Source organism: Haemaphysalis longicornis, unplaced genomic scaffold, assembly GCF_048455015.1.
Source record: "Haemaphysalis longicornis isolate Haplotype H1 unplaced genomic scaffold, Haemaphysalis longicornis Haplotype H1 scaffold_7, whole genome shotgun sequence".
NCBI classification, from domain to species: domain Eukaryota; kingdom Metazoa; phylum Arthropoda; class Arachnida; order Ixodida; family Ixodidae; genus Haemaphysalis; species Haemaphysalis longicornis.
The window spans coordinates 103,288,533-103,343,552 of record NW_027526422.1 but is presented as its reverse complement, the minus strand read 5'-3'; the positions used below and the strand labels follow the sequence as shown (position 1 = coordinate 103,343,552).

At 45.7% G+C, this 55,020-nt stretch overlaps 1 protein-coding gene across 2 annotated transcripts; it reads left to right on the top strand.

Annotated features, from left to right (window-relative positions):
* The first annotated feature begins 531 nt into the window (after positions 1–531).
* On the top strand, positions 532–48,721 carry LOC144146754 (short transient receptor potential channel 3-like). 2 transcript variants are annotated; one of them, XM_077678677.1, is made up of 11 exons: positions 532–1,213; positions 2,824–3,020; positions 10,796–10,929; positions 21,376–21,572; positions 23,050–23,223; positions 32,924–33,458; positions 35,251–35,506; positions 36,960–37,182; positions 40,489–40,668; positions 47,132–47,200; positions 48,104–48,721. In XM_077678677.1, the coding sequence occupies exons 1-11, from the start codon at positions 1,052–1,054 to the stop codon at positions 48,296–48,298; spliced, it is 2,322 nt and encodes a 773-aa protein (XP_077534803.1). In that variant the 5' UTR covers positions 532–1,051; the 3' UTR covers positions 48,299–48,721. The 2 variants fall into 2 exon arrangements, with proteins under 2 accessions (XP_077534803.1, XP_077534802.1); XM_077678676.1 differs by having other exon boundaries at positions 36,951–37,182; positions 48,104–48,718.
* The last annotated feature ends 6,299 nt before the right edge of the window (positions 48,722–55,020 follow it).

The following is a 55,020-nucleotide window of genomic DNA, read 5'->3' as shown; positions in this document are numbered from 1 at the left end:
TACCACGTGTCTGTAAAATTACACAATCTTGCTAGCTGACTCACTTATAAAATGGGTATAAAATACGCCCCGCTTTTAACTTAGTAGAAATTTATTTCTGTTAACCCAGCCAACAAGAGAAATAACTTAACACCGGTTTACTTCCAGTAGGCGCTCAGTCTTCTAGTGGCAAGAAAAGGTATGGTGATGTACTTGGGCATGTGCATTCAAATAACCACCTCAAGGTGTCTGCACTTTTCTACAATAGGGGAACAGACAAAAAAACAAAAAAAAAACAAAAAAGAAAAGAATACGAAAATTGAATCAAATTTTTCGCAGGCACCTCAACGACGTCATAGAAGCGTAGGTTAGAGTTATCGTTTCTACTCATTAAGCTTGGTTATAACCTTAAGGAGCGGTAAAATGTGAGAGTTGTTTTTTTCAGGCGCGAAGCGTATTGCAGCAGTTGCTAGCGCTGCAGAGTCGGAATAGCTCACAATGCGGGGAGAGAGCAGGTGACGCATTTCCCGCACATATGCTGCTCATATGTTTCTGGGGGGCTCCTTTCCTCCAGGTGGCACGTGCCTATTGCGTTCCTCGAACTGACTCAATGCAGTAACCGCAAATCGAGCACCTTCTTAAAACACGAACATGCAAAAGCGATGGAGGCCATACTTGGTCTGCACCTACGATGACATAAATCAGGAGAACCAGCTTGTGCCAGGATAAGCTCCAGCTCTTGGATGAAGTTTCATTTCCCGTTTCCTCCCCTGCACTGGATAAATCGAGGTGTCGTATCAGAAATGTTTAATGTAGCTTCGAGGTTTACCCCCTGTGCTGTGAACTGAAATGTCGAGGAATGAATTGCCGTTTGGAGAACGAACACGTCATCTACTGCTTGACCTCCTTCAGTGATTTTTGTTTGTGATCTTCACACCAAATATAAGCGGGTTGTTCCAATTCGACGCTGGGAATTTTAGTCGGAAGAAGGAAGACCTCATCGTAGTGGTTGGTGACGCCAAGGGCAGCGGATTCGTCTGGTGGCCGCCGTCAGGACAGGTCGAAACCGACCATGGACAACGTGGCGTTCGAGGGTCATGGAGGAGGCTCACCGGCGACCGTCGTCCGGCGGCGGGCGTTGATTCAGCGAAGCCTACGACTGCAGCCCGAGGAACAGAGTTTCTTGGATGCCGTGCGGGATGGTGACATCCTCGGATTGCGCGCCGTGCTCCAGGTAAGCCATCGCAATGTGAAGCAGTGCGAAGTTATCGGCAACGTTCGTGGCAGGAAATACAGTTGAGAAGTTACGCACTACGGACATGGCTTTTCCATGTCCAAACTCCTCACCTTCGCACAGCGAAAGCGGCTGCCCAATTTACCGCACCCCAGACCCTGCGCAATTCTATTTATTACATTCGCGAGCATAATGAAGGTATGTGGTGAAGGGAAGGCAGATGGGGCGCAAAGTAGGTAAAGACGCGAAAGCCTTACATGTCTCATCAAACGCGAAACCGGCCCGTGGTCGTTGTCTTCGTTGCCCATAAGCACGGATGGTACCAAGATGACCACACCTGTGGTGAAAAAGACAAATAAATGTAACATATATTGGTTCGTGCGGGATTTCAACCCAGGACGCAAGAGCAGGGGGCAAGTGGGCTAACTCAGCAGGCTTGCAGAATGGAACAAAAATTTGCATGAAGCGTGCCCAGCAAAAATCCAGCGCCTGCGCCGAAGGTCCCGCCTTCGGTTTGGCAACTGCAGTGGGGCCTCCTTTGAATTTCAATTCGACGGCACAAGAAGAACAGTTGTACGCGGAGGAGATCTGGTATGCCTGTCAGAGTAATTGGCGGGAAAACGAAAAGACACCAGAGCGAAGAGACACACGCAATCACAATCTAGCGGAAAAAAAGTAATTGATAATCGCTTGGCTTTCGCCTTCAAAGCACTAAGCAGGCTTAAGTTTCTAGGATTGGTCTTCTAGCTGCCTCGCCATTATTGTCACATTCCAAACGCGCACGGCGCTTTAAATAACTCAAACAAATTCCTTCGGGACCTCACAAGCTTTAGTTCGGCAATTTAAATTTTTTTACAGTATATGGAGGTCCTTGCTGTGTCGATTGTCCTTGACGGGTTTGTTGCTTAATGGCAGAGAAAAAAGACACATTTACTACATAATTCCAATCAAAATCGGGAAAGTTTGGTTAATGAGGTGACGGAGGTGAAGTAGTGGCTAGGACATGATGGTGCGCAAGGGGGGTTTACGCGAGTAGGAGGGTAGTATTTAACGATATTTTTACAGTGGGATGGAGGGCATTGCAAAATAAAGGTCGGCGTTCTGACATTATAAAGATGTCTACGTAAGGTGTGGGTGACTTGACGAAACATAAACGTAACACTAAAGAGGGGCCCACAGCCTGCAGCAACTTCTCCATTCAGTACGCAGTGTGTTGATTTCGTTAGGCGCTAAATATTCCCTCATTAACTGCCAGCTATCCTTTGTTTGCGCCCAAGCAGGTCGGTCCGCTTCCGATGCCTACTCTAGTCGATTGTTTTTTTTACACACATCCATCCTGGCTGGATTCTACCATATGCAACACTAACCCTTCCCAGAGAAGTGCTTCACACCTGGCTCCATGTTAACAAGAGAAAAAAAATATGTAGCAAGAACCATGACCCACCACGGGGCAGAGGTTACTGCGTCCGCCACAGCATACTAATTAAAAATTCAACAAACTCATCACTTCTTGGCCAAAGCGAAGCCACTGTACTTACGGCTCGGCGTTAGACGGCCAGTTGTGAAGATAGGGTTGTCTGCGTCCCTGAAGCCCCTGCACCACTATGCAGGCGCACCCTTCGCTGGACGTCAACTGCTGCGACATGCGGGGCCTGCGCGCCCTCGAAGTGGCCGCGCAGAACGGCGACGTCGAGGTGAGCGTCGAACTGCTTCGGCTGCGCGCCCTAGACGCCGAGCACGTGCAGAGCGCCCTGCTCGTGGCCGTCCAGCGCGGGGACATACGGCTCACGCGGATCCTGCTGGACGGGTGAGGACTAGGACTAGGAGTAGGACTGGTAACATCGTCCTAAATGTTTTAATGATTACTGCTGTTGGCAAGGTAGCGGCGCAGAATGTTGAACAGGTGCTTTTCAAGGAAGGTCTTTCTGTTATTATTGTGATGGAATTTTTGAACCGTTTATGGCACCTATACTTAAGACTCAATAGGAGTAATCGCAGCAATTTTACACAGCGTCAATTTGGGAGTTGTATACACCTTTCAACAACAACAATAACACCATGGAGCGAGGCAAAATAATGGCGCAAGCGACTATTGAGGATTTTTTGTTATGGTATGTACCAATATCTTATGTTGGTACATAACGCTGTTATGTACCAACATGGTGCCTCCTGTCATTCAGAGTTTATGCTCTTTTTCTTTTTGTTTTGGCCAGGTTACTTGCATGTGAATTATCATAATACTGCGTGGATTATTGCAATCGCTGAATTTCTGCTTCTCGTTTTTATTCTCCCTTCTCCTGTCTTGCTTCCGGGATATGGCATGCGGCTGACCTATTACAATTGCCGTTTTCTTACAACGGCTTTTTTTCTCTCTTTCCTAATTTTCCTCGCCAAGCTACACAGCCATACGTGAGAAACGTACACTTATATCTATAGTGTTTCACCCATACTTTTGTGTACTTTTAACAGCAGCATGTGCAGACATGTTTATGAGTGACGTTCCACATGTGCGGAAACCAAAGCTACGGATAGTTCAGTGGCCTTAAAAGGGAGCAGGTTCGTTTATTGTTTGCCACGCTCAGAGCGGCGTTTTCGGTCTCAGTACTCAAAAAATACATGTGCCGAAATAGGGAACATGAGAAGTGCCTCATGCACTGAATATACATAGCCTACCGATTCAGTCGTAATATCCGGCGGGGTGCGGACACAGCGTCGGATACGAGACAGTTGGTGCCTGGGCCGAACGCCGCTAGATAGAATTGAGCTGGGATGTTTTTATCTTTTATACCCGTATTTTACATGGTGTATTCAGGCATACTTACAACAAGTTTTACGTTGTTTTGCTTGTCATTAGGCTCAAATTAAAGTATCTACGAGTTGAAGGTGTATATAGGCATTACAACATAAATCCACTTAGCCTGATTAGCCAGTGAAGATGAGAGCTGAGTTAGAAGCAATCTACGGATCCAGCTATTTTAATTTCTTGCCGACCTGAACGTGGCCACCCACAGCTCTCAAAACCAACTCACGAATATTGGCGAAAGAAGAAGTTGGCAGCTGCTGTCAGAGTCTCACGGCCGATTTTCCGATTATCATTGGCTGCTATACGCCAACATACCCGATCGAAGAAGCACTCTACGGCCGTTCACTTGGCTATTGATTCTTTGCATTGTCTAGAGAGCCCTCCGAAGGCACTCTAGCTCAGTGCTGCAACCATGGCTAGAGTGTCGTCCGACGACGTTCAAAGTTTTAAAGCTAACGTAGCACCGGTCAAGATGTCTGCCGATGTGGGGCAGGGGTTCTGTCTTAGCTTCCTCCTATCAAGAACGATGGTTCGTGTCCGGCTCTCGCCAGCTTTTTTTAACAACTTTAATTTCAATCGTACTTTCATAGCTTATGTTAGTTTTGGGTGTCGCGTTTTGAATTAATTCTTCCTGTTCGTTAAGGTACGTTATGCTGGGCTACGTTAAATTACTCCACGGAGAGCGGTGGAGTGCCAGACGAGACATTTTATTGTTAAAAGCCGGTGGACGTGGCTTTAGTGGAGTGCTTATAGTACCATAGGAGGGCACTCTATACATAGGATTGATTATTTCGCATTCCCAGCTTATCAAAGCTCTTAGGTCTCGTGGGACCTTTAATTTTCTACAGCCAAATCTAGTTACTGCGAACCCTACATTAACGAATTTCTTAAATTTACGAATATTTTCTGAATCCCAGCCAGATTGCCGACATTTTCAATTTAAAAATATTTCAGAACTACGAATTTTAATGTAGAGGATATTTCAGAATAATGCAGGGAATTGATTTTGCCATTTATAACCGGGGAACACCAATATTGCGAATTCGGCTTAATGTAACAGCGCCGCAACTCTAGCGTGAAAAAGAAACCACCGTTTCTGTGTGTATTTCGCGAGTTCAGTAGCTATCATCATAGCCATGTCTACTGCCAAAAGCTTCCGCCCCCACAAATGTGTTTCAGTGTAAGTAGCCTACCAGTTCTAGCCGCGTTTGCCTCTTTTCTCTGTCGTTGTTTTGGTTTGTCGGCGGGCTTTCGGTCATTCTTCGCTAATCACGTGTGCGGGCAGGTTGTGGGTGATTTTGCTGCGAAGTTTGTGAGAGATACAAAGATGAATTCAGCTAGCGACAAAGCAAAAAAGTAGCAAAAGCAATCATCATCTCCAGTGACCGTGACGACACGAAGACGGCTGTGGTTCACCGAACACAGAAAAGATGAGATTGTGTAGAACATTGATGTTTTAGTGCACATGAACGAAGACCGCACTTTCATTGCTCAGTGTAATACCATACCCGATGAGGTGTTGTGCAAGATGAAATATGTAGAGGCGTTCCTAATTGGTCTTGCATGCTGCCCACACCAGAAGAAAAACTTGTTTCTTCAAATAAAGCTGCTTTTTCGTGAGCGCAACTTTTTTATTTGAGAGTTTGCCGGTCTACACATGCGTCGACGGCTTGCGTACCTCATTTTCATTCCAAGTTTGAGCACTGGCTTATAACCGCCAGTTTTTCATCACAATGATATTTCAAAATAACGAGATATTTTCGCAAGTCCCCCGTGACTCGTTATATAGATTTGACTGTATCAGTAATCATATCAAGAATACCAAGCCTGTCTACGCTGCCACTTACGAAATAACCGTGTGTAATGCCATTCTGGCGCGCATGTGGCTCTTTGGGAACAAAATGTCATCTTATAAATGTTAAAATATCAAAGCTCCAACCTTTACACATCGCGGCATGATCCTATTAGCGTCCTTTTCCCGAATTGTGCTAGTCCTTGCCGTAGTCAGAAAAGGAAATCTCCCGGAGAAGCTGAGCATTTTCATTCTGATGTGAATGAGAAAACTATAACGTTCAATTGAACGTCCCTGAGTGCCAATTTTAATTTTGCGCTGCGACTGATTTTTGCCTTGGCGCCACTATGCCAGGTCTATGGGGCGTGTGCTTGACATGCCGCCGAACGCCGCATTCATTGCTACCACAGAAACTCTCCACTCGACGTGTCGCTCTGGATTGCCAGGCGTTGCTTATCAGCGGGGTCCTAATGGGGTTTTCGTAAACATGAAAGAAGCTTGTGCTATAGAAAGCTTCACAGTCGCGTGGAAGTCCTCGGTATCTGGCGCCGGCGCTGGGGCATTGATTGCTCAATAGGCGATTTACTGGTGTGCAATTTGAAAATTCCGACAACAATGCCATTTCCACCGGCGTTATTTCGTTTCCATGGATGGAGGCGAAAAGCAAAAACGCCCGTGTGTACGAGATTTCGGCGCACGATAAAGATCCCCAGGTGGTCAAAATTAATCCGGAGCCCTCCACTACGGCGCGCCTCATCGCCTGCGTTGCGTCGGCGCGTTAAACCCTACAATCAATCAATCTATTTCGTTTCCATGTGGGGAGAAGCCCACCACTTCTTTCACGCATCCAGCACCACCGACTGGTTCGTTTCGAACGCTTCTATTCTTTTGAGTATCTTCGAGGGGACACCGCTAATCGGCTGCGGTAGCGTAGGGGTAGGATCGCGGGTTTTGCCACGAATTACCCGTGTCCAGGACCCTGGAGGCGGAATATCTGCACGTTCAGATAATGCTCTGCATTGCTTAGGAAGTGCCTAGCTTGTGCTAATCTCGGAACAGAATATCGCTTTCCATCGCAAAATGCGTTCCGGCCCTTCTTATTACAAAATATTAAAATGTCAACCCGCATTAATAATGATGTGATGTGGTTCCATTTGTATTAGTGTAAGTGAATTGCACTGATGTCACCAGAAATGTGTGCCATGCTCCAGAAAGGGCAATAGCGGCCCATATAAAATTCGTGCTCTCCAATATATTTTTTTCGAAAGCGTTTGTCCGTGGCCTTATGAATTGTCCTACTAACAGCTGCACTTTACGATCATTATTTGGTAGGTCAATTTCAATAATTTTTTATATTGCGGCGATAGTAATTACTTGCTTCGTTATTTCATGTTATCACCCGCGTGCTCTCAGTAGGCTTCAAACTAAAAACGAAACATTGCAACCGTTTTCCTACAGAAAAAGGCGTGCACGCTGAGCCTGATTCAGTGAAAGCGAAAACGACCAAAATCAAAACGCAGCTACCGAAATGAAGACACTAAAGCATCCATCTACCAAAACGAAAACCTTTGATCTTGAGGTGCAGAGGTGCGCTGCCTGACACGAAAACGTAGAACAAGGGAAATTAAACAGAAGCAGGCGGTGAGGAGCAAACTATCAACTGTTTATTGTCATGGGAAGGGGGCTGATTATGTATGATGGACATGAAAAACACACACAACAAAATAACAATAAAATGTGACACGTGACATGATTTCCATTCCTCACTTAATAAACCTATTTCCTGCGTCGGAAGCTGCATTGAAGGGGCGCTAACGCTATAAACCTCCACTCCTGACAACATTGCCAATGCTTCGAAGATTTCGCGGGAAATGTTGTTTTTGGAGTGGAACAAGGTGGTTGTCCCCTCGAAATCGGGCAAACAACTCTTATCGCAACTCCTAACATGCACGGCCAATTTTCCATTTACCGCTTTTTTGCGCGCAAGCATTGCGATGTTCCTGTAATCTGTCTTTGAGACAGCGGCCTGATTGCCCCACTTAAGACCTACCACAGGACTTACGTGGGACAACCATCTTGTTCCGCTTCAAAGACAAGATTACCCGCGAAATCTTCGAAGCATTTGCAATGTTGTTAGGAGTGGAGGGAGTTTGCGTTATCGCACCTTCAACCCGGCTTTCGACGCGTAAAATAGGTTTCCTAAGTGAGAAATAGATATCATGTCACGTGTCGCGTGTTAGTATTTTTTCGTGTGTGTTTTTCATGTCCATCATATGTAACCGCCCCCCTTCACATGACAATAAACAGTTCATAGTTTGCGTCTCACCTCGTTTGTTTCCGTGTAATTCCCCCTATTCTACGTGTTCGTGTCACACAGCGCACCTCTGCACTTCAAGGTGCTAAAACACCAACTAGCCCACTCCCAAGCCTTGCTGAACCTTTCATTCGGCTGAGCCTTACTGGAACGCAAATGTTTGGTTTGCGTAATTGTATATCATTCTCCAATTATCGGCAACGTTTACCATCTTCAATGGCTGCCCGTTCTCTCACGGAGCGCAGGACGCCCGTCCTACCCTGGGTGCGCTAGAAGCTGATATTCCCTTACGAGAGTGAGCGACCGCACCTAAGATGAGGTGGGGTGTGAGTGATGGCACTGATTGGCTCCCATTGTGGCGTGATATAGCGAGACACGTGCGCGGGCGCCAACCCACACCAGCTGCAAACAGCGATCGAACGCTCCGCCTGAGTAGGGCAGTACCCGGGAAGGTTTCTATCTAAAATTCAATCTAAAAGCTTCAACAGGGGCACAGTAATCATTTATTCAATGGTCGATCCTCTCGGTATACGCCAAACAATTCAAGGGAATCATCATCGTTATTAGATCACGCTGATAAAGTGGGCTTGGCCGCAATGCGTTTCGGCGTACTCCACACGCAAGCAAGTTTCGCTTGAGAGTTTTTTTGTAACGTGTGGCTTTGCCACGTTCGGTGGAAGTAAAGGTTCACTGCGCAAGAACTCATTACTTAGCATGTTGGCGCCTGCTAATGAAACGAGCCCGAGGGTACGCGCACACGAGACACAAGCGCAGTAAACGGACTGAGAAGACACCTCGTCTGTGTTGTGTCGCTGAGCCTTCATTTTATGCCCGGATCCTGGAAACAAAGCTTCTAAAGGTACCTTGGCCCCACATCAGCAGTACAAGCGAATGGCATAGAAGGTATCTTTTTGTAGTTTGTTTATTACTTCACGTGAAATCCTAATATATTACCAGGAACGTTGCGATCACGGTGGAAGGGTGCTCTTTCCTAATACCAAAACGGCGTGTACCGTTCTAATGCCATCCACTACGTTGCTCTTACAATTTCGCACATTCCCAAATGAGAGTGTCTAGCATAAGTAACACGGGAGGCATTGGAGTTTAGGACTGGCGAAGTTATGTTCATGCCAACGGGTATTTGAATAATTTCTCAAGAAAAGTTGACAGATGGGGATAGTGGTGACACACCGACACACACAGTGACACAGACACACACACAACAGAAACACACACACAGGCATGCATGCACGCAGAGAGAAAAATAGAGACCGGCAAGACTGACTCGCCTTGCCTTGAAAAGCGCACTCCATATCGTCTTACTGTGGTAGAATGATAAAGCCAGCCGTGGAGTGGGGATAGTGCCGCCACCCGCTGTTCGTTTCCGAGTGTGTCGCCGCATGGGCTATTATCTGCTGCGGCACGTGGCATTACACTGCATATGAGTTACCCAGCAAAGTATAAAGCCGGATTCTTCTTCATAACCACTGGTGTCTCAGTTATTTAACTTACGTAAATGAAGTACCCCGCTTAAATATGTATTGCCCAGAGAATACCGTGAGTCGACTATAAGTCAGGTACATATAGTTGCCTGACTGATAGTCGACTTCAAACCACTCCCATCCCCGAGCCAAGCTTAGAAACGGGTCTGAATGCTGGAAAAACAAAAAACCTGCACCTAGAAATTCTAGCCTCCTTTTATCGGACTTATGCAGCGCTATCTGTGGAATTTCTTAGACGCGGCATCGGTATTGCCTCCAGTTTACACACACTAGAAGCTCTGCTTGGATGTTAGAATGTCATATTTAGAGTTTACCGCTTCAATTCCCGCAATTTGTTTGAGTTTACGGTTATCTACTCAAGTTGGGCGCGCTTATAGATGCCTTCCCTTTTCAGGAATTTGTTCCTGCCACGGGGCACAAAATTTGGATTTGTGGATTTTAATGGTTATGCAAAAATTTCATCTTTTTCGAATCATTGTAGTTAGCAAATATCTATACTTTAAAAATAACTTACAACAAGCGCTACCCACGTTTTCTCTGTGGGAATTCGCGAGAAGAAAGGAGAAGCGAAAGAAGATTGGGCGACTTTAATGGTCGACTGAGCAAGAGCACAATGATCAGCCTCAGCTACCGCATCGCGTCTGTTGTTGTAGATATTTGTGGCTCCTGTGTGAATAATCAGCTCTCACAACTTTCCTCCGAACAATATTTCTGCGAAGTGTTGCAAATGACTTCCCGAATTTAGTTAGAACACCATAACTGGCTTTTTTCTAAGGGTGTTGTGTGCTGCAGACAGAAGCAATATTTGCCCAATAGCAATTCAAGCGTACATAGTCCTGCTTTTGTGTCTGTTTCAAAAAGCGCTTTACGGGTAATGGTAGTTCGGAGACCCGGGAAGGGTTATTAAGGGCGAGGTTCAACGTTGTGATGGACCTGCTCATATGCCGCAGCCAATTATTCGCACGGAGGTCATTTAAATTCCGCTGTTTGTGTAATGAGCAATCGGAACCATAATATTTTTCATAGGTTAAAATGAGCTCGTAATGAAAACAAATTATCTGCCCCACCCATTCACATAAACATGACCATCCCCATGTCTGTTGCCTCTAGACGTCTAGCCACATGGAGCCACAAGTATTGTCGCAATAATTCTTGTTTGCGATTATTTCAGTGCCCACGGCCCTTGCACTGTGGCAGTGGGAAACATGACTCCCCTGATGGCAGCGGCCATCGCCGGAGACCTCGAAATTACAAAAATGCTCCTGGACCGAGGCCATACCATCCAGAAACCACATGAGCCTGGCTGTAAGTGCCATTTTTCGCAACTGTCGAATCAATGTGGGCCTGTTTTCCGAAACTTTATGTGAATCTAAATATCTAAATACTACCGCACAGACTTGCTGTGCTGCGAAATTTGTCCAAATGGTGTCGCGTTTAGCGCGTCGACTGGGAAATAAGCAAACCGTGCAGCGGAAGTGGGGGACAGATGACGAAGGCTAATGAGTCCCACATTGTGGAGTCGGTGTCGCAATCGCGTCAGTTTGCCAGCGGGTTTGCGACTCGCTTGCGCCATATCTCACATATCGCGCCGTACACGGTAAATCTGGCGCCAAGCATAATTCAGCCGGCAAGCCACAAGTGTTTGAAGGAAACGAAGAGAGAGCGAGCTGCAGTACAACAAGCAATAAAAGCAGATCTGCCGGGGCAGGGGCGTTGGCTGATGTTGTGACGCGGCAACGTGGAGGATATCAAGCGTGTTCACGAGTGAATGGAGGAAAGCGGCAGTTTCTTAGGCAGCTGATATATTGTTGTTGCTGTTCCTTCACTTATGACACATACCCATGTAATTAGCAAGAAACGGGATAGCTCTATACGGGGCAGTGCGCCTCAAGGTACAGGACACACGCGAACACCCAAGAGGGCCTTCGTCGTTGTCTCCCTGCCTATGGGCCGGTTGAGTGCTGTGTCCTGTAGTTGTAGAGAGGAGTTGGCCACAGCTGACGAAATGGTTCAGTTAATAGTCAGAGGGGCAAGGGGGCGTGACCATATGCTGCACTACACGAAAGCCCGTAGAAGTACAAAAGAGTGCCAAGGAATAGCCGGGGTGTGTAGGCTTGCAACTTTTCCACTAAATAAACCAGTTAACCTAGCTACCTACCAAAGCACTCTTGCTGTAGTTTAAAAAAAAAATGCCGAGCTTATTCCGACTCACAAGTAGCGGGAGTTACAAATCGGGGAAAAGTTATAAACCCTTCGCAAATCTTTTTTTATTCAAGTCGGTGTACCACCGTAACAGTGAGCCTTCGAATTTCTGCAAACGCAGTGAACACGAAGGATTTAGAAGATCTTTCCCAACAAAGGACTACAACTAGGTAACAACTAGGTAATTTTGGAATTAGAAGAATACAACATTGTTCTGAACACGCGTTCAGAGATCTCGAAGAGTCATTTGACTTAGCTGACAGCCCACGCAGTAGACGAGACGAGGATTCAACGTTTGGCAGACAAGCGTAAATATATACGGGCACGCTGATGGTTCTTTAAAGGGACAATGTAGGTTTGCCAATGAAATCACAAGTAGATACCAGTTCTCCAATATTATGTACACAACGTTTGAGGAGGAGTTCATTGAGACAAGTGAGGTTCTTCATTGGAAGACTATCATGGATACGAGTGTACGGAGAGTATTCTAGGTACTGCAAATTTGCCGACGACATCGTCTTCTTCAGTGAGTGCAAAGAAGACCTAAAATAATGGCTAAGGAAGTGGTTTAAGAAATTTAAGGCTCACAGTACTAAGTGCTGAACATGAATCAAAAGAAATAACGTTGAATGGACGATCACGGATCCTGCACATAGATGGATTGAAAGAGTAGGTTCCTTCAAGTGACCAGTGCGATACCAAGCAAGGAAAACAAATCAGTCGCACTGTTAGCGTGAACTGGGAGTTACAAAGTCAGGCCCTAAAGAGAAAGATATCTTACACAGCACCCTGAATGAAACACTTTTTACAACCCAAACCACCATTGCAAGAAGGACGACAGCAATAACGCTTGAAAACAGGAAACAAGGTCACTGCTCCGCATATGCGAGGAGCAGTGACGTCACATTGCGTACAGAACGTTGCTCGCTGCCAGGAGTCTCTAACACATCCCATGCGCCCATCGTCTTCGCCGACCTCCGTTCCGCACGGGGCGAACCGGTCAACCTGATGATCATGCGAGGGGTGGCGGGGTGTGGAACCGATGGCTCGTGTGTCGCAGCAACACCGGCCTGCGCCTGTGGAACCAGCTTAGCTCTGGGGTTATTGGTGACGCTGCGCCGGAGCAGCTTGATAAATATATATATATGTGTGGCATAATATGTGTGTGTGCCATTTAAGCAGCAGTAAGCATGATAATGAGGCTAATTCTAGACAACCAGGAAAGTGAAGAATAGCCAGCTGAACCTTAACTCACGCTACGTATATCCTGACATAGACGAGCTGAGCCACAGCTATTTTTTTTCATATGCGCTCAACCGTGTCCGTCTGCGTTTTGTGCATTCCGCGTGTTTTTTACTTGTTAGTTAATCCGTCTATCGTTATTGAAAACTCATCCCTTTTGGGGTTTAAAGGGGCCATCGAGAAAAAATACATGGTTGGTTTATAAACAAGGGCGTTTTGTCCCAACAACAATCAGTAATTTCACCACAAAATTCAAACAAATAATTGAGATATTAGGGAAATCAGACGAAGTGGCGACTCCTGCGCCACTTTCCGGCAATTTCTATATGACGTCACAGATTCTTCTTAGTGAGAATTGAGGAAGTCGACCAAAGCCACCACTAAGGAACATGGCCGGGTGACTGTTGAGGGGCGTCTGGTGTCGCTTGAATGCTAACGTGTGATTAACAGGCTGACAACTGCACTTTTAGCGAGGCTCATATTACGTCACTAATGCCCAAACCACGTAACTGCAGCGCGAAATTTGAAACTATTAATATGCCTTGCGTTTTCGGGTTAAAAACGTATTTCGTGACTGAGATGGAGACGCCTGAGTTATGGAACGTTTTTTTTTTCAAATTAAAAAAATTGTATTTTTCTTAGTGATCCCTTTAGGGTACCTGTAGGACAACAGAAAGAAGCAAAGAAACACACAAGCAAACAAATGAACGAAAGAACAAACACATATACCAACAAAGAAACAAGCAAGCAAGCCAGCAAGCAAGAAAGCCTTCAAGCAAGCAAGCAAGCAAGCAAGCAAGCAAGCAAGCAAGCAAGCAAGGAAGCAAGCAAACAAACAAACGAACGAACGAACGAACGAACAAACAAAAAACAAACAAACAAAGAAACAAACAAACAAAAAAACAAACGAACGAACAAACAAATATAGAAAACAAACAAACGAGCTATAAGTAAAGGAGAGGGTGGCAATGACGGTGGTGGTAAAGCGAGTCTTACAAAGAGGAGGAACCGAAACTGGACTCTCCGATAAGTAGCAATAGTTTGTGATAACATCGGTGTCATTGCTGTCGGGACTAAGCGGTCTTTCAATAAATCAAACTTCTATTCCATCTTCATGGCCCCTTTAACAGTCATTATAATAGTTTCATTCATTCATGCGCAGGCGTATGCGCGTGTACACAGCCTCTTGATATATATATATATATATATATATATATATATATATATATATATATATATATATATAGAAAAAGAAAGACACACGTCGAAAGAGGAATGGTATAACGTTTCGGCCGAGGGACCGGCCTTCGTCAGAATAACAGTGGCGGTCGTTGTCACGAATCATAAAAGGCGTCTTGCAAGATCACGTGAGGGCAGAAACGATCAAAATCAAGTGATATAATAAAAAATAATAACAATAATATCTGTGCGGCCCTCCGTTTGATAAAATACAACATAATAATGGGTCTGACCCGTGCAGTATAAAAACCAGCAATGACAAGCACAAATACGCGGAAAAAAAATGAGGGCATGATGAACAGTCAGTAGTACAGAACGCAGTCACTGATGCAAGCAACTTAGCTTTCCTGCACTTTCATTTAGGCCACGTGCAATAGTATTGAATTTAAATATCAGAAACGACTCGCGAACTTCCCTATCATGATGGGTTCGAAAACCAGACTCGAGTATCGTGGCTTTTATATGGTCAAATGAGTGGCCCGTGATGTTGGCATGCTTTGACATTGGAAGGTGAGGGAGTGTTGATATGTGGGCCTTGTGGTTGTTGAACCTTTTCCTGAAAGGTGTTTGGGTTTCGCCAACGTACTGCATATTGCAAATATCGCACTGAAGGAGATAAACCGCGTTGCTCGTGTCGCAAGAATAATTCCCAGTTATCTTCATGCTGAAATTTGACGCAGTGCTGCTAGCTCTTATTGTGGTAGTCATTTGGCTGCAGACCTTGCAGCGCGGTTTGTTGCATGGGCGGCATCCAGTAGGCGCTTTAGATTTGCTTTTAGATGAGGTAAGTAGGTCACGTAAATTTTGAGATCTACGGTAGGTTACACGTGGTGGTTCTCGGAATATCGGTTTCAATCGCTCGCTTTGTAGTAGTATGTTATGGTGCTTTTTTAGAATGGCGTTTACATTCTGTGCATGCGCGGAAAAGGTAAGGACTAGGTTAGTATGGGAGTAAACGGGTTGCCTTGTTTTGCTCAATAAAAGTGCTTTTCGGTCATGGCTGTCAGCACGCCTAATGGCGTCGTCAATTATCTGAGGTGGGTATTTCTGTTTAACTAAAGCGCTTCGAAGCTGGGAACAATTGGCACTAAAATCTGATCGTTCGGAAAAAATTCTTTTAAATCGAAGAGCCTGACTATATGGTATGCTTGTTTTGCAGTGCTTCACATGGTAACTATTGAAATGAAGGTATTGTTGCTTATCAGTTGGCTTTTTGTAGACCTTCGTAGTTAGTTGACCATCATGAATGGTCAATGTTACGTCGAGGAAGTTGATAGTATGTTCCGAGTAGGTATGCGAAAAAGAAATAGACGGATAGGCGGTATTAAATTCATGAATAAACGATAAAAGCTGGGCTTCCCCGTGCTGCCAAATCATAAAAATATCATCAATGTACCGCTTGTAGTAGGTCGGTCCACGGAGCAAGATAAACAGGAGCGCCGACTTCGCTCTCTCCGGCGGGCTCTTAATGTCCATAACTCGTGGAGCACAATGTAGATGGCGCAGTGAAAGGGACCTTAGCCGGCGGCCGGCGTTCCCCGTGCGCCGGCGGGCGAGTTGGCGGAACGCATTCCGTCGGCTCTGTCGTCTGCTTCGGCGACGGTAGTTTTGGGCACGGACTGCTTTGGGCCTGCTTTGGCGCCGCTTCGCGTTCATTGCGCGCCTCCTTCGCACAGTTGATTAACTTGTTCGACAGCCCCTTCCGGGTAACCCGGGCCCGAAGGAATTGAGTGGCCGTACGGCAAAGATACGGTAAGGATTGGTTTGCATGGCGGGAAAACAAAATATAGAGACCACATACAAACATATGGCTGCTACACAAACACTACCTTTTGCGCGGTGCTTGCCGAAAATGTGGCTCCGTTTTGTAAATTTGGGAATACCAATTTGGCTGTGTTTTAACAGGTTTTACAAAAGGCGAAAGGAGCAACTGGTTCTGATCACTGGCGATTATAAAAGTTCCCTCAGCTTTCTCGCAGTTCTGCAACTTGCGTCCAAAACAGAGTGCGCCTAGAACACGGGTCGGCATTTACACGCTCATCAGAAAAGAACATAAATGCGATAACATCACCCGCGACTGCCCGCGACGTAGTAATCTGCTCAAGATCAAGTCCCTGACAGTGCGGTCTTTTCACAAGCCTTCATTTCGCGATAACTCGCCGAAAGAAAAGGTTTAACGAGCCGGTTGTTTTGCTGGTCAGCCTCTTCACGAAAAAAAAAAAAAAAAAAACGCCGGGAACCCTGGTAGGCCAAAAAATTGCAGCCATACAAATCGCAGCATTTTATTTGGAGACCGCGGTGTTATCGACGAGATAACACGACCGTAGAGCGACAGTGAACATCGGGCGGTAAGTTGCGGCATGAGTTCAAATGAAGTATGCGTTTGATATTCTTGGGTTCCTTATCAAGCTGACAGTGTTTTTGTACACTTGATACAACAGGGCAGCCGTCCAATTCAGTCATTGGCACAGAAATGTGCATCATTGCCGTTTGCCGATGGAGTCTCCGGGCGACCCTCGTAAGCGTTGTTCGTGCACAGAAGCAGCATAAATAATTAAGCACGCGGCCGGAGAGCGGGATAACAACAGAGGGTAACCTTTGCGCTGCATCGATTCGTCGTAAGCAGAATCACGCTAGACTATGTTGTGGCGTTCCATATTACTCTTGCTCATTCTTTGGTGCTTCTGAAGTCGTCGTCGTTCAGTTGCGTCTTACATGTGCTGGGTTAGTACAATATTTTTAGTGGATATTCATAATGTCAGACTAAACGTTCCGGGAATAAGCGATCGCCATGTATCCGGCGGTGTGCGATTATCTGCGCCGTCTATTGCGGCCGCGCACGGGTGTTTAAATTCCGCGCGTGCACGCATGCCTCCTGCATAGTAGGACAGGCATAAGACAGACGTCGCTGCGCAAGAAAAGATGCCTCTGGGGAGAGCGAAGAAGGGAAGAGCCATGTACAGAGGCACAGCGACGAGAGGGCGAACGAAGGAGGAAGAGAGCAAAGGGAAAGCTGTGCGGCCGGCGGCGCGTGGACATTATCGGCCCGAGCAAAAGATTTTTTCTGGGCCACAGTCGGCGCTCCTCTTTATATCTTGCTCCGTGGGTCGGTCGTAGGGAACGGCTTGCCAGAAATTCATTTTCAAGTACGCCCATAAAAATGTTTGCGTACGTGGGGCCGATGGGTGTACCCATCGAGGTGCCATTAATTTGGAGGTAATGAACTCCATTAAATTCAAAGTTGTTCAACTCTAGGACTAATCTTAAGAGGGTTCTCAAAGTGGAGCTGTCAATTGATTTATCGCACACCGACTCATTATAGGAGTAGTATGATTCGTGACAACGACCGCCACTGTTATTCTGACGAAGGCCGGTCCCTCGGCCGAAACGTTATACCATTCCTCTTTCGACGTGTGTCTTTCTTTTTCTTGATATTTGCCGGTGTCCAAGAAACATATATATATATATATATATATATATATATATATATATATATATATATATATATATATATATATATATATATATATGCATTTATTTTATGCAGTTAGCAAAAAATAGAATTAATTTTGTTGAAGTGGTCACTGTACGGTAAATTGGGGACAATTTTAGATGCTGACCGTTTCTTCGATGTGTTGTTAAAAAATTGATTGATTGCACTTTCACCACAAGAAGAACGTATGGAATTTGATCACCGGCAATGAACACTTTGGGAAAGCACATGAAGAAGGGTACATTACGTTTATAACTCTCCTGGTGGGCATTTAACTGAACTGTCATTCGTAATATTAACCTATTTTTTAACACCATTTCGCAGCAGCAGCCGTATATGGACAAACATTCGAGCGATTTGGTTCTTCGTATTTCGGATGTAATCGCCGTGGAAGAGCGCTAGAGAGAATTGCGCAAAGCAGTGCAGGAAACGTAGTGTGGCGCCTCTGCGCCAGAATGCGTGCAGCTGGTGGTTAGAGGGGGTGAATAATGCGCCGGAAGGAAGTATTGCTGTCAACTGCGGACACACTCAGGGCTGAAAAATGCGCAAATGAATGAGGGATCCATATTTAAAATATCCCTTATATTAACCAAGACGATAGACGGGATGAAGTTCTCGTAAACCCCCGCTCACGGCAGTTAATCGCTAGATGATACTGTAATCCCTGACGAAGTTCGCCTTTAAGCCTGTTTTGATCTATTGCCCAAATGCGGCAGTCATGCAGCTGTTGGATGATAAATTTCCCACCTTTATAAAGCTCCCTGCGGTGTATCAGGTATTAAATGGCATTTATATTAATTGCAAAGTAAGTTTCGCACCATCACGAAAGTTAACGTAAAAAAAAAAAAAACAGCCGCGTATCTGCTCCTTTCGTTGCAACTGTCGAGTAAAGACGATAGTCGACTGGCGCCCCTGGCAAGTAAATGCCTCCCTTCTGTTTCCTGCTCACCTCTCATGCTGTTCCTCTCCCGCCCCGTTCCTCCCAAGATAAAACGCTAGAGTTTTGTTCCAGTTAATTTAAATATACTGCGTTCCACGGCTCCAAGTCGGGTGCCTCGATGCCTGCACTGCCGTACGGCGGAGACGTGCGTGAATCGAGTCACCCTACCGCAACGTTTATAGATCCACGTTGCCCTACTCTACAAGCGTTCGCAGCGGAACGTGAAGCCAATGCAGTGGAACGTTTCATTACTTTTGCCGTTTGATTTCTTAAATGCCGCCATGAGCACGAGCAGCCGCAGGCGACGACTTTCTGCAGTTGATGTAGTATTTAATTTGCTATCGACGAAACAAAGCCCCCACCAATTGGCCACAAAGTAACAGTGCGAAGATCACTTATGTATTGATTTTCTGCCTTATATTTGCGTGCTGTCTTGTTCTTGTTCAACAACGTTGACAGGTATGAACGTTGCCACCGGACTTTACGTTTACATTTGGCCGAGGGTATTTAAGACTATTGCGCAGCATTTGCTTTTGTTTGGCCGGCTGGCTGAATCGAGTAACAGACAGACAGCCATACAGACAGACCAAAGTTTTCCCGTTCAAGTACCGCATGAAAGATTATCGTCTTTAATTGTACGTGGCTCAGCGCTCCTTTATAACAGGTACCCAGCTCGGTGGATCAGTGGCTGTGGCGTTGACCACAAACGCGCAGTTTCGATTCTCTCTGCGGAGGCCGTTTTCCAGACGCAAGCCTTTGGCCTTTGCTCCACGGTATGAGGTAGGCACAAAACATCGTTGCGAGTTCAGGCGGGGATCGAGAGCCTTAAAGGGGCCATGCAGACAAAACACACTTTTGATTCAACCGAAAGATTGCCTCCTTAGAATCACACTGACACCACTTTTACTGTAAACTTCGCTCCACTGAGCTATATGATCAGGAAAAAAGGGAATGGCCATGCGACCCACTACCTCATTTCCCCTATAGCAGAACGTATGATGGCATATCTCCAGTTGTGCGATTGCCTGAGGCCGCCAAAGCGAACGCAAATCAGGCAGGGCATATAAGCTTGCCGAACGATCTCTTTGCGCCTAAATTTAGGGCACATTCTTTGTATAGCCGTAATAATTGTGGTGTGATCAATTAAAATTGCGAACGAACACGTAAACACCGAAACAGTTAGTTCGGCACTGTGCCGGCTGACGCTGCTTAACAGAGCCGTCGGACTCGTTGGACTCGTCCGACACAACCCTGACCAACTTACTTAAGAGGCACGGTCATTTACATGACCATGTTTGTCGAGTCATAGTTTACGTTTTTGTAAGTGAATAGTACGAACCCTAACAAAAACACACGGCAGGTATAAAACATCGGTCAGAAGCAAAGAGCGAACACTGGACATTCAGCGGCATTTCAGCGCCTTCTATGAAAGTGGGCGCTAAACAAGATAACGAAACAGCCATCTGTGAGGTCGTAGCAGTCCAGTTGAGCAGGCTAGATGGAGGTAGTAGCAGTCCAGTTGAGCAGGCTATCTGTATTTAAGGCCCTTCTCTGCATACACCATTGCTGACGTCACGAAAACACGTGATTTGGCCGGAGAATTTATATTGTAGCTTAAAATGTTTATTTCTCAGTGAATAAAGCGTCGTTTGCTGCCGGACAAGCGCTTAGGCCAACATAAAGCCCTACATCTTACGAATGAAAGAGACTTGCATGTCGTCTGCATGGCCTTTTGAAATGAAACAGCAGTGCCGCAGCAGGGCGACGCAGAGCGACGGAAAAGGGAAACAGCCGTGTCGGAGGAGGTTGGGCCGCTGCTGCACGCGCAATACGAGTTGCATTGAGGGGAAGAAACCGACGGGGGCAAACCGGAGGCTTCTGGCGATGACGAGCGAGCGAAACGAGATTCGGGGGCTCTGTACAGGTGGCTGGCTGATCGAAGGGTGATGGGCGCTGGCGCAATGTTCAGCGGAAAGTTCAACCTGTAATGAACAGACGGTCCAACAGGGCTTTCACCTTCACACATGGATTAGGTACTAAGACATCTCCCTTAATATTTTCCGGCAGGGCCACCAACTGAAAACACCCCTGCGTTTGGAAATTTTTGCACACGCTAAAATCTCCATGTTGTAAAAGTAATTCCCGAGCGAGCAGCCCACTACGGTAGGCCTTTCAGCTGAGGCGAAACTCGGGCGTGTAAAACCCTAAAATTTCCAAACAAATCAAACAAAAGAACAGCCGGTAAAAGGCTTGTTTATAACACAGCTTTCGTACTCAGTCCTATCCTGCCCCGCCGGAGCGGGATTTGAATAAAACTAGTGCGGAATTCTGAAGTCTCAGCCCTTCGCTTTTGCCTCCGACATGTTTGGAACGAGTATGTTTCGGCAGTTTTCGGGTGTAGCTGGTTGAAGTTGAAATCGCTGTTATAGACAAGCGTTTTACCGGCTGTACATCGATTCAAGCCGGTGATTAATCCAACAACGTGACACTGCAACCGATTCGGTGAAGCAAATCGAATGACCGTTCGGCGTAGCCCGGTTCAATGGCTCTCCAAATGGACCGTGTATTAACGTACACGTGTGTGACAATAAAAGCGACGCTCGGGTGACCCTCTCTGCTCTCTCCCCCCGTGCAGGTCTGTGCGCCGAGTCATGCCGCGAGCAGGCGGCGCGTCACGGGGAGCGTCTGTCGCAGTCGCAGCTGCGGCGCAACGCCTTCCGCGCGCTCAGCAGCCCCGTGCACATCCTGCTCACGTCGGACGACCCCGTGCTCACCGCCTTCACGCTCAGCAGGGAGCTGAGGGCGCTCGCCGACAGCGTGCCCGAGTACCAGGTGCCCAGACACGCGCTCGCGCTCGTTGCGACGTCGATACGGGCATTTGCTTGCTCCGGAGGGCTGTTAATTTCAGTTACAAAGCATTAAATGGCCCATTGGGCCGCGAAACCCGGCTTTGGAGTCAGAAAGCCTGAAGCGGCGCCGAAACAATGTGTCTGGGAATTGTTCAACCACGCCAGCTGAACCGTTTCAGGGTGAATTTTTTTTTTTTGCCAAATCCGACCACCAAGGGTCGATTTTTTGGGCCGCTGATACAAATTTTTCCGACGAACCTATTTCCAGAAAATATTGTCGTAATTTTTTTAGGGTGATCATAAAATAACAACAAAATTGTTTGAGTTGTTACATACGCGTGTTGTATTCATAAGTAACACAAGAAAAATTCTAAGAAAGCTCCGTGGGGTCCAAGAAGCGGGAGAAGCGCACGAACCGCATGAGTTTCGCGGACGCAAGCAGCGGGAAGCCGAAGCTAGACGCTGTGCACCCGCTCGCCATCTGATGCGCCAGCGCCGATGTTGTAAAGCGCAAAAAAAGAAAAAAAAGAGGAGCCATTGTCAACAGAAAATTTTTTCACGCATTTTCGCAGTGTGGCAGTACATGCCAAGCGAGAAAAATGATCGAAAAAGGCGCGCTTTTCAAACATACCACCCATGACGGACGTTCACGTCATTGACCATTTTGAAGGTGTTGGCCGTGGACGTACATGCACGTAATTGACACTGAAAGGGTTAAGTGCAGTTGCAATAGATCGCCGTCCATGCCTCCGTACCGCACAGAAAATAAGAGAGCAGAATAACGTAGCCAAACGAGCGAACGGAGAAGCAGAAAATTAACGGTTGTCGTCCTGCAAGCTCAACGCGTAGGAGATAGGTCGCAGCCATTGGAAGGCGGAAGCGGGCTGAACAAAATCGTCTCGAGCAGGAGAAGGATGAAGCCCTTGAAAAGGCGAGCCCAAAACTGCCTCATATTTTTCAAGTTGACATTAGTGCTCTCGCATTCAGAAGTCTTTAGAATTGTTTCGGCATCCTTACTATTTTCTAAATAAAGCAAAAATATGAAGTTAGGAATTTTTGTGTAAAATTTTACACATCCGAGACTGTTTATAATAAGCCCTAGCTGTTCCCTGCGGAGTTTAAAACAGCAAAATTTGAATGGCGATGAGCGGTACAGGGGCCTAGTGGATTAGGGGCCGTGTCTTCCTATGAAAGTGCTAGTAGTAAGACGACGCTGATGAGCCTGGAATCGTCTGAGAGGACTGAAGCAATACATGCCTTCTTTGGCAAGTTGTAAATAGTGATGCGTCCGAAATTGTAATTGGAGGTATCTGTCTTTTCAATTGGACCAGTGAAAACTCGCCTTCAGTTTAAATACAAATATTGCTATAGGTTTTCAAGCCACGTATTTTTTCAACAAAGTGAGCAATACGGCGGGAAAATAATATTTTTGCGAATGCAGAGCTTTTCCGTTTTCGCAGAAAGAGTACGAGGAGTTGGCGGAGCAGTGCTCAATGTTCGCGGCGGCAGTGCTGGGCGCATGCAAGAACACCGAGGAAGTGGAAACCGTGCTCTCCCAGAACGAAGGTTTCCCGACGAAGAGGCATTTCCGCTTTCCCCGTCTCTCCCTGGCCATTCTGCTGGACCAGAAAGATGTAAGTTTCCAGGGGCCTGTTGTTGCACACTATATGGATATACCTGCACTAATCATGGTGTGCCTTGAGTATCTAAGGGTAGCAGTTGCAGTAGGTTTATTTGAACGGAAGGACAAATACCGATGCACAGATGGGAATAGACATAGAAAGAGTCAGTCTGTTTTAAAGAAAACTGTTTTTTGGAGGGGCAGGCATCGCATGTGTTGTTTACAGTATGGAATTACCGGAAGCTTTAAAATAAAACATGCTTGTGCTTCAAGGAGGCACAAGCCTAACAGCAATTTACTACATGCTGTTTTATTACCAGCTTAATGAGTTTCCCTCCTCCCTTCCCCCATTTTCACTTGTAGGTTTGTGTTTGAAAGCAGAAAATAAATATTAAGCGAATTCTACAACTTTGACGGTCACGGACAACACTGGTAGAGAAGGCTGACTAGAGAGGTGCTAGATATATCGCGGTTTGTAAAAGGCAATGAACTCAAGCATAGCACAGACCTATAGTGGAGATACGATAGCAACACTCTGAATGACCACATACCACCCAGCATGCCGTGTTCCTGCGCTCAAATCCTAACATTAGATGTGAAACGCACTTATCACCTCCATCAGCTCAAAGAGATGTTTGCAGGGTGTCGAACCGGAACTGAACCCAATCGAAAATCGGAACCGAACCGGTATTTTTGGCGGAACTGAACCAGAGCCCGAACACTTATGGTTTGAGCACGCTGAACCCGAACCTAAACAGAATCAAAGGAAGAAATAAGGGTTACCGGTTCATGACGAAACGGTTAGGCCACACGCTGTTAATAACGCACAGTCAACACCATTCTGTGCTTTCCTGTTTCACACGATGAATTTGGTAACTTCTCGCGCACTCTCACCTTCAGATCAGTGAACACTATCAACGCTCTCTTCGTCGTTACAACATGACGCTAGGTATGCGCACCATAGTTGCAGTGGCATGGTACTGCTGGTAGCGCGAGCAGAATGCATATCATAGCAAGCGATAGTCACACTCTAAGAAGCATGCAGTTGATATAAAACACTCAGTTTGCCGTTCCTAAGATGCGACTGGGTAGGGGTAATTGAGCTGCAATGTTGCTGCACGGTGCAACGGCGTAGGCTCACATCAGAAATGTGCATACTTGTCGCATTTCATAATTTTCTTTGAAAAGGTGGCACGACTAGAGAGTGTAAATACTTGACAAGTGGGACCCTCAAGAACTTCTCGGTGGCTGAGCCGATGGCTCCTTACCACAAGGATGAGGATTAGATCACCGCACCCAGCTGCTGTTTTTCTGATGCAGCCGAAAAACAAAAACTGCTATGTGTCGATATTTCCACGCTCGTTAAAGATGTTGCAAAAAAGAAACCAGCGGCAAGAACACGCAGGACAAGAGAAGGAGGGACACAAACTGTGCGTGTTCTTGCCGCTGGTTTCTTTTTTGCAACATTATGAACCAACAAGCCCAGCATTTCACTCTCTCGTTAAAGATCCCCGGGTGGTTTAATAGCTTGGCCAACCTGAAATATACGGTGCCTCGTAGCACAGTACTGAGTAGCGTAGAGGCATCAAACACACCAATATTGTTTTAAATTTTTCCGCGACGAGTTCCAACACGACATATTTGTGTCTTTTGTCTGCCTTGACACATCGAATAATCAAAACAGCAAGGTATATTTTGCTCTAGACGTCCTTTCCGTTGTCCGACCTTTCACAACCAAACGTATCATCACTGCGAAGGCAGCGAACGCTGCAGTGCCTGGTATAATCTTCAGTGTTTCAGGACCCGCGGAGCGGACAAAGTTTGTGTTTTATTAACGTATCCAGATACGGATGACAAACATACCACCGGAAAATGTTAGCGTATAGTATGCACTTCATCATTCTGCAAACAACTGTATCCTCCAAACTTGTTGGTTCATGAAAGAAAAAAACAGCACTACAGTCGATGAAAAATGCGGAAATGCACGCCCGTCCAGTGGCGTCCCATCTGCCCAGCGCTCATACTTTCTGCTTGTTACGCTTTTTCGTCTCTTTCAGCGCTGCTTCGTTTTGGAAGATGCACTGTCACTGTCTAGTCTAACTTGCTACTCTGCTGCTCCTGCTACTCGTTCCGAAGGAGGATGACGATAGTTAAAGGGCAGCGACCAAAAAGAATTCGATTTGGTGATTCACGCGTCCAATCGCTTTTCTAACTTGCAATAGCGTAACCTGTTATAAGATTCCGCAACTTAGCGGATAGAACGATGGCGGGGGTGAAGTGGAACGGAGACGTATTTATGGTGCCACACCCATCCGCAATAACAGCTATGCCAAAATGTATTCCAATGATCAGAGCAATATGCAGGGACTCAGCGTTAACTCAAGCACACTTTTAATATTCTGGCTCACACCTTCGAGCAGAGGATAAGTAACAAATTATGCTAGGTGACCAAATAACTGTATTCACAGGTAGTATTTACGTGTACGGTGTATGATTTTTCAATGCATATAACTAACCAAAAAAAGTACAGCGCTGGTATTTAAACGCGTCGCCTGCTAATGTACAGATGTGACTCGCCGGAACGAAGGCCTTCTCGAGGAGTGTAACTTTCAGGCTTATGGAGGATCCCAGAGGGAAGATTGCCATTTCAATAAAAAGACGCAAGTGGGAGAGACTATATTCCACCGACAGCAAGAGCACCGATATTTCACCGCCCGCAAGGGGGTTGCTTTAAGCAGCCCTTAGGACAACGTAAGGGTTGGGTGGGAAAGTAGCTGGTTAAATGTCACTACTTCGTCTCTTTTTCTTAGTATATGGCCTTGGTGCTTATCGTTGCTTGCCCACAGTTTTCTTTAAGATGGCACAACTGTTTTGAAAAAGCAGTATTTTCAGTGCCCCAAAATTATATTTAGATTTTATGGTCCTTTTAAATTAGCGATATTTTTTCTCAACACGGATTGGAAGCGGGGCAGTTGGTACATAACTGACTTATAAAACAGCGCGGGAAATCAGACGACAGAAAGGGCACACAGACAGGGCGTCCGGTCTGTGGGCGCTTGCGGTATTCTCGTTTGCCGCGCTGTTTTATAACTCAATTTTTTCGCCCTTCGGTAATAATTTAACTCACTGAACTGGTTCAAGAACCGGTTCAAGCCTGCGAATGGGTTGGAGAACCTGTTCGGGTTGTTATTTAGTCAAACCGGAACTGAACCGGAACGAAATAACTTTTTTGGTTAGACACACGATGTTTGGTTTAAAAACTGAGCGCAGCGATAACACTATCAGGTCCTCTTCAAGGCTGTTCAAAGCCATCAAAAGCTATAGATTAGTCTCCCACACCAGAGGTGTCTCTAATAGGGGAGGGGGATGATGCTGAAGTGGAAAAGGGCGCAGCCGGTCACGTGAGATCAGCTCTGGAGCGCATGCTGTCCTTCGTTCTGGTTCAGGCACAGCCACGTGCGCGATGATTCACCCTTTCCACCACGGAAGGAAGCAATTAATCAAGCTTTCTCATTACCGGATGCGAAGATTCCAGAGATACCATAAAGCAGCGAGTAAAAGCTGTAATGGTAATTCTTCACGTACGTCCACGTTATGACGTCAGCGGAAATGGCGGCAATAATGCTGTGTACTACAGCTGCAAATTCTGCTACCCATCGCGCTGGCTGAAGGAAGCTGTTGTGCTGCTGGGGTTCGATCATAGTGTTCCGGTGGTTTTTGTTTTTATGGAGCTAAAAAAAGAAGCGCTCGTGTGCCTAGAATATGGCGCAAGCTTAGCATACCCAAGGTTGTAGTAAAGTTATCCGAAGCATACGCCGGGCACAGATAAAGCTTCGGCGCGTAAACCTCAAGAAATAATGATCTCTTTGGAAGTTTGTGTTTGACTGACTTATGAAATAAAATCGAAGCAGAACCGAGCAGAAATTGCGTGCAAATGCCATGCCAAAGAAACAGAACTAGGGGACGGGCACCGCCTGGTCGCCAGTGCAAACTGAGGCTGAGGGGCCGTTAGGGCTGTGGCTCTATCGCGCCAGGTAGACTTCTGCTACTGTGCAGTTGCGGCTTACCAGGTACCTGTAGGGTAGGTTGATTATTGAGAATTGGCCAGGGGTTGCGTGGGGCGGGGAGGTAGGGATAAAGGTGGATGAAGTACACAGTTGGACAAAGGCCCATCTAGTTGGAAACCCAACAACTAAGATAGGCACAGAGCGCAAAAATTATTAAAGTAAAAAAAAAAACCTCTGTTTTCATTCTGCAGCCGATACACGTTAGGTTTTTGTAAATTTCCGTCATCTCTACCGGTCTTAGTTACTACCATAGCGAGGTTTAAAAGTTATTTCGCTGGGGGGAAGGGGGGGGGGCGATTTGTTTCGAGATACATTGGAGGATGGGAGGAAGTTGACGGACGCTGACAGTATGCAAGCACAAAATTCAAGGCACCTTGAAGAAGGGAGAGCTCCCCATCGTACTTCATCTCCTACTGAACAACAGCTAGAAAAGGAGAATGAGAACTGCACCGTCAGAAATACCCTTCATTACATCCTTTATGATCTGTATCGTTTGCCCCTCGACCTTCCCGTCGGCAAAATGGCCGGGTACAAAATGGTTACGATTCACTTAGAATGCTAGTCACGATTGGAACGCATTTAGCAGCTTCCAAGAATCCGTGTTTTGTTTTAGTTCGTACGTTTAGCGCACCCACTTTACAATAGGGCTCGATCCGATCGCGCAGTTGTTCGCTCCGGTGGTTACGTTACTTCATCTGGTAATGAATGCAGAAAGTGAAAGTACCGACCAGGCGGTTCTGTATAAGGTAGCGATTCAAATGCGAATTCTCAAACATTTGTTTCTCGTTGCTCGATTAGGTGAGAAAAGGAGTTTTATTCTTACACCCTCATATTTTTAGATGTGAAGAACAGCCGCCGCAGGGACCCGCCTGACCCGGCACATTTTTTAGGGAGGGGCTCCGCTTCGTTCGAGGCAGACAGGCAGACAGACAGACAGACAGACAGACAGACAGACAGACAGACAGACAGACAGACAGACAGACAGACAGACAGATAGACAGACATAAAAATAACTTTATTAAAGGTCCTGAGAGACTATCCTAGATTGCCGCTAAGGGTCCTCATCAGGTAGTCGCTGGCCACACTCGCGTAGGAGGTGAGAGGCCTTGGTCTTCCACCCTCTCGCAGGCCCTCTGCATGTGCGATTGGGCCAGCACGTCGTCAGACCACTCTGGGTGTAGTGAGCGGCATGTGCTCCTATGCTTGCTGTCATAAAACGTTTGACTGTGCCTGTTACGACAAGGAATAGAGATGCGCTGCGAAATAAAGGTATCGATCAGGTTAGGTTTCATTTTCGTCATTCTCGTTAAAAAGGACGGGCTGTTAATGAAAACAGTCAGTTGTTAACCTATCTTGTCACTAAAATCATAGCTCAGTGACAAGCTGTTGTGTATGCTCCGCACTTTTCGATAAAACCAGGGCTAATATGAACTGTTAGCAGAACTAAAAAGCGTAAAGAGTAAACAAGCTACGAGTGACAATGAAATCGTTGCTTTAACTGCTAGAGTTGCTGCGCTTGAGTTGACCTTGGCCTCGGGAAAAACAGCTGTTTCTGACGATGTAGTAAAGGAACAAACGACTTTGCGGGATGTCTCAGAGCAGCTATCAACAATTACATTAAGGTGCGAGGACGCTGAAAATAAGCTAAGACGCAGTAACTTGCTCTTTTTCGGGATAGATGATGGGCCTAAAGAGGACTGGACTGCGCCTGAAAAAAAAGTAATTAAGTTGTACTCGGAAAAACTGCAAATTGAAACAAACAGTTCGCAGTTTGAGCGAGTTCATAGGCTCGGGAAGTACCAAGAAGGGAAAAACAGACCTATCATAGCGAAACTGACCTTTTTTAAAGACAAGCAACGCATCTTATCGTCTGGGTTCAAGCTAAAAGGGTCAGACTATTCAATTGGCGAAGATTTCTCGCCGGCTACGCGACTAGCTAGAAAGAAGCTGCTTGATTTTGCAAAGCCTCAAAAAGTGTCTTTTAAGCTGTCAGTTGATCGCCTGCTCATGAATGACAAAACATACATGTACGACAAAGTGACTGATACTGTTGTCTTGTTACAAAGATAGCTAGGTATCAGCTCGTGTCCAGGGACAAGATCTCAGCAGAAATCACCCATATCTAGGTCATCATTGACAGCATCATTTGCAAATATTCGCAGCATTCTTCCTAAGCGTGACTTAATCTCTTCTCTACTTGATGATAACCAATCTGATATTCTTCTTCTCACCGAAACATGGCTTAACCCTGACGTAACCAACGATGAAATTCTACCGCATACCCATGACTATACTATTTATCGCAAAGATAGAAGTGGAAAAAGAGGTGGTGGCGTTCTTTTAGCCATTAGGAAATCCTTACCATCCTTTATCATCGACACTAATTCATCCCTCGAAATTGTGTGGGTGGCTGTAATAATTAATACAACCAAACTTCTACTAGGTGCTTGCTACCGTCCACCTGACGCCAGTTCCTGATTCGTCGCCGATCTACGCAACAGCTTAAACACGGCTGTTAATCTTTGTCCAACGCATTCTATCCACTTATTTGGAGATTTCAACTTTCCGCTCATAAATTGGGATAACTTATCATCCACTTGCCGAAGTTCAGTTGAATTTATAAATCTCACTCTCGATTTTAACCTGTTTCAGGTTATTCACGAACCTACCCGTGGTAATAACATTCTTGACCTTTTACTCACCTCTGCACCCGAAACAATCGGACCCGTTACGCACATAAGCTGCTTTAGTGACCACGATTTACTTCAAATATCCATGAAGGTTCAATTACCTTTTACGGGCGTCTCAAAGAAAATAATACGCGATTGTAATAAAGCTAACTTCTCGAAAATAAATGAGGCACTTGAAACATTCTTTCAAGATACGCCGCTCCTTTCTTTTAATAATTGCTCTGTTGAAGATAACTGGATTTGTTTTAAGACTAAAATATCGGACCTATTTAACCAATATATCCCGTTGATATCGATAACTAACGACAAATCCAATCCTTGGTTCACTAATGCGCTGCGCAAGCTTAGGAACAAAAAGAAACGTCTTTACAGTGCAGCTAAACGTATCAACAGTGCTCCTGCATGGGAGAGGTATAAGCTGTGTTTAAAAACCTACTGTTCTACCCTAACCGAAGCTAAAAATAAATACTTTTCAAAAGATTTACCTTCTCTTCTACGAACGAATCCGAAAAAGTTCTGGCGAGTCTTATCCCCTGACCGCGACTCAAATCGGATATCTTTACATAGTGACACCAACGCCCCCCTTTCCGATAATGATTGTACCTCTGCATTTAACGCATTTTTTTCATCGGTTTTCACTCGAGAGGATCATACTAATTTACCTGACGTCGATGAATATGAGTGGCAGTACATGCAAAGTATTGAAGTCACAGAAGACGGTGTTGCATGCCTCATCAATAATCTGAAGTTATCCACTTCTTCTGGTGTAGATAATATTAGTTCCAAAATACTAAAAACTACCATATCCGTTTCTAGTAAAATTCTTTGTCTAATATTTAAGCAGTCGTTATCCTCTGGGCAGCTGCCCAGTGACTGGAAAATAGGTAAAGTGGTCCCCTTATTTAAATCTGGTAACAGAAATAGCCCGGAAAATTACCGCCCCATTTCATTAACCTGCATTTGCTGCAAGCTTATAGAGCATATATTAGCATCCCATGTTTACAATCACCTAGAGTCGAATCATTTCTTTTTTCATAATCAACATGGTTTCAGAAAAAGCTTATCATGCGAAACACAGTTACTTGAATTCACGACTGACCTGCACTTTAACATGAACAATAACCTACAGACCGACTGCATATTTCTGGACTTCTCCAAAGCTTTTGATCGTGTCGCCCATTGTCGCCTTATTGCAAAATTAACCGCTCTTCGCCTCGACTCCTTCACGCTATCATGGCTTCGAAATTTTCTTTCCAATCGTCAACAGTTTACAGTAGTTAACAATATTGCTTCATCTCCGACTTACGTTACATCAGGTGTGCCCCAGGGCAGCGTCCTGGGCCCATTGCTCTTCCTTATATACATTAACGATTTGCCACGAAATATTTCCTCTCGTATTCGCGTCTTTGCTGACGATTGCATTATTTACAGACCAATTAACTATACTGATGACCACCTAGTGCTTCAAAACGATCTCAGCCTAATTTGTCAATGGTGTAACACTTGGCTAATGTCTCTAAATGTGTCAAAATGTCACGTAATTGCTTTTAGCCGTAAGCGCGACAACTCACATTTCCCCTACAATATCAATCACAATGAACTTTTGCATACCATTTCCTATAAATATTTAGGCGTTCATCTAACCGAAAACCTCTCGTGGTCATCCCATGTTACAGCCATATGCGCCAAAGCATCGAAGATATTAGGCTACTTACGTCGTAATCTTAGTAATTCGCCTTCGAGTATTCGTAAATTGGCCTATCAGACATTGGTTCGCCCACAACTCCAGTACGCATCATCTATTTGGTCCCCGCATCCTAACTATCTAGTCGGCATGATCGAATCGGTCCAAAATAGAGCCGCCCGTTTCATCTCCCGTGATTACAGCCACCATTCCAGCGTAACTAAAATGAAGCTTGATCTTTCCCTACAGCCTCTAGTTCTTCGCGGCGATATCGCCCTTTTATCATTGCTCCACAAATATGTTTATAACTGCACTCGTTCCACATTACCGATCCAAATAGCATCAAACACGTCCCGAAGATTAAATAACCAATTAAGTTTTTCCCGCATCTATGGTTCCACACATGCGTTTAACTTTTCTGCGCTTCCTGTGGCCATTCGCTTATGGAATAGCCTTCCTGATAGCATTGCTGCTGAAAATAATCAGGAAAAATTTCGTCATCTTCTACACGAGCACTTGCAGAGCAGCACATATAATTAGGCATCATCTTGTTTTCTTCACTGGGCAAGGTGTTAAATCGCTCGGGTTTTTCAATCTAATCTATTTTTCCCCTTGCCTTCAGCTTTTTTCTATGCGTCTCAGGTGTACGCTATCTGTTGCAAATATGTTCATTCTTTTTTCGCATTTTCTACCACCAAAACTTATTGTGAGATTTGTACCTTTCATTTGATGTGGTTTGTGTGCTTTTTTGAACATTGTAGTACTTTTTGCGTTATTTCCCTGCAATGTACTTATCCGTTATTTTCCCTTGTTTTTCTCTGATTTTGCCTTGTGTGTACTGAAGTTTTTGGTTCTTTACAATCTCTTCTGCCGAGTGTTGGCTGCTTGTACATTCTGTAATTTTCATGTAACCCCCCTTACTCAATGCCCCCGGGCCTGTAAGGTATTTTAAATAAATAAATAAATAAATATAGCGTCAGATGCATTTATTTTATTGCAAAGACAAAGGCGCGTGGAAAGGTATCTTAACAGCGAGTAACAAATTTCCCCGAATGTAGTTTTGACGAGTCGGTCCCTTCACATGTACATTGAAGAGAAACGGCCCGTGTTGTCGCTTGCAGTTTCGACTGAATACGAGGCACATCCGTTAGAACGCTTGTCATTGTCGCATTTCAAGCGTGAATCACGTTTTTTCTGCGCTTATTAACCTTAGCACAATGATTATCCCACATGAGGTATTTCTTCGGTACCACTGCCTTTTCTCTTTCGCAGTTCGTGGGCCACCCGAATTGTCAGCAAGTCCTGCGCTCCCTGTGGTACAAGGGCCTACCAGCTTGGCCAGGCTGGTCCCCCGCACGCAAGGCGGCTCACGTGGCCTCCCAGGCGTTGGCGATGCCATTCCTCGGTGTGGCCTACATCCTGACGCCCGAACCCACACGGCTTATCAAGCCGCTGCGAGTTCCCCTGAACAGATTCATCCACAGCTGCACCTCGTACGCCATCTTTCTCGTCCTGCTGACCATCTCCCTGTTCTACGGCCGCCGGGACAGCCTCAAGCTCCGAGTGCTATGGTCGGAGATGCTGGTCGGCCTCTGGGTCGTGGGATACGTTTGGGAGCTGATTCTCAGCGCCTGGGCACTGGGGCCGCGCGTGTTCCTGAGTTCCTGGTGGGCGGTCTACGACGTGTGCATGTTCTCGCTGTTCCTGGTTGCGGAGATACTGTGGTTCATCGTGTTCGTGACCTCGAGGACTCTACAGGAAAACATAGATCGTACTCTGTGGCCGTGGTATCATCCGTACCTCATCGGTAAGTGTGCATTGAGGCTAACATTCACATCCGCTACCTGACACAGTTTTCAGCCGCAATGAAAACAACTTTACCAAGATGTACTGATAGTGGCGGTGATGTTGGAAAGATAGAGTCGTAGTGCAGCGTTCACATTGAGTGCCTTAAAGATACCCAGAAAATGAAGCGATAGGAAAACCACGATATTTGTAAACGGAGTTAAAAGAATGTATGCAAATTTTTCAACCCCATAATTAATGATTTATGTTACAGAAATGGTAGTCTAATTCTAATAAATAAACTTCAGGCGTCAGAAATACCCTTTACAATGTTTTAGTGACACATTTATGGCAGCAAATCTGATTGAATAAGTTACTACATTTCAATGAAATGTTTACCTGCTTTCGTAAGGCGCTATTAGCATCTGTATTGTTATTACAGATATTTTTAGAATGCGAATGGGCGGGTTTTAACCCGGATGTCTTAGCTCTCCCGTATGTAGCCTTTTCAGCCTTTGAAAGACACGTAGAGGAACGTAGAAGAGGAACAAAATATAAAAAAGTTGATTTAGTAAGCAGCGGTACTTGTAACCTATTAATCCATGCCGTATATATTTTCGATTGGCGCTGTTTGGCAGCGCGAAAAATTCCCTATTGGGGGTTTGTCACAAACAGAGTAGCAGGAATAAATTGTTTACCTTTATTTTTGTTTTGCTTATTGTTACCTATGTTTGAATTTGTCTTTAGCCAAGAAGGCGTCTTTGTTAGTAGGTAATGACGTGAAGGAGGTGTAATAGAGAAAACTTTGGGAGTTTTTTAGTGTATTTTAAACAACTCCCTCATTTTTGTACTTTTATTGGTATTATCCATAGGCATCTGAATATTGCATTTTTATTTCTGTACTTTTATATTTGTATTCTACTTAAATTCTTAGCCCGCCTCGGTGTGTGTGTGTGTGTGTGTGTGTGTGCGGGTCGTTTCTCGCGGTTAAGGTAAAGCTCGTAGTGTGATGTGAGTCGTGTGCGATGTGGGTGCGCAACGGAGCAGAAAATTGTGTGTGTAGGCTTAATAATTGCACACATTCAGATGTTAAGTACAAGAAAATATCACTCTTAGAGAATCCGGTAGTTCAGTTTCACCACAATGCCCTAGAGCAACTACTCTATGTATCCTGAAGTTAAATTCCGGCGAATCATGATATCGATAATAACACTTTAATGAAATATTTGGTTGGCACTGCGAACCGTAGCCTCACGCAACATAGGCATGCTCTTCTGCATTGTGGAGTGCAATAACGGAGATTATATTTTGAGCCAGATCGTATGCACGTTTACGTCATTCGCCGAATGCTTTCTGTTAACAGCTTTGGTTGCTCACGTGAGTGCATTGTTATGAAGAAAAAACACCGGATTGTCTTAGAGAGCAGGCAGCTCAAGGCTCAGAGGCTGATTTTAAGTGGTCCGAAATTGGACCTCTTTCTAGACGCCTCCGTCTAACCACATGAAACAAGTCTTTCAAGCACGCACAGGCGGGTATCCATAGCCTGAAGACTTTTAAGAAATATGAAGGAAGGAAGGAACTTTATTAGCACGTTGATAGCGACTCGGCTTGAATGGGGGAGGGTGGGCTGGGGTCGAACAAGCCAAAACAAGTTTACATTTGGAAATGGACACTAAGACATTCGAAAATGACATTCGCAATTGGGCTATGGAACGACTAGGGAACCCCTAGGGAACCCCTTACGAAGAAAACATTAAGGCGCAATACAGCTCTTTTTTGCCCTCGCCCTCTTTTTCAACGCTGCAAATCCGCAGGCGAGTCCCTGTACGCTGTCGCCACTGTACTGGCCTTCTGCCGCCTGCTGCTGTGGTGCCAGATTCTCAAGATGTTCGGACCCCTGACGGTGTCGCTCCTCTACATGCTGCGCGACGTTGTGCGTTTCATGCTACTGCTGGGAATCGTGTACTTTGGCTTCGCCGCTGGCATCAGCTCCATCTACAAGAACTACGCCGGAAACGAGGCCATATTGGCCAACGGTACAACAAAATACCAGCCTCCGAACTTCACAAGGTGGGAACCCATCTTGCCTCATGTGTAGCACCCGCTTGTGTCTCTGTAGCGCTTCTGCCATTCTGAGCTAAAAATTTGGGTAGATGAATAGAAACACCTTCTAGGATTACGCAAAACATACCCAAATCCAGCAACACGATGCAAATTTAAGGACACATTTACCAGCCTCACGTGCAATTGATGCCTTCTTCGACAATCGGTTTTTGTTCACAATTAGAAAAACTCATCACCATTCGCTCAGGTGTCCCGTGTCATTGAAGCGGATTATTGACGAAGCTAAAAATTAGCAATTGACATTCGAAGTCCATATCTGCGTCACTACTTGCAACTGATGTGCCATGGCGCGAATCCCAGAAAGGAATCGTTATCCCCCGCACGCTAACGTACGTGCGCGTGCTGACATGCAAGGGAATTAGGATATAACTTCGAAATGTCTCATTTGCATTTACAGCGACGTGTTTTGGCATAGAACCCCGCCCGCCAAGGAACTCTTTGCTACCATTATCTTTATATAAATCAACACTACATTACAACGTTCAATGCTGAAGACTGATTTGAAGGCTTTCAGCCAGGAAATCTCAGTTAGCCAGCGTCTTCAAAAGATGTAATTTAGTCCACAACAACGTTATTTTCTATTATATGATGGGTATCTAGGTTTCCTAATCAAGGGGTAAATCTTTCATCACTTTTTGCGGTTCTGAGCGCTCGAAGAGAAATTTGCTCTTGTGTCGGCGAAACCTCAACGAGCGTCACCACTGACCATCTTTTAAGGCGAAAGCCTCCTGCCTCGAAAGGTGCCTTTGAATAGCCCCGGCCTGTACACGAACGGCACAAAAACCCAAGGAAGGGAAAACACATACCAAGGCATGCCAGCCATGTGTAAAAAACGGTCATGTTGACTTAACGGTAATTATTATTATATAATTGATTGAATATTCCCAATTGTAAGGTGAATTAGGATGAATCAGGATATCTTAATGATTGACAAGTGATTGCTATTACGAATATTAACGTGGATTATGAATAGTTAGGATGGAATTGGGTAGATTGCGATATAATAAGGTGATAAGGATCAATTTAAAGCGGTAAATTAGCCTAATTTCTGTGTCGACGGGTGAATGTGTATATAAAACATAACAGCCCCAACAGTGTGCCCGGCTTCAGCCTTCAAAGCACGTGAGAAATTTCATTGAAAATTTTTCGGGAAAGCTGGTATGAGCTACAGGAAAGCTTCATGGTAACGCCGCCGGTAGTTAACTGATACGTTAAACATGTATGCAAGAAGACGCACATTAAACCACATTTCAGTTGGTCGTCTGAAAATGGCATAGAAATTTTCCTTAAGCCAGGCGGAGAATTAAGAAAAGGGTACAGGACATGAAAGCACGGACACGTACAAACGAAATTTCCTGTTTCCCGTGCATGTGGGCACGGTGTGTCGTAGCTTGAGCAGAACCCTCAAGTACCTGTTCTGGGCGCTTTACGAGCTGGGAACTCCCGAGTACGCCGACATCGTGGTGTCGGGAGACGCCACCAGGCCGGGCGCCAAGCTGATAACGCACAACTTCACGGAATTCATCGGATACGCGCTGTGGGGTATCTACCACATCGTATCCGTGGTTGTCCTCCTCAACGTCCTCATCGCCATGATGACCAACAGCTTCCAGAAAGTCCAGGTTCGTGCGCGTTCTACAGAAGCCCGGGTTGTATATAGTTCGAGAACGTTGATCGTTTTGTCACTGAAAAAAGATCGCTTGGGCAGGCAATACTAAAGAAAAATTGCATGTGCATTCCTCCAGTGTTAACAGAGCTGTGCAAAATAAAAGATGTAGCATCACAAAAAACCTCATTATTTGAACATGATATTGCAGCTGTTCTAGACGCGTGCTGCAATTCGGAAGAACGTACTGTCAGGGGACCCAATTTTCTGGACCACGCGAGCGCGGGGCGAGAACTACCGCTGAGTACACTCTTAGCTAGGCGCCTGCTATTGAGAAAGACGCGGCGCGCATGCGCGCCCTTGCATACTCGCAGGCGCTCGAGGTATCTCGCTTTCGGCAGCCGCGCTCCCATTGCCACTAACGAGCCGCGAAGCTATGCCTTTTTAAGATACCGTGCGCCAATTACATACCTGCGTCCGTACGCTGGTGCCTATTGCAGCGGCTTTTGCGCATGTGCTCTTGGAGTACTGATCCATCATTACCTGTAATGGCTTGTTTGATATTTGCTGTTGGCATAGAGTCTCATACTAATTATAGTAGAGAGAAATCTGGCGCCACTGTCTAGGCGAGCGTTCGGTGAGTGTTCCGTCATGTACCGGGCAGCACGTTCCTCGTGTCCTTGGCATGGCTGAAGAACGAGTTGAAAACTTGGCTCTGGTTGCAAAAAAGCAATAATATTATTGTAAAAGGTTCATATATTTTGTTTTGTTATCATAAAATTAAACCCCTAAAAAGGTTAAGTTCCCAGTGATTATGTTGAACCTTCATGCACGATGAACAAGAAAAAACTGTCACCCTTTTTTGTTGATTTTGTCTTGGAGACAAAAAAGAAGCCATAGAACTAGCTAAGCCGAGTAGGCGAGGATCTTCGCTAGCTGTAATGGCACCACCCACGGCGTCCCGCGACTGCAGCGACAGATTTCCCTCTAGTATTATTAGTATGAACCTCTATGGCTGTTGGTTACTTCGCCATTTTAACAACTCAGGGTTAGCTTGCCGACTTTGTCAAATAAACAATGAAAGCCGTTTTCTCAAGAAAAAGATAGTTAAAACGCGAAACTTTCTCCTAAGTAACCTGACTTCAAAGTCAAAGTCGCAAGCCCGACCTGCTTCTACCGTGTCGGAATGGCGCAATAGGATAGACGCTGGCTTCGTAACGCGATGGATCCAGGCTCGATTCTCACCACTGGAAGCGTCGCTTTCTTGCGGCGCTTGATGCGACTTCACTCGTCGTCGTCGTCGTCGCTTTTTGAAACCGACAGGGTAAAGTTAGCTTTCCTGCAGCGGGGTTGGGGATGGGCGGTCGCAATTAGCGTCACCATATAAGCTACGCTTAAGAGTACCGCCACTTCGGGCACCCGGGAGCGTCTGGGGGCCATTTTGTTTCTGGCTTGCAGTGTTGCCATCTCTCCCAACGAAACCGCCGCCGGTTGTGACAGGCACAGTGTTGCCGGCCGCTCTAGCGTTCACGCAGGAGAGAGAGAGAGAGAGAGAGAGAGAGAGAGAGAGAGAGAGAGAGAGAGAGAGAGAGAGAGAGAGAGAGAGAGAGAGAGAGGGGAAGGAGAGGCGCCCAGAAACAAAATGGCTGCGCCCATATATAAACAAATATCACGTGGTGCAGACGGACCAATAACAATCCTGGCGGCACATAACAATGAGAGGAAAGAGTGCCGATACTCTAAAAGGCTTTACTTAGTGACGCTAGTCGCCATCAGTGAGACATACAAAGCTTCGCTTTAAAAGATCCTTTTTGAGGTACGCTTAGTCAGAACACGAAAACATCTGCAGAAGACGGTTCGTATAGGCGTGGACTGGTCTTTGGAGCGGATGGGATGCTACAAAGGCGTCGCCCTGCGGTGCCATACTCTCAACTGGAGCGTGGCAGTGGAAAGCGGGAGAACTAACGCGACTGCGAGCTACGCAAGGGCGCGCATGAGTGACGCGTCGGTCTTAACCGTAGGCGCTTTGCCTCCCGAGTGCGCAACGGTGGTTTTCGCCATGCGCTCGTGTGCTCTTGAAAATTGTGTCCCCACCTCTACCTGCTATGGGTTTCGTTAAAAAGTGACGCAGGGGAAATACAGGTGACATGGTTTTATGCTTTAAAAAGCATACATAGTAAGTTATTCACCTCATTTGCTGACGCAGTGTGCTGTTTACCCATGTAATTTGTTAGTGATATTGTGTAAGTACTAAGACCCTCAGTTTATTTGGGATTGGCAACAATAGACAAAACAAAATGGCCGTTCGCGGTCTCCGTACAAGCCACCGTAATGACTGATTTTTTCTTGTTAATAACCGTGTCCACGCACATGATCCGCAAAAATGGAGGTGCTTTCTAGAATTTGCCTTGATCTTTTCTGTAGCACGGAATGCAAGTGAACAAGAAAGCCGCGATACTATCGTTGAACAATATTCTTACACACTTGCCTGAATACCAATGGTGGTCATTATATCCAGGGGGATAGGGATCGGCTAGAAGAAGAGAAGGTAGAGGGGTGAACGCTGAGCAGCCATTGCTTCAACTTCTGTGTCATGATCCCGATTGTAAATAAACCTCGCTGCTTCGTCGTCCGTAACAATTTTGGTGGAGTGTGCGGGGTACGTCAGCACGGAAGCCCATGGACTTGTGCCGAAGCCGAGGGGTGCCTGGACTACCTCCACTGCCTCCTACCATGAACTGGAATCAGCAGCCTCAGAAACCAGCGCCTACTGGAAGCTGGGTGCATCCCAGAGAGCCCCGTCCGTTTGCTGGTAGGGCTGGCGAAGACGTCGACGACTGGCTCGCGCACTACCAACGCGTGAGTCGATATAATCGGTGGGATGCTGCCACAAAGTTAGCTAACGTGGCGCTCTCCCTGGATAGCACTGTGTTGGCGTGATTTTAAAACCAAGAAGAGACGCTGACGAGTTGGGGCAACTTTGTAGAGAAGATCAAGGTCCGTTTTGGTGATTCCAGTGCCAAGAAAAAGCGGGTAGAGCAAACATTACTTCAGCAGGCTCCGATCCCCGGGGAAATTTGCACCATCGGTATTCAGGCAAGTCTGTAACAATATTATTTTTTCAGCATTACGTGGCTTCTAACGTTCAGAGTGGAGTTATGTTCGTGATAGACTTGCATTCGAACAAATGCACTGCACCAAACATTCTCTTTACGCTAACGGTAATGTAATGAAGAGCCGTATATTCAAAGCGCAGTACTAAAAACCGCGGCTGTGTCAAAGACTAAATGAGCAGAACTGCACCCTTCTAATTGTGTTACAGGGAAATGCGTACACGGAGTGGATCTTCGCCCGGTCGTCCCAGTGGATATCGTATCTTGACATCAACGGTGGAGCACCGCCCCCGTTAAATCTATTTCCCACCGCGAGATGCCTGCGTGTCTTCTACAGGACACACTGCGCCAAAAAAAGGATGCGCAAGGGCATTCCATCGTCCGCCAAGGTGCGTTTTTTAGAGTAGCAATTTTTAGTGTAGCTTTTTAACGTTTCTCAGTTCAGTGGAAAAGTACACGAGAGTCGAGTGTTGATTTGTTTCAGCGTTTCTCAGGAAGCTTAACCGAGCGTCCCACGTGCGCTCAGTACCCAGGACGAGCCGTTTTCGGGCAAATATAAAATCTGTGGTTTAACCACACGTTTGTTTCACGTCCTTCTGTAGTGGGTTCGGCAAAAAAAGAAAACCTTGTGTTACAAATTGATAAAGCGAAAGTCTTCAGTTTGAGGGTTACGCAGAACTCTATATAAGATTTTAAAGGGCCATAAAGACAAAATAGAAAATTCGTTTCATAACAATGACTGCTTTGTCCGAATAACACTTATACCAATTTCATCAGAAACTTCAAATAATCAATGTATTAAAAACTGCAGATGAAAAAAGTAGGTGGGGGCACCACAGCCAGTTTCTGGTGATTTCCCTATAACGTCACAGAATCTTGCTTGTGCGATGAGCGGCCACCGACCTCAGCCACCCAAAAGAAACCTGACCGAGCAATTGTACTGGGGACTTTAGTGCATGTTCATTGTGTCACTTAATGCCAACCTGTTTTCAATATAACGATAGCTATGTTTTAGTCCTACCCCATATTCCGTTACGACTGCGTGTATTAGGTAACTGTAGTGCAAAATTAGAAAACGTTTCTATATTTCGTACGTTTTTATGGTTAAAATTTGTTCGCCATTCCGCCCTGCGAGAGTGTATGGCCAGCAAAGCTTTTGTAAACAATGCAAATGGTGATAGAGGAGGGTATGAACTCGTCATTTCGTCAGGCTTGTCGCTTGCGCTCGGCTAGTGCAGTGTTGTACGGAACGGCGTTACAAGGAACGGCGTTCCTGGAACTAGTTCCTTTTTGGAGGAACGGAGGAACGCCACCGTTCCATTAAGGGTCGATGGAACTGTAACGGTAACTCGTTACGTTTTTGAAGGAACGGCAGGAACGGCGTTCCTCCCGTTACATCGCTAGGATTTGGTTGTTTTTGATGGCAAGGCTCGAGTACAAAAATCCACAAGTCGCTACTGCGTTTCTCTTCCTATGAGCTGGTCAATTTTACCGCCATTCAGCCGTAAGTGCTTCCTCGAAGGTCAAAGGTAGAAGAATAACCACGCAGCAGGCCGCAGCTTGTGCTTGCTTTCATGCTGGTTGAACTTACGCGGCGTTCGACGGGTGAATAGCGTAGCCGCGAGAATACTTTTCAGCTTTCATAGTTTGCCTGGGGAGGCCAGGACGCGCGTCTGGCCGATAGAATTGGTCCCTGGCGGGGAAAACTTGTCTAATACGGGATCCGGAGATTTCGGTGTCGGACATTTAGGTGCAGGACGTTTCGGTGCGGACATTTCTGTGCACAGACATTTTGGTGCACGACGTCTTGGCCCAGACATTTTGAGTCATGGGATGTCCCAGGCATTCTTTGAACATAGCTTTAATATTGTAATTTCGTGACGAATTGATACGATTTCACGTTGGAGACTTGTGCTTGCGCCGCCGTGTGTGGAAACCAACGCTAAACCACGTAAAACCCAATTTCTGTAGTAGATGGTAAAAATTATTGATTGATTGTAGGGTTTAACGCGCCGACGCAACGATGGCGATGAGGCGCGCCGTAGTGGAGGGCTCCGGGTTAATTTTCACCACCTGGGGATCTTTAACGTGCGCCGAAATCTCGTACACACGGGCATTTTTGCTTTTCGCCTCCATCAGAAAAGCGGCCGCCGCGGCCGGGAATCGAACCCGCGACCTCGTGCTCAGCAGCGCAACTCCTTAGCCACTGAGCCACCACGGCGGGTAGATGGTAAAAATTTAAGTTGTTCATTTGCATCCATTCAACCTTTTTTTTTATTTTAACATTCATGTGAACAACCCTACTAATTTAAGTGTTACCAAACCGATTTGGTTTCACTTCACCCAAGGGTGCAAGAGCAAGACGCTGATGCGTTTAGTCCATCCTCCTGCCCTCCCCCTCACAGCAAAACATCCGAGAAAAAAAACAGAAAAACGAGGTAGATTAAGCGCGTGTGCATTCCGTACTAATTATTTTATCAATCAATCTCGTATTCGTTGCATTCGGTGTCGGTTCTACTTAAAACTAACCAATCAACGATCGCACTTACGGTGGCGTTACTTAGGGGAGGGGAAAGCTAGCTCAGCGGGGCTCAGCTGAGCCCGGCCGGCTACCAGCCCCCTTGGTAGAAAGACAGGGGTGTCACTACTGCACGGTTAACCATTGCGTCAACTGGACTTCGAAAACTTGAATACGACTGTTGCCGCTCTCGTCACACTGGCCTATTCAATTTTTTTGCTGCTTATAATGGGAGAAAGCAATGTATGCCTCTGGTGTCCATGATATGCGCGACTTGAAGAGTTAATTCCCAAGGGGGGACTGAAGGCGAAGAAAGAGCGATTCCTGGAGTGGGGGCACCATCGGTATGACCGCGACGCGCGGAAGGGCATAGCCAGCAAACGATAGTGGCCATTGTGTTCTCAGTGGCTTTTTGGGTGGCTTTTTGTTGCACATTATAGACGTTTCGTGAGCTCCTGGTGAATGACAAGCTTTTTACTGTATCACTGCGGTGAGGCTTCGGAGACCATGAACTCCATCACGCCTGTAGGATTTTCAGGGGAAACCGAAAATAATATGACTGAAAAAGAAATATGGTTGAGATTCGAGCGTGCAGGCGATAAGGGGCGGGGGGGGGGGGGTGGCGCTAGGACAAATAATTAAAATGTGGTGAATGTAGGTATGTAAACATAAAACGAAGGTTGGTTTTCCCGAACAGGATGGATGCAATTTGTATGCACAACCCGTACGCGCTTCTTCAACATTTAGGACATTAGAAGCTGCGGCTGTTTTCAAAAAAGCCCGTTCTTCCTCCGCGACCATATCCTACACCAGTGTTCGCAAATTCATTTTAGCAAGGCAGCCCAGCCTACGTAATACCCTTCATAAGGTTTTCTGCATTCTGGTGGGCTAGCTAATGTTTGTTACGTTTTGGATATTGAGAGTGTGCATGTAATTTATATAATTTTAGGTTGTGTAATTTTTAAAAATACAAAAAAGGTGTCGGACCATCGTAAACACCAATTATTTGTCTTGGCTAAAAAAGAGCGAATATAAATTAACAACCTGTCGTAAATGAAAAAACAAACGTGTGCTAAAGAATTCAGTAGGCTGCATAACAGGCGTCAGAAGGCTGCATAACAGCAGGCTGCATAACAGGATATTAAACAAAAATATATAAATGTAGAATTTCTAAAAAAATAAAAAAATAAATTCACTGCTCCAGATTGTTGTCCATAACCCATGTTAAATTAAAATAAAAATATAACGGCTGTCGCAAACAGGCAAGCACCGGATAAGTTGGTCGTTGAAAAGTTTGCGCACCGAAATGTCCGTAAAGCGATATGTCCGCACACCGAAATTTCAGCACCGAGACATCCTGCACCGAAATGTCCTAGAGCCGTCTTGAGTTTGTCCGGTGCTCCCTGAAAAAATTCGCCTAGGAGATTTTCTTTTGATTATTTTTCTCTCCAGATAATCTGCTGCCGGCGGTGTTAATATTCGTATGATATACGTTTTTCGGTGTGAGTTTTAAATTTCTCACTTAATTTCGCACCAGGATTATCCGACACTATATTTTAATTTGAAAACCTAATTGTAACGTTAATGTAACGACACGTTCCAATTTTCGAAGTGAAACTGGAACGCGTTCCTTTCGCAATAAAGGAACTTGTAACGGGAACTCGTTTCAAAATTGGGGAGGAACGAGGAACGAGCTTTCGTTCCTATTTTAGAGGAACGTGTACAACACTGGGCTAGCGACACTGTATAAAGATACATAGTATTGGCACCTTTTTCTCCTATTGTTCCGTGTCGCCGGCGTGGTGATAGGTCAGTACGCATTACATGACATGTGTTTAGACTGCGACGGGTCATGGGCGCTGCCATTTTGTTGTTTATGCGTTTTAGTCGGTCAACTATAGTAGGCTTAGCTTGTCCTCCCCGCTCTGCGGCTGCGCGACATTGACGTCGTTCCGAATGCCCACGAAAGATTACACGTGAAACAGGATTTAGCAGCAGAAGTCTGCCCAAAGACGCCGTTTTGCTGCATCTTCAGTTTGATTGATTGTAGGGTTTAACGCGCGGACGCAGCGCCGGCGATGAGGCGCGCCGTAGTGGATGGCTCTTGGTTAATTTCGACCACCTAGGGATCTCTAACGTGCGCCAGAATCTCGTACACACGGGCGTTTTTGCTTTCGCCTCCATCTGAAAAGCGGCCGCCGCGGCCGGGAATCGAACCCACGAACTAGTGCTCAGCAGCGCAATGCTGCATCTTCGATAGTATTCTTAACCAACGTTCCGGCCAAAGTTAACGGCGAGGCCGTAGAGGCAGCCATCTCTCAATTGCCCTGATAAACGCCAAAATGGCCGCCGTTGCCGACTTGTGTGCCTTAGCGGCGGTACTGTAATACTTCTTCTACTGACACTATACGCTCGTATCCTCTGGCGAGCTATAGAGCTTTGCTGTAAGAGTCTCGTGTCTTTGAAGAACAAGCGCTCTAGCGTGAGGCGTTGAACAAGGAGTGTCCCGGTGTAGTTTAGTACGCGTTTAGTACGTGTTTTTGCCCACCGAGCGGTATTTGCCAACGGCGATGAAACCATTGGGGGGGGGGGGGGGAGGGGGAAGAGGTGTACAGCTTTGCTATAAAAACGTCTTCTAATCGATTTAATGAAGTTGAGTGAGTTACCTATGGCTAGCTTTAGCAAACTAAACAAAGTTGTACTTTGTATTCATAATATGTTTAACTCAACGCGAGTGCGCAAGAAATCACCGCAGGTAGGATTCCCCACAAGGTCCTACAACGTCCAATGAGAGTGTAGGAAAGAGAGCCGTGGACTCGGTGATGCGTTGTGGCTCTCTTATATTTATTAATGCTGTGCTAGCCCCGGCCGGAACTCGAGAGCGGCGATGGCATGCGACCGCCCCTGGAGCGCAGCCGTGTTCGATCTCCTTCTGTGTCGCGTGGCAGCTGCTGACCTGGCCAATCATCGCTGATGATGATTGTGGGATGCAATTTGTGATGGTGATAGTGGCGCTGATAGTGGATGAAGCTGCCGCCACTACACGAGTGCTCATATATGTGTGTGTGGGGATGAACGAGGCAAAGCATAAATTAGAGTGAAGAATACAATCTGGTCCGGAACAGCAGTTGATATGCGCGCTTGTTTCCCCGCGGAGATCATATTTTTACTCTAATATCAAGCTTGGCGTCGTCTTTCGCAACATTCACACTTTGAAAACTCTCATTTGACATCCTAGAATCTTGTGGTGCATCCTACCTGTGGCGGTTTCTTAGAGGGAATGAGAAATATACCGAGCCGAGCCATTCTTATCTTGTTTATTTGTATACATTTTCATCTTAAGTGGCGAACCTAATTGCTGAGGAACTTCGAGGGATAATACGAAGAGGTATATTCACGGATCACTGCAGCTGTAACAAGACGAAATAGAACGTAAAGTATTGATGGAGTGCATCCAAATCTAGGCAAGAAATTTACACAAATAAAGTAACGTTCTCATCGCGTGATACCTCAGTACGCCGGTAAAATAAGCATAGATTGATGCGTTAGAATGCCGAGAGCATCGAATGTTCATTTCTGTAATGAAGCAGCGTCGCCGCCGTCATCGTCGTCGTGGTCGTGGTCGTGGTCGTGGTCGTGGTCGTGGTCGTGGTCGTCATCGTCAGTCGTCGTCGTCGTCGTCGTCCTCATCGTCATCAACAACATCATCATCATCATCATCCTCAGGTCCGCTGCAGGATGAAGGCCTCTCCCATTGACCTCCAACTGCTCCTGTCCTGATCTGCTCGAGTCTACAGTTTTTCCCAAAATTCTGTATTCCATTCCTGCATCGGAATAATGGCTGTCCTCTTGTTCTGGGCCCATGTTTTAGTATCCAGCGGGCTTAACGAAAATGCGTATCTTTACAAGCAATTACACTTGACCTAAAAAACTAATCGTGGCTATGTTGACAGTGCAAGCCGTACATATGCGAAATGAGTAATCTCATAATCTCATTTGTACCGCTATATATGAGTATTTTGGGTAATATCCGAATTTAATTATCACCGGCAACGTCAGTGGTTCTTAGAGTACCGTTAAATGGTAATGGAAATAGTTCGCTGTAGCGGAGAAAGTTGCTTGACGTCTTTTTTAGAGCAGATACATACATGTCGATAAAATTTGTTCCGCTAAAACTAGCATGTTTTTATTTGAAAGGTTACCCAGTAGAGCATCCGGGTGTGCGTGCGGAACTGAGAGGTGGCTTTTGATTGTTTATTTTGGGCTGAGAATAGCTTGTTTTAGGTCCCTGAAAAACGTGGTCGTAGGTTATCTGACTGCGCTATTTTTTGCAGAGAATGTCCTGTTTTGAGAACTGGGACTTCGATGATGCGAATGGTCGAAGCCGGCAGATTTCATATCAGGTACGTCTCTACAAAGTTTTTCTTTTTTTGCTCGCGTGATGCCATCTCAATTGAAAAAACCAAAATTATTTCAAGAAAGTACTGCACGTGCGATGCATGGCTGTTACTTTTTTTTAGCTATTATACACTCTCTGATTAGTATCGATTTCTTAAAGGGAAAGTGGGGCTATTTTATAACTGAAAGAAAAGTTAACCCGCAGCGAGTAAACATTAGATAGTTCCCGTGAACTGTCCTGACGTGCTTCCGATGCGCAATTTATGGTTTATAAATTAGCGAAAGCTAATGTTAGCACGTTTCAAAGGGAGCTACATGATCGCGGGTTATACACAGCAGTGAGACTCCTGTTCCACCGCTATGGAATACGGCTTATGAAGCCATAAAGTCGAAGCGCATTATGCCTCCAGGTATATTAACGGTAATATTCAACAATACTAACCCCTCAAATATTGTCGTAATTTCACACACACGCAGACACAAAATCAGCGACAAACAACGCGATAATATTTTTTATATCTTGTGTATTTATCTGGTGTCTATTGTTGAAATAATGTCTGCGTAACTATTTTGTGTAATTACCTTCTATACATTTGTTTTCGGGTAATTTTGACCATCTTTGACCACCAAACATACAATTTCAATGTATTTTTCTTTACCCGTTGTACCTTGGTAGTACGGGAAAGGTCTCTATGCATGTGCTCGTTTAATAAAGTTCTATATTTCTTAAACGGCTCTACTAAACCTATTTGCACGCCTAATAAAATAACTGCATTCATGCTTGTGTTCATGGTGGCCAGGCGTGCACACGCAAAAAGATTGCCATCAAGGATGGCGTAAAATTCATTTTGGGTAAACAAAAATGTGTCATGAAAGCCCGTGCATAGAACCTTCGTTATTCTGTGCAGGACTTGGTGGTTGTGCTGAGCCGGCGCTACCTGCAGCTTCGGGACATCGCCGATCGCGAGCTGTTCGAGGTGAACCGGTCGTCGTCACGTACCAACAGTCGCATAGAAACCACGTTCTACGGAGATCCGACCACCGCAGACCTGCGACGGCAGTCCGTGATGCTCAGGCACCCATCCAAGGGCCGACGGGCATGAGCGGGATGGGAGGCAAATCTCTCGCGTGTGAAATACTTCCAGAATTGCAAAGCGACTGTTCCTATATTTTGCATAAGCGTTTGGGTGCTTTTTGAATCCCTCCTATTAAAACGCGTTCCAAAGCCACAAACCTTGGCGTGTACCCACTAACCTCCAGTCACTGATTTTAAAACGCGTGGTTGCATTTTGTGGTACCTCAGCTGAGTGGTTAGATGGCTGCAAAATGATGCGTTTCACACTCCCCAATGCTTCCCCAAACAAAATATGCATGGTACATATCCACTGACGTTATGTCGTTTAAATCCCAGTTTCCTTAGAGTTTCGCTTCTAGAATTTTACTGTCACATTTGCCTCAGTTTTCACTTGTAGTGTTGGTGCACGTGATGGTACGTTCTCGCCACTCTCTAGGAAGTACGGGGATGCATTTCATCCAGATTAACTTGCTGCCTGTGCGTGCAGTTGGCTCTAGACGCAGACACAGCTTGTCTGGCGCTTCTATTTTTTTACGAACGACATGCGCTAATATTTTGTCAAGCTGTGCGACTTTTCGGTCGGATCTGCTAAGCCCTAGGTCCATAAAATCCCAAATTAGGAATAATGGCTATTAGAAAAAAAACAAAACGCCAAAACATAACTGAGGAAACCAGTGCAAAATCAGGATTGGAAAGAAGACCAGGAATGAAAGTCTGCGTGCCGGTTTTGTTTCCTGTGTCGTGTTTTTGCTCTCTTCTCGCTAGGTCTAATGGTACACCAACAGACGCGTAATACCGTTTTGTATTCGACCGATGCAGTCGTGGTTGCAAAATACAAGTAGTGTATGATAGCGTTGCCTCTCAAGAAAACTTCCACCCCGGTAGCCGGCAAGCACTAGGCTCAGTCTTTGTCCAAAGCTTTCACGCCACTGCGCTCGTGACCCAGGATTTACAACTGCCCCTTTAACCTATTCGTTACCCACGCCAACACTAATAGATTAGATACGCGTGGTGTAAACACGTTTTCGTCAGGTTTTCGCACGTGAAATTTTGGGGGCCTCAAGAGGTAAATTTCTGTAATAAATATCCTGAAATGCAGCGGTAGCTGGTGCAAAGTTTTGTTATATATTGGCCATAGCGCATCTTGGAGGGAGGCGAGGAGGTAAAAGACATCTATTGCATGCCATATATGAAAAGAGAAGGCAGCAAGAGGAGAAAGCCGGCGCCAAGGTTTTCTTATTTCTGTTCTTTATTCATTTTTTATTTCATTTCATTTAATTTATTTTACCCTCAGGGTACGGCTACATTAAAGAGAGGAGGGGTTACAACAATAACAAATTGATGACAGATGCACTGTTCGTAATTAAACAGCAACAGGACTAAAGAAAATACAATCCAGGTGCACAGTGGTGAATTAATTCAGCAATATTTCGAGCATATATAAAATATATATGGCCTTAATCAATAACATAACCATACTGCAAAGCACACTAAGGTACGCAATTTGGACACTGAGTGGGAATTTATTCCGAGTTATTTAAAGCATCCTTAAATATATCAGGGTTTTTAATACTCGTTAATGAGATCGGTAGATTGTTTCAATCCTTGCACGTTTTCGGAAGGAATGATACGGAATGTGTGCCCGTATTCGAATGAGGTACATCGACTGAATCGATGCCTGAATGTCCGCTGGCGTCCCTGCGCCTGAGATGTTCGGCTGCGAGCACCCTCCGTCCGGTGCTTGTCGAGACATGAATTCTGCTGCGCCTCTGCCGGAGGAGCAGTGTGCGGTGCTGTGCTCGCTTTGGCTGCCCGGGTAAACGTGGTTAAAAGTGCAGGTGCGTTCTTCACCTCTGGGCACGCTTTAATCAAAAGAAACCCTCGGTGTTTATATCTATGAAGACGAGATAGTTGTGAACTCCCCCAAAATACTGTTGACTTCTCAAAGCCCTGATCAGTAAAATGCAGAGCAAGTGTGGCAGTTCACCTACAATCTCGTGCTAAGCCGCGACTCACGCACAAGCGCTAACCGTCACATTTATAAACGGGACCCAACATACGACCACATTAGAACGAAACTTCAGATCCTCCACCGCCCTTGTTATGGCAAGGTGTAATCCAAATACTCCAATTGAATACCTTTTTTTCTAAGCAAGAGCCGCATAAAGCTGCGCATTCTGCAGCGTTACACGAAAGAAAAGTTTCACAGATATCTGTTTACCAAACAAAAGAATTTTACACCGAACATCCGCGATAGATGCTACGAATAGCATTGGTAGCACGAATAAGGCCACAATCCAGAAAACAAGCACCTCAAATACGCCGACCAACAAACTGTGCAAACTTCGCTGTGAAGCGACGTATGCTGGCCGAGGACTTCTTCCGCCTTTTGAAATCCGGCATTATTGCTTATAATTTTGACTGGCTGCGCGAAAACGAAGTTATTTCCACCAACTATCAACACCACAAACACCAGCATGAAAGTGTGAAAGGTGAGGCCGCAACAATTTCAAGCACGGAATAGTTTTCCCGTCTTGCTTGCAGCGCGCGACATGGTGACATTCTGCACACCCGTTTATATCAACACAACAGAACTGTGCCTTTCAGTTAAATTAGAAGGCACCGTACAACTAATACGCACCTAATGAAGACCCTAAACGCGAAGGGATCCCATAGGCATTGTAGTCACCTTACAAAATGAAGCGAATCTCAGTACGCTTCTTTCTTGTTTCTCGTGGCCGCACCGCCGCACTCTTGCCGTGACGCGCCGCGCACGAGTCAAATACGCGGTCCGTTGGCCTACCGCTTTTCTTTTGATTCCCGCAAAGCCATCTGCATACGTAGTAGCCGACCCCTTCGACCACGACTTCCCACTGGCGCCACTGGTTCCTCCCCGACGACGGAAACGCTTAAAATTCGGCTACAAGTATGCGAAAATTCGACAGCCATTTTCAAAAATGTCCGGACCAATTACATCGTCCGGACTAAATATATCGGTATCTTTTCCAACGTCGAGAAAACCACTATAACGTCGCTCACATAAAACAGGAATTGAAAAGTGCCCATTTTCGACGAATTCTGAGGTGAAAATAACTCGGCCTCTCCGCAAAAGTAATAAAGCGACTCTAAATGGTAAAAATTTTGACTGTACACATAGATTATGATGCCGAGATTCAAAATAGACCCTCCTCGCAACTAGGACTTGTTTAATAAGACGAAAAAACCAGAAACGTCAAAAAAGGCGACGACGCCCCACCCGCTTTTGGTTACTATGGTTTGTGACGTCACAAACGTTGTGAAGGGCGAGAGCTCTTTGGAGAAGCACTTATTATTGGTTTCCAGCAATAAGCAGTTCGTAAATGGTTGAGCACGTGAAATAAACGTCCCTTCACAGAGGTCAAAGACGCGCACGCGTCTTTGACCTCTCCAACTTGAACCTTTAAACTCGTTTTACGTTAAAGAAGGCAAACGAAACATACTTGTTACCTGCCTTATTGCTGCTTTATAATTATCGCGGTCCCATTACTTATGTAGGCCGTAATGCATATCCAAAAACAGCCCTATTTTACCGCGATCCTCTTTCCCCCTGGAATTCCAAACATCTTTGGAACTGGGCCACTCTACCGAGAGAACTCTTGCCTATGTGGTGGCCACTTGCCGGATGGCTTATCCGGGAAATCTTCAAGACCCCGAATTCTCTACGCGTGCCTGGCAATGCGGTGGATGCAGACCGCAAGTGACCGCAGCACTCGGACTACAGTCGCTGGAATAAAGTTTGCCCGTATATCTCTCATTTTCATTCTATTAGAATAAAAGAACAATAAGGTTTAGTGCTTCTTGTGTTAACGAAAGATCCCACCTTCAGTATCAGTTGTGGCGCTTTTTAGGCTCCCTGGTTAGATATAGATAGCTGAATATCTCGTTACTCTCTTGTTTTAAATGCAGAGCATTTCTTTAACTCACGATGTCACCCGTTCTAGTTGTCCGTAGTAGTCCGCACCCCTCCCCCTACACTATATATATAAAATAATACTTACCGGCGCCTGGTTTCGATCCCACGACCCTGCGGGCGGAACGCAAGGTACATGGTGCTCTACCCACTGCGCCACACAGCCGACATAGAATGGAGGGCTACGAACGCGCCTTATATCCTTGACTCATTCAGACTACGTCAAGAAGCTGCTGATACAACGCATTCACTACCTGTGGGCGGAACGCGAGGTACATGGTGCTCTTCCCACTGCGCCACAATAATCATACCCACCTGCTAATAAATGATGTCACGTGACACCGTAATTACGTATCCTCATTTAATTATAATACAAAAACCAACAGCAACAAGTGCAACAACATTAACGTAACGCAAACTGCTTAACGTCGTGCGCCCCCGGAAATGCTCTGCATTTGATCGTGCCCCTCGCGAGGGGGATGTTTATTTGCTTTCCTTTCACTGCGCCTAAATGGCTACGTCACATCTCGTAGAGGTAACCCCTACAAATCCATTCAAAGAAAGGAGGTGCTGCCACCTAGGCAAAGTAGTGCAAGATAAATTATCCATTCTCAACTACTGTAGATGACTGCCCAATATAATCCAGAAATGATTGCGACGCTTGGTCACGACTTTTGTCTCTTCCTCTCGTATATATAAACACCTGCAGTAACAAAATTTTATTGTCTAGTTTTCCACATACATGTTCGGACTGTATTTGTACAACACTGCAAATCATTCGATAGCAATCAAAACTGAAAACAAATCTGCCCCAGCCGTAGTGATCGAATGTGCCTTGTTTTGTTTAACAGCCTGGGTCGCGCGAATTATAACACATGTGCTCAGCAGAGATGGGCGCATAAATTTGTTCTAGTCTGACCAGTACGTCTCGGGTACTCTGCAAAGAATGCTACGCACTTAAAATTAAAGCCCGTTTCTTAGCACATTAATTGCCAAGACGCGAAGTTTTCTCTTATGCAACCTAAGTCAAAGCCCGAAATACAAATTGCTTCGACCGTATTGCGATGGCGCAATCGGATGGACGTTGACGTCATGATGCGAGGAGCCCATGTTGGATTCCGACCACGGAAAGTGTTGTTTTTGAGTAGCTTGACGTACATTCGCTTATGATCATCATCCACTACGGACATTTTGCTTTCCTGTAGTGCGTTTTGGTGACGGACGCTGGCCTTCACAGGGGCATAGAAGTCTGCGCTTTAAAATTGGTACGGTCTTCCGAATGGGAGTCTAGTATGGCACAATGTTAACCTAGGAAATGCGTTGCGGCCTTCGATATACAAACGCACTTGAGGAATGCACTCAGGCCTAGATGAATACTTTGTTTATGATAATGATACACGTAAAAAAGCATGTTAGCGGTACTGGCGTAAAAGCTGGGCTACACGGGACACTTGGCGATGCATCCTAACAATTTCCCCGAGTGAAGAAGACAACGAAAATATAAAAGGGTCATGAAGATTACAATGAGAGGACACGATACTTTGATCGTCCTCTGTCGACTGCCATGTACTATCAATATCACACCATATTTGCATAAAAGGCGATACTTTCGTCGGTGCTGTTTCTACAGCGATAGACTTCGAACCACACGTTATGGTTGTATAAGTGAAAAAACTATTGTCATGGCATTGCTTTAAATATAGTGCAACGCTTTCGCAATGAAACACAAAAGTGGCCTTAGGTGTCCGTCTGAATTTTTGACTTATCGGTTGCGTGAAATCTTTGTACAGCTGGACTCTAGCTAGTACGGTCTAACTGTTACACGCTATAGCGACCTTTTATGACTAAGCTGGGCTGGTACGAGGGAGGTTCAGCGCATCCGCGCCGTTAGCCCCTTTCTTCTGGGCACGCACTTGCAATTCAGCAGGTGTTTTTCTTCTTGTGCGTGTGTTTGTCGCAAAATGTAAAACAGAAACACCTTAAGGGAAAGAAGTGCTTCGAAGGGGCCCAGGGTCTGGTACATGTTTTACCAGGATTATGTAGCCCGGTGGGCTTTTATCATGACGGAGAAAATTGGATGGCGCTTCGGTGCGCGAAGTACACCCAGCCAATTTAAAGCCAGAAAGCTTGTAGAACTTTGTTTGGTCTTTTGTACTCTTGTGTCGCAAAGCTGGTATGAACAAAGCGAACTGGCAGGATTGTACCGCTATAATGCCCTTTGGCTACAAAGCAGTGAAAAAGACTGTCCGTTAACACCATTCGTCATGTTAGAATTCCCAGGATTCTGAAGGGCTAAAAGTTCTTTTCCATTGCTTCCTTTCCACCTTAGCATTCTTGTAGAAAGTCGCTAAGACCAGCTACATCATTGTGAGGCCGGCGATGGTCAAGGAATGAGTTAGTATGTTTATCGGCGAGAACGAGCTTATCGCCAAGCCCGATGTTTCTCGAACAATTATCAATAGGGCTTCTATCAGAAATATAAATTTGCTGTGCTTACTGATGGAATATCCCTGCTGAAGGATCGGGTTACTGCGGCACCTGCATACCACAGCACAAGAACACACGGTGTGACGATCAAACGCACTTCTGTCGATGCAACGTTTCAATCTGTATCCGGTAGCTGCTTGCGGTGTGCCATGACTTTCGGAAGATGTTTTGTGCTCAATCGCTTGTCTGCCTCAAACAGAGGAGATATGAACCAATAAGAAAAATTGCACCGCGGGTTGTCATATCTGACAGTCACTGTGTAGGTCCCTGTTTTATGTCTATGTCGGAGGCATTAGCCTCTAGTTATTTGGAAT

Excerpts from the sequence above, each read along its gene's own strand:
- LOC144146754 (XM_077678676.1), top strand. The coding sequence starts at position 1,052 with ATGGACAACGTGGCGTTCGAGGGTCATGGAGGAGGCTCACCGGCGACC. Across the intron at positions 33,459-35,250 it reads GTATCATCCGTACCTCATCG|GCGAGTCCCTGTACGCTGTC; the intron begins GTAAGTGTGCAT and ends GCAAATCCGCAG. Across the intron at positions 35,507-36,950 it reads CAGCCTCCGAACTTCACAAG|CTTGAGCAGAACCCTCAAGT; the intron begins GTGGGAACCCAT and ends GGTGTGTCGTAG.